Consider the following 72089-nt stretch of genomic DNA (forward strand, 5'->3'; position numbering starts at 1 on the left):
ATGTTTTGATTGGCTGCTTCAATTAGTTTATAAAAAGAAACAGTTTTTCTGAACTCATTCAAAGTGCACGTATTTCTCCATAATGTCCAGTCCTATGGTTAGAAGTTATGTCTCTGAACTACACTTATCCTCAAGGCCAAATTGTGTAGGAGCCATTAGAACTTCTTGAAATTCCACAGAGCACATCCCGAGATTATTTCCCTAAAATTTTGGTTTTAAAAACACCAGGTAAGAGTTTTTAAGGTCATACGGCAATTTTTTTTTGAAAATTAAAACAGAATCATTGCAGAATGACCAGCCATTTCTAGACTTTAAATAAGCTGTGTAATGTCCTGATGTTATTGAAGGGCCGTCATGATATATAATTGCTGCAGTTACAAAAGTCCTTCCTGATATTGACAACTGCGAAGCTACGAAATTTTTAATTAAAGTTGTCAATTTTGTTCCATCAGGCCTACATCGTTGGAACATTAAAATGACATACTGGCCATATGTTCGTATAAATAATGTGGACATCATTTCAGATTTACATTGGCTACACTCCATGTTGTGATCAGCTGCTTTTACTAGCTTATTAAAGGAGACTGATTTACTGTCTGGCAAAGTTAAATATATAAATCTTTCTGAGTCTACACTAGTAGTACTTGATACCATACAGTTCTCGCAGTCATGCTGCCATTGATAAGAAAGCCCAAACAGCTGATCTACATCTACACCTTCAGCATGTAATACATCAAGCATATACATTAAAAACTCCTGACAATCTTGCTGAATATTTTGAGAGAATTGTGTTTGGCCTGAACATCTGTCTAACAGATTTCGAATTTCAGACACACTTTCTATGTTTCTTCTATCAGTGGTACATTTCTCTAACACAGAATTTAACAAACTGCAAAATCTTTGATCAGAATTGACCACAATCTCTTCTTTTACATTTTTTAGAGAAAACAAAACATTAACCACTACATTAGCATAGCAGTTGACACCAGAACTGTTTTCAAACTGAAAACCAACAACATCTTCAACAGAATCCTTTTTGTTTCTGCTTGTAATTTTAGGTTCATTGACTTTTTGTCTTTTTGCTACAACCTCCCCAGTATTGTTCTCATTTCTTCGTTTCCGGCCTACCACACGTTTCTCAAACAAAGGATACTGAGGCAAATGTGGCGCATACTCTCTTCTTAACCTATTGTATTCCTTAACACAATCTAGATCCGCACAAATGTTTGTGACATCACACTCAATCAAGTACAATCCCGATAAAGTTCTAACTCGTGACAATGCCACATATGCCATACCCTCCTTGAACACAGAACTGCCAATATTCACCAATGCACTGTCTACACTTAAACCTTGCGATTTATGAATTGTCACCGCATATGCCAAGCAAACAGGAAACTGCTTACGGCGAACATATAAGTCTTTTACAAGCAAAAATCTAGCAGAACAACGAGCAATTAGCTGTACTTCCTCAATGCCATCAAATTTAATTTTTAAAAATTCAATTCCATCTCTATTTCTGTATTTCACAAAATCAACAACATTACCCATTGATCCATTTACCAGACCTCTTTCAACATGTAAATTCCTTCTTAAAATTATACGGCAGTTCAAGCACACATTCAGAGTCTTTTCAAAACCTGCAGTTTTAGATATACTCTTCTCTAATGAATCCAATTTTGTTTTCAGATTCTCAGACAAAATAATTGTTGATCCCATATGCTCTACTCTATCAATAGCTTCCAGTTTCACAATCTCTTGCTTTTCTAAATGCAACATTTTGTTGTTAAATTTGGCACATTCTGCAAGAGTTGGCATCAAACATATTCCAGATTTCTTCTCAGTAATTTTCTGAAAAATATTCTCAGGCGCAACATCTTGTTCTGGATATAAATTTGACAGTAATCGTGCATGTAAAGCTTCTTTCCCATGCTCGGTCACTTTTCCAATTCTAACATCTTGTAGAATAGTCTTGTAAACTTCATCCTTCGCCTGACGCATATTTTCATGCAGTTCAGCATAATTGAAGTTTAACCATATATTGACGTTGCCAATGCTGCCTAGGCACTTCCTGGTATCTTCATGCGTGAGCATTTTGAACACAGGTTGCCCTTTCACTGGTGTCAGCTGCAGAAGATCTCCGAAAACAATGATGTGTTTGCCACCAAATAACACATCATACTCTGTTTTGAGAACTTCTTGCATCTTCAAATGCACAAAGGCAAGCATGACATTGGAAACCATGCTTACTTCGTCAATGATAAGAAGTTTCATTTTCCTCAAGATTCTTGAAACTTCAAAACAAGCATCTCCAGATAGCTTGTGATATTGTAATTTGTTGTCATGCTCCACTGGCAGCATCAGTAAACGATGTAAAGTAATCCCTTTAATATTATGTGCTGCCAGTCCAGTTGGAGCAGTGACAACACAAGACAGCGATGACTCTGTCCTTTCCTGCAAATAGCATGAAATTGCTTTAATGAGGAAACTTTTTCCAGTTCCCGCTTCTCCACTCACGTACAGTCGGACAGGCTTCAACGACGTACATGAGCACTCTTTCTTATCATGACTTAATCCATGATCAATTTGCATGGTAACTTCGTCATATATTTTCCTCTGCTCAACGTTGAGTTGTCTTTCCAACTCTTCTAAGTTAACCGCATCCTCTTGAGCATGTGCCATGGCTCTTTCCACTTCATTCATAGCAGTGGCAGCTTCATTTTCGATAACAGGTCCTCCTAGTGGATCCTGACTCAATGAAGCAGAACTCTGACTGTCCTGAGAACTGTCTCTGGCAATCTCGGCTGCAATCGTTGCTTCCTGCTCAATTTCCGCATTCAACATTTCTACATATTTGGGAAAAGCAGGACATTCTATGGTCTCCTTGGCGGCATTGAAAGAGTCTTCGTAACAGAGGAAATCTCCAAGCAGTTCCTCTTCTGCACGCCAAGGCTTGAAAAGTTGCAAAAGTGCTAAATAGAAAAACTCCTTTTTTTCAGGAGATTCACCACTCAATTTTCGATGGTTTACCAAGTGGCATTTTCTTTGCTTGACCAGACATCCCTCACTTCCTATTACAGCATACACTCCTTTCTCAGTATCTTCTTTGATGTTCCTCTTGAATATGTAATTTTGCAGAACCTCATACAGACAAACATTCTCGAGGTGACTGCTTCGATTTGGATAATATGTATCCAACATGTTTGTCTTCAAAATGTCGGTACTGTTTGGCTCCTTTTCCGCCAAATACTCAATTTCCCGCACAGGTTTGAGAACTCGATTACGCGTTGCTGCAAGACCAAGACTCGCCCAAACGATACTCCTGGACTTGGCATAGAGACTTGCTGAAGACAACCGGTCAGAACATTCGTACTCTCCGATTTCTCGATGCGACAACATCTTCAGACTGAAACTGTACAACTTCTTGCTGAGGCTCTTTTCATGGGAAATGTCCTCCCACATATCCTTCAATTCTGTCTTCTCTTTTTTGGTGATGTAAGACGTCACATACCGAGCCACAGCCATACAGTTATCAGCCACAAACTGTATATCCATGTTAGCATTCCACATGGACAAAATCACGGGGTTGTAGTCGTTGATGTACTTGGACTCTTGGTTCCTCTTCAAATTGTAAGTGTTTTTAGGTGATTTCTTCATGACATTGTGTCGCAGCGAAGACATCAAACTGTTTACTCTTCCTTTAGAAATCACCGGTCGTGGAAAGCCGAAACGACATTTAGTGTAGAACTTGTCCTTGTTTCGGAATTTACGACGGCAGTACTTTCCACATCGATGGCTTTGGAAACGCAGAACTTTTTCTCTTAGGCTTTTCTTCTCCTTTGCGTTTGGAACAGCACACGTAGAATACTGTTGGATGAAACTCATCACTGAGTCTTCTGGATCCGTTCCAAATTTAGGTGCATCCTTGATCCACAGCAACATATGTATATGAGGAGCACCTCTTGCTTGGTACTCCTTTCTCCAGAAGAAATCCAACACCTCTCCAAGAGGTGGATTCTTCTTATTCATGATGAAAGACATCATAGCTTCAAATCTATGATTGAAGTACCTACATACATTGACTGGATCCAAAGAGCACAGTTCTCCAGGTGTCTTGAATTCGATGTTATCTACGTTAGCATTTGCCTCTCGTAGAAATTCAAGTAAGTCTTCCCAGCCATACTCGGCACAGCTCAGAGTGAGGAACCATGTGGGAGTACCTAAGTTCCTCAGCATACATTTTAAATCACCATGACGACGGTACCAGTACTCATTAGTACCACGCTGACACGCCATGAGATTAATCAGGTGAGAATCCAAAATACTGTCTTGGACATTGACTTTATCCATAAAGTCACTTGCCGAGATGTTTTGCATGTGTATACCACTTTTCAAGATGTGGTTCACTGCATATGACAGTCCAGACAGATCGCTTTCAAACAGGAGATGAAACAAATAAGGAATGCATTGTCGAAACCTAGCATCTCCTGCATACAATCGCAAAGTCCGGTATTCAGAAGCAGGAATTTGATGAGGTCGCTCATCATATCTTCCTCCCTGACCTGTTGGAAAAAGCTGTGGGAAACACCGAGCTTCCAAACTTTCCTCCCAAACACTAATGGGACTCCCTTTGGCTTGTTTCATTTGAAACAACTCAATAGCATTCCCCATGACTTCCTTGGAATGCAAAGGATGAACACTATAATGTTCATATATTTCTTCACTAGTAGAGGGTTCTACTTTCTCAATTTGACCAGCACACAAATCGCTATCCTCTTCCTCACTTACTTCCTCTTCTGCAACATATACATTCTTATAGTATTTATTATTTTTTTTCAAATACAATGTTGCCTTTTTAACTTTCCTAACATCTACTAAATCTTGCCATATTTTCTTATTCTTTGTCGGAACCCCATTAACTAAGATAACCAGAGGTTCCTCTTCCACTTTTTCTACTCCAATTGTGTTAATGTTTTTCTTCAAATCTAGAGGCAAATAAACAACTCTTCCCTTTAATCCTCTCTGTAAATCTGATGGAGGCAATTTCCCTGTCTTTGGCTCCATTCTTACAATAGCCTGAAAGGGATGGATACTTTGAATCAAAATAGATTCATAAGTATTTAAATCCTTCAATTCAGAAGGAATCTCAACCAATTCCAGATTATTATGAACTGCTCTAGCAGGCATCTGGTTTTGATTTAATTTGCAACAACAATAAGTACACACACGTTGATCCAATCCCAAATCAAAACAATTTTCTACCATCAAGTATGTTGCAAAATCCTTCCATTCACTATTATTTTCCCTTTCACTTTTTGCATATAAATCCACTAACTTAGTCTGATTCTTATAATAAGTGCGTCGACAACACACACAAGTGAAATTAGGCCTCTCACTTGATTTCACCTCAAACGTCGCAATTTCCCTCTGGAAATTATCTGTACTGGAAACCTGTACACTATCTTCCACATGACCCTCTTCTTCTTGCTCAATTTCAACATTCTCCTCTTTACTTCCAAAGTAACAAAACTCAATTTCTTCACATATATTCTTCACATCTATTTCAGAACCATGCAAAAGAGCAGCGCATAATTGTTTAAGCATAATTGCTGGACTCTTAGCATAATACAACATTCTAACTAATTTCCTCACTTTGTTATGATGCACTGCTAGCATCCTGAAATGATGAAAAACACTCTGGCATACTCTCCTGGAAAGACAAGCCAGTGAATGTCCATGCAAACCTGTCACTTCTCTTACTCTGCAAGGATCTAATTCTTGCAACAACATCATTTTCTGCTTCAAACTTTTCTTATTAAATGACCGTACAAAATCACAAAGCAAATTGATGGAATCCTGTCGCACACTGCAAATACTACTACACTTCCAGGTGTACACAGGACCCTTAGCACGTCTTCCTAAAACCTCATTACCTAACACCTCTTCTGCCTCTGTTGTCACAAGTTTTTCTTTTTCAACTGGACAACCATCTTTCACTTCATAAGCACGACCACTGGTGTCAACTGCATGCACCAAATCATTATCCTGGAAATAACTCTCCTCATTAAAAAATGCCTCACAGCTTGAACTATGCATCCATTCTCCAGAAAAAACTTCACAAAAATTACTACGATTAACTATTCTCTTCCATCTACTATTTCTTTTGAAATCAAAAATTGCCTTGTTTAGCTTCCTAATTCTATTGATTATCAAAATAAATAACTTACGTTTAATTTCAAATGCCTGATCAATAACTTTCTCAACTTTTTTTTTTGTCTTATAAAAAACCAGTTTCTGTTGACCTTTCTTAATATTTTTTAACAAATTGCCAATTATCCTGTTCCGGAACATTCGTTTACGAATCTCCCTAAACTGTTGTTTCCTTCTACTATCATGCACAGAGTTATCTCTTGCTCTAGCAGTAACATTTTTCATTGGCCTTTCTTTTCCATTTGATTTCCTTCTCGTTTTATGGACTGAAACATTTTCTGTAGTAATATTTTTTTTACTACACATATTTCTTATAAATTGTTTTGTGCTCTTACCCGGTGCTTTCTTCGTGACTTGACAAATCTTTTTGTTAGAGGACTGCTGCATATTTTTTTTCACCTGCTGTCTTTGACGTTTTGCAGCCTTTCTCTGTCTTTCTATTGTAGGCATGGTGAAATCTTGAAATGATCTGCAGTTGAATCTGTGGAAAAATATAATAAATAATGTTATTAACCATTATTACCAAACAGTAAATCAGTAACAGTGATAAAAAACTTAACACACTACTTGACATTTTAATTAGAAGATTTTTTAGTCGTTGGCAAATTTACAATACAGAAATACCAGAAAAGAAATGACATTTATATTTATGTTACCTATGCTATTTTATATGTGAATCTGATCTAATTTTATGAGCATATTTTAATATTTTATTGAAGACACTACACATAACCTGCTTTTGAAGGTGTCTTTATTTTTAAATTAAACGGTTTACCTTTTTACTTTTTATTAATTATAAATTTTAAAAATAAATGTTTATATTTCCAAAGGCTCAAGCAGGTCAGCTTCCCATCCTATATCATATAATTCGGACAAATCTGCATCCTCATCACGCTCTTCTTCATCCTCAGGATTTAAATCATCCAAGGGATCAACATCCACTGATGTTTCAATTACAAGTTCAATGATGAGGTCAAAATCAACTGATTGCAGATTGTCGCTCATGTTGAGGTTGTCTTTATCTTTAAAGAAAGATAACAACAATGAGATGTTGCAGAGTAAGAGACAAATCTCACAGATTATAATAGTAAAATTGTTTAACAAGAGTAACATTTTGCAGCTATTATTTAGCCATGTCCAGCGATGCTGAGCAGGTGAAGCCTATGTCTAATCTTTCACTGAACAGGACTCATCTCTTCTTAACCTTGGATAAGCCTCACCGACTCTGTGTCCCCTGCACATACTTAAATGTAAAGGGGCAGATTTATGTTAAATCGCACATCCCCAGGCATGCACCAGTTAACGTGCACCACTGCTCTGCCACCCATGGTGTGCCGCATTTACAATCAGATAGGAGAAACCTGCGTCAAAACCCTGCGCCTGCTTGAAGCAGGCATAGGTCTTGACGCAACATTGTGGAGATGGTGCACCCCTGAGCCTTGCTGGAGCTGCATCGCACTTGCGATACAACTCCAGCAATGCGCCACCTTAACGGCACAGATGCGTCAAGCATCTGTGCCGTTTTTGCCCCATGCTGTGCCGCATTGTAAATGCAGCACACCATGGGTGGCGGAACAGCGGCGCAAGATGACTGGCACATCCCTGGTGATGCGCCAGTCATCATAAATCTATCCCTAAGCTTCTTATCTTGTTAGAGATGAACTGCCATATGTATCATCAAAATATTTTGCATTTCCTAAATAGCGAATTTTAAGGAATAAATAGCGATTCTTTACCATTCCTAATTTGCGATGAGCAAATTGCTAATTGCAAGTTACCCATTCATTTCCATGGGCTAGGAGGCTCATAGGAATGAAGGTTTAATTTGCGATTAGCAATTTGCTCATCACAAATTAGGAATTTTTCCAAGGGTGCAGGGGTGTCTCAAGAACACCCTGCTGCACCCCTGAAAAAGAAATTTGGGGGCATATGGCACACATACATGCCCTAAGGGCATGTGTTGGCGTCATATGGGACCTTTTGGTTTTTTTAAAAAAAGCTTTTTGAAAAGAATTCACAAATTACCACCAATTTACCACAATAGTTTCCAAATCCTTAATGTCATTTTTTACATATTTTTTGTTTGATACATTGCATTTAAGTAGTCACAAAATTTGCAAATCCTTCAGTGCAATTGCAAAATAAGGAATAGCAAATTTTGCTACTCCTTATTTTGCATCAAACTTGTTTGATACATACCATTTGTCTAATTAACATTCGCAAAGGCCAAAATTCGTAGAATTTTGATCTTTGCGAATGCTAATTAGCTTGATACATATGGCCCCAAGTGAGGCCTGTCTTACGACATGGTGCATCTTTTGCATCACTGCTGCATCGGTTTCATGTGGTACGTTTTTTTTACACCATGACATATCTGCCTAAATGCATCAATTTGTAATGTTGTCGCCTCATAGCAAATCTTTTGCACCGCCGCTGCATCATAAAAGTGACGCACAGTGGCACAAAAGAGGCATACACCTATCATAAATCTGTCCCTAGCATTTTAAATGATTAATCCAGGATGACGATAAGGTGTGGCCTATCCAGAGGTTTGTTTAAGGTGAGGCCTACTCAGGATTGCAGATTAAAGTTACGCTTGATGAAGAATACAGAGGAGATAATACATGTAAAGGTCTACCAATGAAGTAAGTAATGTGCACTTTATTGCGCCAGTCATCATAAATGTATCCCTAAGCTTCTTATCTTGTTACAGATGAACCACCATATGTACCATCAAACTATTTTGCATTTCCTAAATAGCAAATTTTAAGGAATAAATAGCAATTCTTTACTATTCCTAATTTGCAATGAGCAAATTGCTAATTGCAAATTACGCATTCATTTCCATGGGCTAGGAGGCTCATAGGAATGAAGGTTGCAATTTGCGATTAGCAATTAGCTCATCACAAAATAGGAATTTTTTCAAGCGTGCAGGGGTATCTCAAGAACACCCTGCTGCACCCCTGAAAAATAAATTTGGGGGCATATGGCACACCTACATGCCCTAAGGGCATGTATGGGCATCATATGGGACCTTTTGTTTTTTGGAAAAAAATGCTTTTTGAAAAGAATTCGCAATTTACCACAAACTAGAAGTTGGTGGTAGTTTCCAAATCCTTAATATCATTTTTTACATATTTTTGTTTGATACATTGCATTTAAGGAATCGCAAATTTTGAATTAAGGACATTTTAAGTCATTTCCACATGTGCAGTGTTTTCAAATTATGATTTGAAAATCGTTTTTGGGGAAAAGTAATGGTTTGCAAATTTATGACAAGGACATAATGGTGTATGCTTCTCTATAAGGCATTTCAGTGTCTCTGATGTCATTTTTCCCATATTACATTATAAGACCTTTCCCCATGGAGCACATTCCTTGTAAATATGCTCCCACCTGTGCATGGCGAATTTAGATTTTGACTGTTTGAGTCACATAGCCATGTTAAAAGTGACCCAAAAAAATTGCAAACGTTTTAAAAAAACACATTCATGTGTCTTAAGGACATTTTAAGTCCTTTCCCCATGGACAATGTTTTCTAAGTGGCGCAAAAGAGGCATACACCTATCATAAATCTGTCCCTAGCATTTTAAATGATTAATTCAGGATAACAATAAGATGTGGCCTATCCAGAGGTTTGTTTAAAGTGAGGCCTACTCAGGATTGCAGATTAAAGTTACGCTTGATGAAGAATACAGAGGAGATAATACATGTAAAGCTCTACCAATGAAGTAAGTGATTTCTACTTCATTGCGCCAGTCATCATAAATGTATCCCTAAGCTTCTTATCTTGTTAGACATCAACCGCCATATGTATCATATAACTATTTTGCATTTCCAAAAAAGCGAATTTTAAGGAATAAATAGCGATTCTTTACCATTCCAAATTTGCGATGAGAAAATTGCTAATTGCAAATTACCCATTCATTTCCATGGGCTAGGAGGCTCATATAAATGAAGGTGCAATTTGCGATTAACAATTTGCTCATCACAAATTAGGAATTTTTTCCAAAGGTGCAGGGGTGTCTCAAGAACACCCTGCTGCACCCCTGAAAAAAAAATTGGGGGGCATATGGCGCACATAAATTTTAACAACATTCCTTTACCTCAAAAACGATTTTCAAATCATAATTTCAAAACACTACACATGGGAAAATTACTTAAAATGTCCTTAAGACACATAAAAGCGTTTTTTGATTGCCTTTCCTGCATGGTTGGGTCACTTTTAACATGGCTATGTAACACAAACATTCAAAATCTAAATTTTCCATGCACATGTGGGAGCATATTTACAAGCAATTTGCGCCACAGAGAAAGGTCTTACACTAAAATGAGAAAAATAACATCAGGGACAGTCAATTGCCTTATAAAGAAGCATACACCATTATGTCCTTGTCATGAATTTAAAAACAATTCCTTTTCCCCAAAAACGATTTTCAAATCATAATTTCAAAACACTGCACATGGGAAAATGACTTAAAATGTCATTAAGACACATGAAAGCGTTTTTTGATTGCCTTTCCAGCATGGTTGGGTCACTTTTAACATGGCTATGTAACACAAACATTTAAAATCTAAATTTCCCATGCACAGGTCGGAGCATATTTACAAGCAACTTGCGCCACAGAGAAAGGTCTTACATTAAAATGGGAAAAATAACATCAGGGACAGTCAATTGCCGTATAAAGAAGCATACACCATTATGTCCTTGTCATAAATTTAAATCAATTCCTTTTCCCCAAAAACGATTTTCAAATCATAATTTCAAAACACTGCACATGGCAAAATTACTTAAAATGTCCTTAAGACACATAAAAGCATGTTTTCATTGCCTTTCCTGCATGTTTGTATCACTTTTAACATGGCTATGTAACACAAACATTCAAAATCAAAATTTTCCATGCACATGTGGGAGCATATTTACAAGCAATTTGCGCCACATAATTCATAATTTTCTCCTTAAAGCACACTATTCTCTATCTAAATTAAAGAAATATTTTCTCACCTTAGCAAATACTTTGAGTTTGAAAACAGTCTCAGAAACACACCAATTTGTCTTCAGCAGAGCAAAAGGTATGCACTCCAGAGTCTGCAGCTATCAAAAGCACAGAAATGCTGTAATTCTTCACACATATTTCTCATGTCACCCGATCAAAACTCTTCCCTCACTTTTTTTCAAATGAAAACCCTTCCCCCCTCTGCCCTTTCTGTCTTTTCTGCATGGCAACCACCTCTTGGAAGACTTCTGGTGTTTGCAAGTTCACACAACTTTGTTGCAATTGAACTCTGAACTCTCAGTGCACCTGCATATCCAGTGCATTCTTTCATTTAATGATTTTTTATTGACCACTCAAAATACATCTTTCAAATAACTCATCCGTGCACCCTAACTTTCTGTTTTCAGCAATCAAAATCCACCAATCACTGTTACTGCTTCATGAACACAGAAACTCCACAGTTTTTTTCATTTTAAACTCTCATTTTTTCAACTGCCATTTCATTGCCACACTTCATCTGACTGCAGGAGAACCTTCTCTCACCATGTTTTCTGTCTGGATTGTTGGACATAGTTATATTCACTGGGCTCAAAGGTACGTTGAAAACAGGAAATTACCTAACCTCAATTTACAAGATGTGGAAATTAAGTGGTTTGGCCACAGAGGATTAAAATGTCACCAATTGATACCATTGGTGAAAACCTTTATGCATTTGCCCAAACCTGACCTGTTAATTGTGCACTGTGGAGGTAATGACTTGGGCACTTTGACTGGTGTAGGTCTGGAAATGCTTTTAAAGGACACCTTTGAGCAATTAATGGCACTTTTTCCTCAGACTGCCTTGGTATATTCAAATATATGCCAAAGACAGAAATGGAGGTGGTCAAACCAATTTTGTCCACAAATTGAGAAGTCGAGGAAGCATGTAAACAAATCTGTTTCAGCTTACATGAGAGACCATGGAATGGGCTCCCTGTACAACAATAACTTGCGTTACTACATGCAAGATATCTACAGAGGAGATGGAGTTCACTTCTCAGATGAGGGCAACAGAATTTTCACTCTGAATTTAAGAATGTGCATTGGTACCTACTTATAAGTACCTAAATGTACCATAAACCCAAAAGCTCTTCTCAGAGCTACCCTACATCTGATCACTCACAATTATTATTGTACTCTAAAATTTTTCACTAATTTTCAACAAAGTACGCTCCCTGGGGCGCTACCCGGTACGCGAACCGGGAGCTAACCTCGCGAAATTTTTTTTAAAAATGTTTTTTTTTCGCACATATGGGCCTCCTCAGCCACCCTCACAAAACCTAGGGGGTCAAGATAAGTCTACCGTGCCCCCTTCTACCCATTCTGAACATTATTTGCCCTCCATCTTGTATCTTAATTCGACCGAAACACAAAATGGTGGACTTCTGGAACGCTTAAGGTCCGCGAACCGAGGCGCTCAACGGTTCGCGTACCGGGTAGCTCCCTTGGAAGCGCACCATCAAAAAAGGTGGGAAAGTAGTTCACAGAAAAGCCACTGGAGACAATTTCACCAAATATAGATTAGCTCATACTACATACCAATCCCTACCATTTTCACAAATTTGATTGGAATTCCATTTAGTCATTTAGCCTGTAGACCTCTCTAAATACCCTGAGGTAAATTACTTCACAAAACACATCTGAAGTGTTGGAATTGACAACCAATGAAAATGTTACTTTCATTTTCTACTTTTTTTACCTGACATTTGATTGGTTATGTACCTGAATATATATAAAGGAAGAGAGAGAAACACAGCCATTTTGACTACTACTTCCTGAACTACATTGCAAGATCATTTTCACTCACAACTTAAACTTGTTTTTAGAAGGTGAGATATTATTTTATACATTTGAAAACATTTTCAGATAGTTATATACTATCCCTCTGTAAGAGTTAGACATTGAGAAAGACTTCTTTATTATAATTATGGATTGATTTAGGTTTCTGTGGTATAATTATGAATTTACTTAGGCTTCTTCACAGGCACTTTTTAATAGTACTACTTCACGCCTGAAACCATACAGTGCCCATAGATTACTTCTCTGTTATAAACTCACAAGTACCTGTCTGAACTTAAACCCAACAGTGCCCTATCTCTACTGATATATTTATTTTTTATGCAAATTACAGCAAGAAAATGGAAGGTGAGCAGAATGTTTCCTTTGAAATTGTTCTGGAGAACAACACAGAAAAAGATATTGAGGACAATGATGACTCAGATTTCATGGATGAATCACGGGACCATGAATTAGTTCAATGTGTAGAATCTGTGGATCATTTACTTCATTATGATGACGGTCAAATGTGGGAACTTATGTTCACTCAACAAGAGGACATATCGGACAGTCAAATGCTAGACGTTCTATTAAATTTTGAAAAACAATCCGAAAAATAAAATTGTATGTAATATTAAAAAATTGTTTGAGTCTTTAATCATTTTTATATGTAATTAATAAACTAGTTAAATGTTAGAAATGTTATTAAATTTTCAACCACAATCACAATAATAAATAATTGCTTAAAAAACTAAAAAAAATAAAAAATAATCAACAAAACCAACAATCAATTAACATACTGCATTTGAAAAGTCTCTCATTCATTTTTCATTGCAGTATGCTGCCCAGAACGCTTCCCGGTTCGCGGACCGGGCGCTACCCACGAAAAAAAACAAAAACATTTTTTTTTTTTTTTTTGCCCCGCGGGGCCCTTTTAAAGCCTCCACATTAAACCTAGCGGGTCAGGGAGGATCTACTATGCCCCCTTATGGTTATTTCCCCCTTTGTTTTGGCCTCCTCTTGTCTCTCAATCCTACCGAGAGACAAGATGGCGGCTGCTCCGGACTGTTTAGAATGTTGACAGACACCGGAGAGCCAGTCAGCTTCGCTACGCGAAGTTCTGGTACGCGCCCCGGTCCGCGAACCGGGGAGCTGCCCGGTCCGCTGTTACAGATATATATCTTTTTTTAAACGTTAATTTCTCAAAATCCACTGGAGCACATATATTGAGACCTACAAAAGGCACATCGGGCTACCAGTCCCTACAATTTTGCCAAGTTTCGTGCAAATCCATTCAGCCGTTCGGGCTAAAAGTGAGGCCAACCGCCCTATGGAAAACTCAATGTTAAAAACACGTTTTGGGACCCCCCTTTTTTCTCGGCCCCCCCTGGACGAACCCCCCCCAAATTTTCAGGGGCTTCTCAGAAACAAAATGTTCCATTTTCCAGAAAATTTCATCCAATTCCGTCCACAAACGCCAAAGTTATTAGACATAGAATTTTCAAAAATCCCATAGGGAAAAAATCCTAACTATATATACCTACTGGCGACCGCCAGTAGGTAATATATATATATATATATATATATATATATATATATATATATATATATATATATATATATATTCACTGAAAAAACCATAGGTTATAGACCATATATAGTTAGGAATTAGCATTTAAAAAACCTTATTTTACTCACACAAAACCATTGAAATTCCATATATAGTTAGTTGCACTAACTATATATCGCGCACCCGCAATCCACTGCTGATCATGTCACATATTACATCATTCATGACATGGTCAGTGACATCACTGATGACATCACTGATGACATCTCAAATGACATCACTGATGACATCACTGATGACATCATCTAGTGTCTGTGTGTTTTTGTAAAGTTTAAATATGTTTTACATATTGAAGAATGAGTGGATGTATGGAAGACTGAGTGTGTGTGTGGCTGGCTGGGAGGTGTGTGACTGTGCATATCAATGTGTACTTGTATCAGTGATTGTATAAGAGAGTAAGTATGTGTTAGTATATGTGTGAAAAGTATGGTGTTCTGTGTTTAACTGTATAGATGAGGAAATCGAAGTGTGATTGATTCTTCACAGGACTGACTAGGTGTATGAGTGCATATGATAGTGTTGTAATAATGAGTGACTGTATGTATGAGTGATTGTATGGGTGAATGAGTGAATGTGTGTGTAGACGTAGGAATCAGTGAGTGCGTATGTAGTAACTGGTATTGGTGTGTCATGATGTCATCAGTGATGTCATTTGAGATGTCATCAGTGATGTTATTTGAGATGTCATCAGTGATGTCATCAGTGATGTCACTGAAGTATGGTGTTCTGTGTTTAACTGTATAGATGAGGAAATGGAAGTGTGATTGATTCTTAACAGGACTGACTAGGTGTGTGAGTAACTCCATGGATGAGTGGCAGTGTGTGAGTGTCTGCATAGCTGTATGAGTGCATATGATAGTGTTGTAATAATGAGTGACTGTATGTATGAGTGATTGTATGGGTGAATGAGTGAATGTGTGTGTAGACGTAGGAATCAGTGAGTGCGTATGTAGTAACTGGTATTGCTGTATCATGATGTCATCAGTGATGTCATTTGAGATGTCATCAGTGATGTCATCAGTGATGTCATTTGAGATGTCATCAGTGATGTCATCAGTGATGTCACTGACCATGTCATGAATGATGTAATATGTGACATGATCAGCAGTGGATTGCGGGTGCGCGATATATAGTTAGTGCAACTAACTATATATGGAATTTCAATGGTTTTGTGTGAGTAAAATAAGGTTTTTTAAATGCTAATTCCTAACTATATATGGTCTATAACCTATGGTTTTTTCAGTGAATTTTCAAGGTTTTGTAAATGCTAATTCCTAACTATATATGGTCTATAACCTATGGTTTTTTCAGTGAATTTCATAGGTTTTTTAATAGCAAATCTTTATAAAAATAATACATTTTAAATCTAATTTTATATTTTATAATTTTTTTATTTTTTTTTAATATTATTTTTAGTGCGCTCCCGGGGCGCGGACAGGTGAACGCACGGGTAAGCGCAATCTGGCGGCGCGCCCCGGGGCGCGTACTAATGCGCGTCCCGGAAGCGCTATTGCCGAGAACGAAAACAACATCGTGACGTATCGCGTAGCCGCCACGCCTTGCGTCATAAGACACGTATCGCGTAGCCGCGAGATGCGTCTTATGACGCACCGCGGAAGCGCACCCGGAAGCGCATACGATCGCGCAACGTAAGCGCCCCGATGCGCTTACGATACACGCCCGGGGGGCGCCCCGGGGCGCGTAGCGTAAGCGCGTCAAACCATGTGACTTTAAAATAACACTTTTCATTGGTTCAGAACTTTTTTTTTTCCAAATTGTGTGAAACCCACCCATTTCTCTCACTATTGCTTTGTACTTGGAGAGAGCAAGAGCTGTTGTGTCTACTCTATCTCCTACTTTTCTGATCTCCAGCAATGGCTGCAAGAGAGTCATCCAGCAGTGATTCAGAGGGATTTTTAGATGAGGACCCTCCTCAGCAAAAGAAAAAAACCCATTTCATCTGGAAATTTTACGACATCCCAGAAGGACAGAAAAAAGTCAACGCTCCCAAAGTAACATGCAAAATATGTGGGAGTAGTTTATCCAGAGGCAATCCTCTGAAAAAATATAGTTTTGGCAATGCCAATTTGATCCGGCATGTCAAAAGAAGACACCCTAACAACTTTGCCAGGGAGAGTGTCAGAGAGCTGGCACGGAATGTACCAACAGATGGCGGCAGCACCTCCACTGGTGGAGCAACACCTTCGGGACCACCCCGTGGAAGAATGATCCCTAACATTCAGCCGGTGTTTGCGGGCATCAAATTTTTGTGCGCAGAGTGTGACGAACTGCTCTGCTATGGGGAGCAGAGTGTTGAACTGATTGCCCTAAAGAAACAGCAACACCGCTGCTCTTCCAGTCCCTAAATTTTCAATTTTTTTTGCTCCTGTTGAGCAGTTTTGGAATCCTTGTTTTTGTTTTTCCCTTGAAAAAAATCCAAAAAATATATAAAATTGTTTTAAAAAGTCTAAAAAAATATAAAACAAAAAAAACAAAAAAAAAAATATATAAAACAACAAAATGAAAAAAAAAGTTCTTTTCAGAACTACCTCCAATTTTTAAAAAGAAGCTTTATTTTTTTAAGAGTCTGTCATTTTTAATCTCCATGGTACGCTCCCCCGTACGCTCCCCGGTGCGCGTACCGGGCGCTCACCCCCGCGAAAATCGATTTTTTTTTTATTTATTTTTTTCACCCGCGGGAGCCTTTTATGGCCCCCACATGAAACCTAGGGGGTCAGGGGGTGTGTACCCTGCTCCCTCTTGCTCATTTCCCCCTTTGATTTTTGCCACCTCTTGTGTCTCAATCCTACCGAGACACAAGATGGCGGCCGCTGCGGACTGTTTCGAATGTTTATAGACACCCGAGAACCAATCAGCTTGCCGTGCGCAGATCGCGTGGCGCGCCTGGAGCGCTCCCCTGTACGCGTACCTGGGAGCGCTCCAGGCGCGGCTCTAGATATATATCTTTTTTTGAACGTTAATTTCTCAAAATCCACTGGAGCACATATATTGAGACCTACAAAAGGCACATCGGGCTACCAGTCCCTACAATTTTGCCAAGTTTCGTGGAAATCCATTCAGCCGTTCGGGCTAAAAGTGCGACAGACCGCCCTATGGAAAACTCAATGTTAAAAACACGTTTTGGGACCCCCCTTTTTTCTCGGCCCCCCCTTGACGAACCCCCCCCAAATTTCCAGGGGCTGCTCAGAAACAAAATGTTCCATTTTCCAGAAAATTTCAGCCAATTCCGTCCACAAACGCCAAAGTTATTAGACATAGAATTTTCAAAAATCCCATAGGGAAAAAATCCTAACTATATATACCTACTGGCGACCGCCAGTAGGTAATATATATATATATATATATATATAAAAATAAATAAATACAATAAAATGTAAAAATATTGAACTACATATTAATCATAAAAAATAAAACAAAACTTGGTGCTTTCCATAAGACATAAATGAAGAAAAAAAACTCAGGCCAAAACAGAACTAACAAAGAAAATGTTTCTATAAACAAGCTTAACCAATAAAAATCATTCTAACAATTAAACCAACAATATAAAAGGTACACACATTATATCAACTTATTACTGAAAAAATGACAAAAGCTATATATATATGAATAAGTAAAGTAAGTCCACGCGCTCTCAGAAAATATGCCCAAAAATAATTTAATGGAGGTTACGTGTTTCGGAAGCGAATTTCCTTGTTCACACGAGGAATCCATTGCAAGGCTTTGGTTTACATAGTAACAGTATTGGCAATAGAAAGCAGACTACAAGGTCTGGAGTCAGTGGCCGTCTTTGAATGTGCAATATACAATCCATAGTGAATAAATGTGTAATTCTGTTCGAATTTATGTACATATATACAGTGGCATTGTAGTCTGCTTTCTATTGCCAATACTGTTACTATGTAAACCAAAGCGTTGCAATGGATTCCTCGTGTGAACAAGGAAGTTCGCTTTCGAAACGCGTAACCTCCATTAAATTCTTTTTAGGCATAATTTCTGAGAGAGGGTGTTATTGGACTTACTTTACGATTATATGCCGGTTTGTGCGCTGCCAGCAATCATTGCGCCAATGGTCAATGGGCGGAGCTTCCAGAAGGGGTACTTGACTTCGGAATATATGTATATGTATATATATAGATATATAGATATAAATAAATAAATATATAAAATGCATATATATATATATATACACATATATATAAACAACTAACTCACAAAATAAATAACATTTATATTTAAACTACAACTTATTTAACTTAAAATTAAAATTGTAAAATAACAAATAGTTAACAAAACACTCTACCTCTTCTATCTTTTTACATGTGCTTACAAAAGAAATTACAACAGCATTGAGAAAGTATTAAGCTACAAAGAAAACACAATCCACAAACCAGAAGAAAGGCATAAAAAGTAAGTAAATTTAAATTGTTACAAAACAGAAACTCACCTTAAAACAGAAAAAAATAAAACCTAATAACCTCAACCTGTACAAGCCACCAACAAATAAAATTTTAAAATTAAACTGATGCTCTTTTTTCTACCAAAAGAAAGCACCTGCTGCACATCACAACACCCTAAATAGAAAAACTGCAAAGAAAGTGTGAAATATCAACAAAAAACATACATAGAAGTATAAATAAGAAAACTAGTTGCATAATTTGTTATGTAAATAACAAATATCTATACATTTTAAAATTGTAATTCTCTAAAATTCCACAATTGTAATACATAATGGCAGGAAAAGCAAAATATATCACATCACAGAAAGGAAAGCAATTATTAGGCTACATGGGCTACACCAACAACCAAGTAGGTACATTAATTGAAACTCTGAATTGGAATTACTAAACTAAATATTACTCAAATGCATGCTATATGAGGGGACTACAAAAAGAGGATATTGTAATTAATATAGGGGAACACAACCAACCCACCAAATGTGACAGAAATAGAAGTGAGGCAGGTATTGAAGTATATAAAATATGTAGGCACTAGTTCCCAGGATTCTACAACAAAAATCCTTAAAAATGTGCTCCCTAAAGTCCCCGAACACATCACAAGAACTACTACCTATACCCACCTTAAAATGCCTAGTTGCACATACAAAAAAAGCAACCAGTCATACACCTCCTGCCCCTAAAAGATACCAATATATGGAAAATACCTGACAACTTAAATTCACACTAAATGAGAAACCCTTCCTGTTACATTACAACCTAAACAATGATAAACAAATCCTAATATTTTGTACAGCAGATAACATACTAAAACTAAGCCATTGCCAAACCTGGATAATGGATTGGACCTTCAAATATGCCCCAAACCATTCACTCAGAAATACACCATACAGGGTGAATATTACAACTCAAATATCCCTCTTATATCCTCAATTTCATTGAATATCAAGCACAGTGGTAAATTAAAAACCATGCATTTAACTTTTTTATTTTATTTATTGGATTCCCTACTACCACATAAACAAAGTTGCACGAACTACAGACTCTTAAACCACAATAAACATAAAAGCAATAACTAATACTAATAAAAAAATAATCAAAGACTTTTAAAAAGCATGATTCAAACCATTTTAAAAGTTTACCCATTCACAGCTCTATAAGGCTGTTGCTCTCATTTCAATCAAAGCACATGGAGACATCTCCAGCAATCTGCACTACGGGCCTAGTTACAATGCAGTTGGAAACGGCTCCGACCATAGTCCGCAGCCTCTCCGACCACATCGCAATGTGCTGGTTGGATCCCTTTCCGACCTTCTCATCACGTTGATGCGTTCGGAAAGGAATCTGAACGGTCATTCTTTCTCGCTTCCGACGGGCTCGGAGAACCTTTCCGCCAGTCGTGATGCAGCCAGTAATCCTAAGGGCGGCTCTTTTCCCCTGGGATTACCATGTCGGGTTGCAGCAGCCTTTCCGTGCTGGCCTTTCCGACACAGAAAGGCTGTTAAAATTAGACTTTGGGGGCCCCCAGCGGGCCCCCTTGATTGCATGGCCGTTTGTTGGAGGCTGAGGGGTTGGTCCCTGCATCCCGTGACAAGCACCTTGAGGTGCCTGCCACGGGGTGTAGGGATGAACTGCACCTCATTTTACAATTGGAGCATGCATTCCGGCCGGAATACATACTCCCATTGTAAAGTATAGGAATGCAACCAAACAGTGTTCAGTCACATCCTAATCAGTCGGTCAGGACCGCCGACCTAGTGTCTGTCGGTACCATGACCAAGACAATGTAGGGCAAAGGAAACATTGTAATAGAGCCCAGAGTGTGGAATTCTGCTACACGCAGTCACTTACCATTGAAATAAAAAGAAAATGACAGAACTAGCCTATGTCCCTGTCACAGTGGTAGCTAACCACTACAGTTTACTAATAGAAAGTCCTTTCAACTAACACAATTAACACAAACTAACCACCTAATATAATATTTTGATGACACTTGGATTGGCAGACTACACTGCTCTGGACACAGATGTCAACCCAAATTCCAAATACCATAGCAGAATGTCTGTGACAACAGCTTGGCACAGGGAGTCTAAACAAGAAACACAGTAGAAGGATGGCAGAATGCCTTCCAATCCACACTAAGCAAAACTCAACCTACATTATACAAATGTATAGCAGCATTGCAATAAAAGCAAAGCTATCAAGAACTTTGAATAAAACAATTGATTAGCCAAACCGCCCCCAAACATAGCAAACAAACCAAAAGAATGTACTACATGCTACAATTTAAAGTCAAACTCTTCAGAAAAAACAAAGGAGTAGATTACTTAGAAATCATAGCTAAAAGCATATTATAAAATAAATGTTAACCTAACAAAGTTCTCAAAAAGTATGACAAATTCTAAACCAACATACCAAAACTTTTTTTAAATAATAAATATAATATTTTATTATATCAGTCAAACAATGAGTTAAAATCCCACTGTCAATAAAGACTGATATATTAAAATGATATAGAAATCATTAAAAAAAAACAGTAACCATCTCTTAACAGATAGTTAAAAGAAAACTCAAAGCAAAGCAAACAACACAGTTCCAAATTCAATGCCACACAGAACACAACCTACACTATATAAATTTATAAAAGCCCTACAAAAAGTGCAAAACAACAAAAAACTATGATTAGAGCAATCTGTAACCCAAATTACACCTACAATTGGCAAACAAACCTAAGGAATGTATGACTTGCTACAATATAAAGTAAAACTCTGTATAAACAACAAAGGAGCAGATTACTTATCAATAATAGCCAAATACATATAAAATAAATACTATTCTACAAAACTCCTAAAATGTATGACATGTTCTCAATCAACATTACAAATCATTTTGTTACATAAATAATAAACGTAATATTTTATTACATCAGTCAAAACATTCCTTAAAGCTCCACTTTTAACTAAGACTGATAAAATAAAATAATATGTATATTGTTTATATAAAAAACCTACACCTCAGCAAGCAGAAACCTCAAACAACAAATTCAATCCATTTTGAAAGATAATTACAGTACATCAAATATACTACCCAATACCAATCGCATAACAATTGCATAAATGATAAAATATAACATTTCCCACCCCAAATAATATGACTTACTGTTGTCTAACTGCCTCCGTATTCACATAGTCAAAAACTATAATCCACCAAAAATTGGAAAAATAATTTCCAAAAAAGCCCAAAAAAGCAAAAATAATACCAATCCAATAGAGAACCATAAAACCAGTACATAGTATCCAGGATCCATAATAAACCTCAAAAAGTGTTTAAAAAAAAACACAGTCCTGGAAACCAGAAAAAAAGTAAATAAAAGTTAACCCCTTGACCGCGACGCAAATTCCGCCGCAGTGCTGGGGAATTAAGGAGTAGGCGGGGTTTGGATGGCCCCCGGCCATCCTCCGCACACGCCCACTGTGATGTCAGATGGCTGAGGGCCGTCCAACGCATGCATGGGGTTAAACATATTGGTCTTTTAGAAAGCTGAACGGATTTTCTTTAAAAAAAATTCTAAGAGCCTCATTAAGAGTTTGGTGATCCATGGACTGCCAGACTCACAGCAGCGCAGCAAGGATGCTCTTCCAACCACCCTATTATGACCGGGGTAATTGGGCCTCCCTGGGACCACCGCAACTGCCAGGGATCAGCGATCACTGATCCCTGGTGGTGGCACAGCAACTTTGAGGCTGCAATATGCTTGGCCAAGTATATTACAAGTTTACTCTCTGCTATGGCTTTCATGGCAAATAGGTGAGCTCGCCATGAAACAGTAGTGGAGAGGAAACAAACGGGGACCTACAGGGCCCTCTTGTGCCTTCGGGCCATGTGGTGCATGCAACCAAGTACCTGCACGGCATGGACATGCAGGTGCTAATTTTGACGTCCCCATTGCGGTCCCTATTTCATAGGCATGGCCGCCTCCCCAATCGGCTCGGACGCCGTTTTCCGAGGTATCGACGGACAGAGCGGTGCTTCCCCTTTTTCCTGAGCCGTGGCCAGGTGGGGTGAGGTCTGTACCTCTTACGAGTCTGAATATTCACACGACTAGGAAGAGGAGAGGAACGATGTGGACACCTAGTGGATTCAGGTGATCTCTGTATCAGTTTTATTCATGTTGGCTTTGAGCACTTTATTGTTTCATTATCACTTTGTTGCAGTAGCCACTAGTATATTTGGTCCTGAAGAAAGCAATGACACAAAACGTCGATAATTGCTGAAACATGTCGACCATATAGTACATCCAGGCAGTCCCATCTATTTGACTGTTACTGACTACTTTTTAATGTTGGATAAGTGGGTAGCATCAGAATAAATTCATTTTCAGTACCCCCTCATCCAATTTTATGACACTTTTTTATGTTATTTTTTCACACTCCTTTTTATGCACTGCAACATCAGTCCCCCCTTCTTTTGTGCCAATATCCTCATACTTGAGTAGCAAGACCATTGAAAGACCTGGCTGACCGGTTGAGGTTTCCTTTACCATCTGGGCCCCTCTTCCGTGAAAGCCTAGTGGCACTCCTACTGTTGGTCTTGAAGGAATCCCAAATGATGAAGGGCGGTTCCGTGTGGTGACTGATGGGCATCCTTACCTGACCACTGTATGGGTCTGCCTAAGGGATGCCCTTAGATAGTTATATACATGGTAGGGACATTTAGGTTTCCTTGATAGTTTACACCCTGCGTACACTTTTTCTTATTAGACCCTCTGATATTTTTTGTGTTGTTCAACTATATGTAGGGAACATATCAGAGTCCGGTCTTTAAATTTCCCTTTGGTCCTAATCAAAAGTTGTTGTTTATGGCCGCAGGACTGCCAAAGAACTGCCCACCAGACAGGAGAAAACTTCTACTCTGGCGGGCAGTTCAACCACGGGTGTGGTGGTGCAGGAGCAGGGCAGTTCCGCTCCTGCAACGCCAACCTCGTAATGAGACACTAAATCAAAATGCCCATAGGACATACATAAAGAAAAATCATCATAGTAAAACAGAATACCCACCCACAAAAAACAGTGCAATCAAAAATTACATACACATTACACTTAATCATCAAAAAGCCAGTAACAAAAAACAATATAATATAGCAATAAATCACTAAACACTGGACAAAAAAACTAAACCAACACACTAGTGTAAAATACTTCAATTACTACAACTAAATATGCTGCAAACCCACAAACAACACTGTAACTAACCGCAAGAACTCCCCCTACTTCCCCCTAACCTCAAAATATTTTTTTCAAAAGTTATAAAGAACTTACTGTGGTATTTCACACATCCCCTCTTTATGTGCCTAGTGGAACCTTCTGAGGAAGGACTTTATTGCACCATGGTGTTGTGGACATTAAGGGCCAGATGTTGGTCGGTCGGTAACGGCCGAAAATCGGTATTTTCGGCCGTTACCGACCGGTATTACAGATTTGGCATGTAGGGGCACTATTTTACAGAATCTGTAAATTTACCGATTCGGTAAATTTACCGATTCTGTAAAATACCGAATCGGTATTTTTACCGATTCGGTAAATCTGAAATGTAGGTGGGACTCTTCTGAGTCCCAAAAGCCTTACCGAATCGGTATTATACCATCAAATCCAATTTGATGGTAAAATACCGATTCCGGTGTGCATGCACATGTGTGCATGCACACCTATGCCATATGACAGGCAGACCTGCCCTTAGGGCATGTATGCCTGCTACATGGCACCGAGCCTGTTTTGGGGGGCCAGAGGGTGTCAAAGTGACACCCCCTGCACCCTTGTGAAAATCGGTATTTACCGATTCGGTAAATACCGAATCGGTAATGCCCATTCATGCCTATGAATGGGCATTACCAATTCGGTATTTACCGAATCGGTAAATACCGATTTGTTCCGATTCGGTATTCCAGCACATCTGGAATACCTACATATCCACCCCTCGGATTTACCGATTCTTAATTACCGAATCGGTAAAATTCGGTAATTAAGAATCGGTAAATCCATTCTACCTACATCTGGCCCTATATCTGAGAGGTTTAAAATGAATGTACACAGTTTCTGAGGGAGCTACTTGGGCATACCATTTGTTTTTCTCAAATGTGGTTCCACACTCAGACACAGAACGATCGGAAGGAAACATGAGGATCCAATGTGTTGTGAATATAGCACTTAACCTGCCATTGTCTTTCCCTCTTATGTGTTTCTCCTTGCTAGCATAACCAGCTGTGAGGTATGAGACTTACTCAAGAGTACGCTGTGTCACAAGTGGAGATACATTAACTAGACCTGCCTTCACTCACACTCATATCTTCCCTCGCTAACACAAACCGGCATGAGGTGAGGTATCTGAGAAGAAATTTGAGTGCAATTTCATCATCATTGACTTTCCAGTCAGCAACAGTGTTAAAAGTTTGGATGATTTATTCTCACCTCGTCTCCAGCCCGATTTATGTGATGTGTGAAAACTCTATAGAAAAATGAGTTTCCTGAGAAGAGGTTTAGGTGTACGCCAACTATAGGAGCATTGATAGATGAACTTTCTTTAGCATTTATCAGTGATCCACACACTTCCAGTGGGTTACTCCAATAGAGGATATTTTTCTTGGCACAACGGTTCAGAGTGAAGGACTTTTCAACACCAGACTCATTCCGTGATTTGCACACTTGTTTTGGGTCACTTATATTCCATGTTTAGTCTCATCAACCACAGTACCTTTTCATTTTGGTTTCAATATATTGAATTAGGGGTTTTTATCTAATTGTTTTCTCATTCCTCAAGAGTAAACGTATTTCTCATATTATGCAGATGCAATGCAGAATATTACTACAAAACCTTTCTTAATGGTAAACCCTGTTGACTCCCCAATGGTTTGGAGCAAGTGTAAAAAGTATGCCACAGTTTATGGGCCAAATCTGGGTATTGAATGAAAAGGTAGCACTCCAATTGCAATGTTTAGGAGCTGAAGAGCAGGAAATATTTAGAAAATTTAACAGGGTTAAGTAGGGACAACTCCACGGGTTTGAATGCATTTGAAAATTCCATATAGAAATAAATTAAATATGCATGTTTTACCTCATGTAAGTGCCATTTTAGAGATATATCATTTAGGGAAGAGAGATCATAGGGAGGGGGAAATTGAAAGATTTTGGGTTGCCCTAAGGAAATTAGCTGTCACATGTAAATTTGATGAACACATACATGACTACTTTCTGTTAATCTGTAATATAGAAGTAATTAGAGAAGAACATTGGTTAAAGAATGAACCTCCTTTAAATGAGGTTCTCATTGTGGCCAAACAAGTGGACCATATGCTAGTGTGTATAAAAGAGGTGAAAGGTGAGTCCAAGCAAACAATTAATTATGAAAAGGGAGAAGTGAATGCAGTAAAGAAAAAGCATCACAATAAGACAAGTGAGCATACCGTTAAAAGGTAAGGCTACAGGTGTAGCATGTCTGGTCACATGGCTAATTGGAAAAACTGCCCTGCATGGAAGACCACAAGGAATGGGAGCAATAAGAAGCTGGAAAACCTTTGAGACAAATAACAGTCAAGAGGTATCAGAAGTGAATGAGGAGATAGTACTAAAGATGAGCAGTCCACATGTTGGCATTCCCAAAAATCTAATACAAAATTGATGATGTGGTAACCATAGCAATGCTTAATTCTTGTTCTTGGCTATAATATCTGAGAAATGTTTTAAACTTGATCTGAGAGTAAGGTTTCTCTGCATGAATTGGAGATACAACCTCGGGGTATGGGATCCGTCCAACAGCATTGAAGAATATTTCCAGGAAAGGATTAAATACGGAGGCTGAGGGGCATATTCAAAGTTCATGTATAAGAAAAAGGAGATCATATCCTAAGCTGGTCAGCATAAAATGATCCAGGTGTATATTTAAACCCTGATGCATGCCCTCAAATTTAAGTATTATCTGTATATGATTATACAGATTATATGAGTAAATTCGCTGATGTCTCAGTGAGAAACTTAGGTGTCTCAAAACATATGTTCACAGAATAAAATAAGAAGATGATGCAACTCCAGTAGTCTCAAAGATCAGGAGACTACCTGCATATTTTCCAGATGTTGTAAAAGAGGAATTTGTGAATGTTTGTAAACATGACATAATAGAACCGCTGAAGCCACATACTGGCTGGCACCCATAGTAGTGGCACACAAGGCTCACAATAACATACAGTGGTGTGTGGATCCAAGGACCAAGGTGATTGTTGCTAGATTTTCCTTGCCCACCATTTCGGAAATGTTCACAGCACTTGCTAGAGGCAGTGTTTTCAACTCTTGATTTAGCCTCAGCACATTATCAATCACTGCTGCATTCTGACTCACAAGTCCTCATAGCTTTAAGTACGCCCATGGGTGCATACAGATTCAAGCATATGCACATTGGGTTGGTGTTGGCTGCATCAGTTTTTCTGAGAGCCTTGACATCCATGTTGAGTTGGGGGCTTTCACTATTAGGATGATGTGCTTGTATCTGGTAGCAACACATTGGAACATGATTAGAAAGTCAATTCAGTACTAGAAAAAGTTGTAGAATATGGTCTGACTGAAAAAGCTAAAAAAATTAAATTTGCATATGAAGAACATACTTAGGACATAAGACTTGATTGCCAGCCTAGTGGTAAAGAAATCCTATTTTGTAATATTATGCAACCTGATTATGCATTTCGAGGATCCCATCATTGCCCAAACTGCAGGGTTCTTACATAACCTAGCTGTGATTCAGTTAACCCAGTTTGTACGCAACCCCACCAATAAAAATGGTCATTTACTTGAACCAATTTTCACAAACTACCCATGCCTAAAAGTACAGGATTCAGTACCTGTTACTTGGTTGTGCCACTTTTTGGTCCCATTTATCCTGACAATGCCACACTGCCCCCTTCCCCCAAACCTTTCACCTGGTGGAACCATAGCTGGTCTAAGCTGAATGAGGTTGAAGGGGCTTTGGCCCTCAGTTCAGCTAGACCAGAGCTGGAGCATGATTTCCAAGACATATGCCAAGATCGCTGAATGGATCAAACACTCTCTGGACCAGATCATCCCTATATCTACCCAAACCATGAAATCTAAATATAAATATGCTCCCTGACGTACTCCCCATTTACTGACCCTAAAACACAATGCATAATAGTGGAAGGACAATGGAGAAGCAATTTGCAAAGTCTGATAAAGAAAACTTTGAGAGATGGTGAGGCATTACCATTTCGATATCTACTCCGCACTGTCCTCTTATTATGAAAAAACCATCATGGGGGCAGCTAACTCCCCCCACAAAATGTTCAGAATCAGCATGTCACTATTAGAGCCCTCCTCTAGTGGCCCCATTCCTGACCCTTGAATGCGAAAAGCAATGAATTTGCTAACTATTAAAAAAAAGTTACATTTATTTGACATCTCAAGACTCTGGTGGAGATCTAATGCGGGAACCCTCCAGAGATAAGGAGGAACACTGTTACAAGATTCATGGAATTTCCATGCATCTACCACAAGACATTTGTTCAGTTCTTCATAAAAGGTGTATCAGGTTCCCCACTTGACCCTCCTCCCCTTACATTCTTCTAAAAGCAGCTAATATCCTTCTACTAGTCTTTGTCCATATGGCAAACCTATCCCTTGAGAAGTTAATTGAATGCGAAGCATAGAACCACGCTATTGTGAAAACTATATAATATAACCTAGTCTCAACCCATGCTGTCCTGAGGCTATTTGACCTATCTCTCTGCTTCAGGAACTGAGTGAGGTGCAGGAAAAATATGTTAACTCACACCATTCTGACTTTATAGAACCCAACAACACCCTGCACCCCACTCAGACAGGCTTCAGGCCCAAGCAAAGCACCAAAACCGCCCTTTTGGAAGTCAAGGAGTAAAAAAAATAAAACTGGATCTAAGAGGTATTTTAGCCATCTTCTTCCTTGATCTAATCACTGCCTTTGACACATTGGATCACAGGACCCTTATTTAGAGCATTTGAAATTCAGGAGTGTCAGGCCTGGCCCTTAAATGGGTCAGCTCATTTCTGGCAAATAGACCTTTTCAGCTCTTTGACAATGAATGATCTCCAGACATTTTAGCTTTGAGATGATGGGTCCCACAGGGGTCATCCCTGAGTCCCACATTGTTCTACCTTTACAAGTGGCCACTGGTCAATATTGTACTGCCTTTTGGGAATTCATTAGTGTCCTTTGCAGTTGACACCCGGTTGGTGTTCTCCCTTACCACTGAAGGCAAACACTCCTCTTTTTCCTTTGGGTCCTGCCTTGAGATAGGAGCTAGATGGATGGACAAATCCTGTCTTAAGCTCAATGGGAATAAAACAATTGAGCTAATGATACTAGGGAACAATGTAAATCCTGATATGCCCCTTGATTGACTCAGCTATCTAGGACCTCCCCCCAAACTCCCAAAATGGCTGTTAAAGGTTTAGGGGTATGGCTTGACTCAAACTTCTCCATGGAGACCCATGAAACTAAACTCTCATCCTGCTGCTATGGGAAATTCTGCACCTGATTCCCCCTCTTTCTAAGTGACTAGTTGGCCAGGCCTCTCCTGCCTGGACTACAGAAACTCCCTTTATTTGGGAGCCTGTGAAGCTGTGATTGGCAAACTTCAGGTTGTACAGAACACATCTGCGAGGACCCTTCTAAACATCCCTAGACAACATTCAGAATGTCAGGCATGGCTGACCTCCATTGGCTCCTGGTCATGCAGAGAATCAATTTCAAGTCACAGTGCATCTTACACAGAGCCTTCCGAGATCAGAGTCCCTCCATTTCCCTATAGCCAATTGTTCCTTACTAACCCGGCAGAGCTCTCAGATCCTCTAACACCCAGTAGGCTGTAGTTCCACCCAGCAAGAAAGGGAGGAAGATCCTTCAGGTACAATGTGGCAAAACTCTGGAACACCTTGCCTCTTATGTTGCGGACAACCGTTAATGGCCTACCCTTAAAAAAATCTCAAAACATTTCTATTTGTGAACTAATCCCCACTTATAAAATAGCGCATGTGAAGAGGAGTTTCAGGATATCAAGATCAGTTTGGGGAAGGCCCCTAATTTAGGTATGTTTGTTCCTGGGAATAAAATTATAATCACTCCTGACACAAGCACAAAAGGTTTGGGTGCTGAAATGTCACAAGAGACCCCAACAGGAGAGAAAAGTATAGTATTTGCATCAAGGTCATTATGGGGTGCAGATTAAATACTCAGTGATTGAGAAAGAAGCCTTAGCTGTAGTTTGAGCTGTGAAACAAATGTGAGAATTTCATTTGTGGCAGCACCTTTAAAGTAAGGAATGACCATAAGCTACTTTAAGAAATATTCCAAAAGAACGTTTTGTGATCAATTTCCAGTGATGTCAGGTGATGGGTCTTTAATTTAGAGATGTTTACTTTTACTGTAGATTATCTTCCAAGGATGAGGATAGCAGATGACTGTATGTCCACATTGGTAGATAGGGAAGCCCTTGAGGAAAATGACAGTGTTAAGGGAAGAAGATGAGGCGACCACAACAAGTATTTGTCCAGTAACAGATGGTGTACTTAAAGACAATGAGTGGAAAAGGGAGTTAGACAGTGATGAAATTCTAGTCCAGGTAAAATTGTCTATTGTTAATGGATGGTTTCATATTGGGTGATCAAAGACAAACTATCAGAAACGGAAGGATGTTTATTCAGAGGAATCAAACTGATTCCACCAGAGAAAATATAGAAAAAAATTATAATGAAGGACATGAAGGACACTTTGCTGTCTCAAAAACTAGAGAGATTAAGGTTAAATTTCTACTAGCCGGGAATGGACATACAAATATAGGGAGTAATCTGAGATTGTAGGATCTGCAGCAACAGTGATAAAATCCTAAAGTCACTAGAAAACCAATATGCATCTTTGTAAACTTCCAGAACAGCCATGGGATGATCTTGCCACAAATATCATTGGTCCATTGTACAGAGAAGTTACATCCTTACCTAATGGTTTTGAAGGATTTATATTCCTGTTGCCCAGATACACAAATTCATTATGAAATCAGCTTGAAAAGTATTGTAAGATTCTTAGGTGATATGTATGAAAGTAAAGTTTTACCATCATCTATTCTGTCGATAGTAGGGCAAGATTCTGTCCTAAAGAAATGCATGAATATTTAGAAAGTAATGGTGTCAAACATCACCGGTCTGCACTATACCATCCAGAAAATAATGGCATAGAGGAGAGGCTTAACAAAACCTTAAAATAAGGTATCTAGTTTGCTACAGCTAGTGGCGTGTGTTGGAAAGATGACATTTTTAGGAGGGTAGAGGCGTTCCATTTCACAACTCCTCAAACAAAAAGCAGAACTCCTTTTGAATTACTGATGAAAAAGAGCCCAAATGCAAAATTAGTCCCAGCCTAAATGAAGTGACAGAAGTGCTGGACAAATGTTAACACTAGACAACCTTGGTGACTGAGAAGATTAAGAGATCAAAGTTTGAGGAAAAGGAGATATTATCAAGATCATCATACAAAGATGATTGTGGTGTGGCTAAGTAACTTATTAAAAATCAAGTGTACTGTTGGTAATGACAAGTGGTCAAAGATGTTGAAGACATCAGAGTAATTAAGTTGGTTTGCAATGCTGTAAACATTGAAGATGGGAAGATATGGAATTTAGGGATAGAAGGCAAGATTGACTACCCAGGAGATGATGCCACATGTTATATGGCATGGGGTAACTTGGGCAGAAAAAGAGTATTTGAGAAAGTAAGTGACAGATAAGTGCTGGATAGAAGAAGAAGTGAAAGTTCCTTGAGAGGTATCCCGTACAGTAAGAGGACATGACCAGTAAAACCACCTAGATTTTGAGAGATCACATCACCAGATAATACGGAATAATGTCTATGTTGCTTCTCCGATTCATTTTTATTCACCGTTAACAGGTTATCTTATATTTTCTTACTATAAATGTTGGTTTAGTTTTATTTACCATTTGGACCTTTATTTAGAGCACACTTTGGGGGTGATTACGACGACGATTTTCCCCCTGCCAAATTACAATGGTGGGTGAATCGTGCTAGGTCCGCGGCAGTTGCAAAGATAGCCCACCACAATTCCACTACATGTAATCATACCGATTGCCATGGTACCCCCCTACATTTCCAAACACTAAGTGGCAAGCACCGCGTGGGGCTTGCCACAAGTGCAGGGAAATGCACTACATACATTTTTAACATTGCGGCGGGAACTGCAGCCAGCAGCACCTGCCACAATGGTAAATATGCAAGATGCGACCGCCACATGGTGTCGGTCGCATCGTGATGTTACAAGCGAGACCGCCGCTATACTGGTGGGAGGTCCCATTAACCACAACGATGGTGGGCAGACTCAAGTCAGCCCGCCATTGTAATGACCCCTATGTTTTGTTAATTCATTTCTCCTGTAGTTTTCTAAACATTATATTTGATTTGTACAAAGTTTCTTTTAGATTGTTTAACAGGGAAATGTTTCTATCTGACACATTCCCTTTTAATGTGCCTTGTGGAACCATCTGAATAAGGTCTTTAGAACCTTAGAAATGTTAGATGACAGGTAGAGCAGGGAAATGAAGCCGTGAATGGATTCTGCACCTCCTGCCTAGCTGTGGCTGGGGTGTCTCTGATTAAGCTCAAAGAGTCCTGCATTTGGCCTCCAGTGGTGTTTTCCCCATCCTACTCTTACCTGTTATGACAAAGAGGGGCTCCTTCCTGTGACCTAGATCCCAGAAAATAGACTACAAATGAGACAGATAGACCACAAAATAGAAGGTAGCAGTAAAGAAAAATTGGCTGATAATGAAACCCAAAAAAATGAATGGGAATATAAATTAAAATGCTTAAAGCATGTTTTAGAAATTGTGCAGAAATAGTGTTAAATAAAAGGTGGGCTCTGTCAGCACATGGGTGACTGTTTGGGAGGCAGACAGACAGACAGACAGACAGACAAAATTACTTTGTTCGGTATCCATAAATACCATAAAAATGTGCAACAGGGGCGGATACACGCGATTAAAATGACACTTCTCCCCAAGCTGCTATATTTATTCCAGGCGCTCCCCATTGTGGTCGACACCGACCTCTTTCGCAGTATAAAAACCCTCATGCTCCACTTTATTTGGAGGGGAGGAAGGGCTCGCTTTTCCTTTGCGACACTTATACGCCCGCGAGAGGAAGGGGGGTTCGGCCTTCCTGATATACTTCTCTACTATAAGGCGGCGCAGCTCCGAGTGTTGGTGGAGTGGTCTCAACCGATGTCAGAAAAGCACTGGCTCCATATGGACAGGAGTGTGGCGGGGAGGTCAATATGGGATCTGGTGTGGAAGCCCAAGAGGGACAGGCCCAAAAATGTGTACATCAGCACTCCCACGGGTACCACCTTGAAGGTGTGGGATTCACTCGCCGGGGATGAGAGATGGACAACGTTCCCCTCCCCGTTTACGCCCATCCACTTCAATCCTGCCTTCCCACCTGCCCAATTTGAGGGACCCTTTGAAGTCTGGAGGAAGGGGGGATGTTTTGCCCTCACCCACCTGTTTCATGGAGTAGCCCCGCTAACATTTGACAACTGCACACGGGACTATGAGGTCCTGCCGACGGAACGATACCATCATGCCCAGCTTCTCCACTGGGCGCTTTCCCCTGCTGTACGCGACGCCGCTACTAGAGCCCTCACCCCCTTTGAGACCTTTATTGCTCGGGCCTCTAGCATGCGGGGAACTATCTCCTTTCTTTACCGTCACCCCCTGTCCACGGCGCTGTCCCCCAGGCCGCGATACATGGGATCGAGGGAAGGTTTGTTGGACCGCGAGATTTCCGAGGTAGAGTGGTCACAGTTGTGGAGAGACTTAGCAAAACACAATCACTCTATTGAACTCCGAGAGGCCCATCTCAAAACGATGATGGACTGGTACCTCACCCCGGCCAAACTTCACCGTATATATCCGGGCACTTCCGACAGATGTTGGCGGGGCTGTGGCCTGTTAGGTGACTTCCGCCACATTTGGTGGGACTGCCCCGCTATCCGCCCCTATTGGGAGGAAATCCTCTCTCATATTAAAGAGATCCTGGGATACCCAGTGGCAGACTCAATGGCACATGTGTTACTAGGGCTCCGAGATCCACTGCTGGAACATCAGACCCGGGCGGATAAGAAGATCTTATGGTTGTGCTTTGGGGCGGCCAAGACTACCCTGGCAGCGGCTTAGAAGAAGAGGGAGGCCCCAGCGATTTCGTTATGGTATGCTAGGCTGTGGCGACTGTTAAGCATGGAGCGCATGGCTGAGGTCTTCCTAGGGGATTTTAAAAACTTCACCTTCCACTGGGGTCCACTGGTCCGCTTCCTCTCTAAGGGGCTTCCATCTGCGGTCTACCCGCCTACATTGCGGGCCCTACATCTCTTCCAGGTCTGAATGCTAGTCGTGTGATTGTGTGTGCATGAGGGACGCTACCACCACCGGGAGGGGGGGTGGGGGTTGGGGGTGTTTTTTTGTAGGTTTCTTTCGTTGAATCTCTGGGACATTGTTCCTCGATTGTGGCGGGAGACAAAAAACGCTGCTACGGAGGGGCTGCTGCTGATTGCGATCGTCCATGATAATGAGGCCTACCCGGTCTGTGTCGCTAACACCTGTAGGCACACTGGACCTGAGTGCGCGATCTGTGACTGTTATCATACGAGCCCCGGCCTCTGGATGAGGGTCTTCACCTTTAATCTTAAATCTCTCCCGCCAGCCATGATTGCCCCCTGTGAGGGAAGTTGTGCGAGATTGTCGCGAGTGTTTTACTTTCTGTTGCCTATTAATAAAATACATCTTTGACAAAAAAAATGTGCAACAAACATTTAAAAACACGAGAGATAAAAACACTGTACAAGTTGCTACAATAAAAATAAAATGCACGACTTGTTAGAAATACTACTAAAATGGACTGTCAATTATAGTTGGTAGTGTGCATGATGGGGATTCCAAACAGTTGGAGAGATATCTAGAGCAAAGGGCTATGATACCGGCTCGGCAGGACACAGAATTACCCCCAAACATAGCACAATATAATAATCTGGGATTAAAAGTCAATTCAACAACCTCGTACAGGACATCCCCGGGGGTGAAAGAAAAGAAAAAGGGGTCACATGATCAGAGTCAGCATCCAGGGTCTATGTTTTTTCTTAGTCTTGCCGCCATCCCGAAAAAATGTACTGTGCAAAAAAGTGTGAGGGCGTCCTCAGACAGTTTCAGGAATAACAGCGCCACCCTTGCTTGTTTGAACCTAGCAGTCTTTAAAATTCTTTTTAAAAACAACGTCCTCGGTTGAGCATAAAAAGGCCACAATAAAACAAAGTGGAGCGTGTCCTGCGGAGACTTATCGTCGCAGCCGCAGGGGCCCCTTAACCCAGTCGTTGATAAAAACCCCGCTGGACACCCCAGTATATGATGCAGTTGGTTCATCCTAAATCTCGTCATCAGGAATCTGTCCTGGACATTATAAATGTAGGCCAAATATGGTTCCATTCCAGGACTAGATTTAGCAAGTAGGTGGGCTCTTACAATAGGTTTGATCATCTCAGTGTCTTCCCTGGCGGAGGTCCTCTGCTTTAAAAATGCCTACTTAACAATCTCCTTGGCCTGTGCTGCCAGCGACTTCGGGTTGTCATAATAGTCGGCATGGCCCAGACCGACCAAGGTTTCCTTGACATATTTCAACCAGGGGATGTTATGCCCATGCTCTCTTTGATACAATCAGATATAATCTGCCTTCCTAAGGTCGTTTCGGGATTGGTCCATGTTTTTATCCAGAAAGGAGGGGTTTTAGTTGCACCTCATCTATTATATAGGAAAGACATAGCTCTTCATGGGTGGAGTAAGTTGGAGTACTCTGTGGGACTCTCAGTAATCTTCGCAAAAATGTATTTTCTTCAACCTGAATCCTGGAAGGATCAGCGAATCCCCATATCTCACTACCATATAGAATTTTTGCCTTACAAATGGCCCTGTATAGCTTCATGATTTGTTCTGGGGCCCAGCGTCCCAACCTATGTGCAAATTTCATAATTGCCCCCGAAGTGCTAGAAAGAGATCCACATTTCCCCTCAATCAGTTTATTAAACCTAGACTGGGGATCAAGCACAATGCCTAGGTAAGAGAATGCCTGTACTTTTTCTAAAGAATGGGGGCCAATCTTGAAGGTAAATTTCCTGCCTGGTCTTTTCCCTATCTCGATAATATAGGATTTGGAGAGATTAGCGGATAACTCCAGGTTCTCCATGAAACAAACAAAACCATCGATCAGGTGCTGGAGGCCCCGTGCGGTGCGTGACACCAGCACCGCGTCATCCGCATACAGCAGGAATGGTATTTCTCTATTTCCTATCCTCGGACTATCCGCCCCTAATTCCCCCAGGGCCTTGTCTAAACCGTTAATATATAGTGTGAATAAAAAAGGTGCCAAAATACAGCCCTGTCTAACACCCCTTGAACAAGGAAAGGAATCCGAGGTGTCGCCCTCATCGTTATATCGGACCCGGGCTGAAGTGTGCTGATGTAAGGTACATAGAATGTTCACCAGTCCTGGATCCACGCCCATGGTCCCCAGTAGCTCCCACAGTTTAGCACGATTGACCCGATCGAAGGCCGCTGTTAGATCCATGAATGCCAAGTACACTGTCTCATTACTAGCGACGGTGTACTTGGCAACAGGGAGATAAAGATTAAGACATTGGTCAGTTGTTGAGCGACCTGGCCAGAAGCCGTACTGAATGTCCGAAATGATTTCATGCTCTTCTGCCCATTCCATAAGGCGGTTAAGGATTGCTCTCCCCATGACTTTCACTGAGATGTCGATGAGTGAGATAGGCCTGTAACATTGTGGGTTGTCTTTGTCACCCTTTTTGAAGATTGGAACAATTGTCGCAGTGGACCAAGAAGGGGGCATACCTGTCTCCACTGCTGTGTTAATCACTCTTGCCAGGATTGGAGCCAACAGGTCTACCTGAGAAAGCAGGAGATCGGGGGGTATCCCGTCCGGTCACGGAGCCTTGTTACGGGTTAGTCCCTCGATTCCTGCTTTTATCTCACCCAAAGCAAAGGGGATTTCCAGGGATATTTGGTTTTCTACCCCTTCAGGTGGAAGTACGGTACTTGGGAAATCATGGTTATAAAGACCTTTGAAATGCTCCACCCAAGCCTCTGGTAGAACATGGCAGGCGATTGTGGGTTTGTTCTTATCTTGGAAGAGCGGTTCATTCACAATTCTCCAGAAGGCAGACATATCCCTTGCTTCATCTGCCTCCCTCAGGTTTACCCATGCCCCATTTTGTAGTGAGGATTTACAAAGTTTCAGGGCCTGTTTATACCTCCCTCTGCACAATGACAGATGGAGCTAGTCTTTGGGGACCGCCTTTAGTGCTGCTTTCAAATCTCTGAGGGCACTCGAACATTGCTTGTTAAACCACCTCGGGGTGTCTTCTCCTTTTTTCGTACTAGTACTTCTGAGGAGCTCATCAATACGACGTGCCACCCCCTCATATGCCGCAATTAGCCCCACCCCCTCAGTGGCCGGGTCCAAGCACTTCCATATCTGATGATTTTCCCCCGTCAATAAGGCCTTATAAAATTTATTGCAGTCAACATTTGCCCATCTTAATCTTCTTCCGTGATCCGTTACTTTAAAAGGCCCTCTAATCTGTTTGCACCGAGTAAGCTTATCTGGATCTGGATCCTGTAGGGTCAGGACCAGCGGATTATGATCGCTAAAGGGGCTTAATTCGACATTAAAGCTCAATATCCGGCAGATTAAGGTAGTCGGTACAAAAATAAAATCTATAATGGCGCCCCTTCCTTTACCTTTAAAAGTTGGAGGGATGCCCGGGGCCCCCACTAATCTTATCAGGTCTAATGTGTGTGTTAGAGCATGAGTGCCCAAGACCTTACTTAGCTCCAATCCCTCCCTGGTATGTTCCATGTGTAAGCCTACTTCCCTTGGGCATGATGCCCAGACCCCCTGACTGTTGAGTAAGTGTTCACATAGGTGGCAATTAAAATCTCCCATCACTACCAACTGTGCTCTACGCCCTCCCTGTGATTCAGTATTTGTTAGCCTATGGTCCAGCTCTGCCAGGCTGGCAAATGTCTATCCGCCATGAGTGGCGTTATAAAAATTAATAAGAATCAGTTTTAAGCCCCTAGTTGTGAACTGTATCCCTTGGGTGCAAGCAGAGTCCCAAGCTAAATGTTCCCATTTCCCCCTTAGCCTCAGGTCCACATACGTGATCAAACCTCCCTTAGCTCGCCCAGCCGAGGATCTTCGTGGGGGGACGAAGTATATTTTATACCCTTCTATTGCTAGATTGGCCCAGTCCACCTCCCATGTTTCCTGCGGGCAGATTATTTTGAATCTTCTTATATATTTCAGCCAATCCTGATTTTTTAATTTGCTAGACAGGCCTGCTACATTCCAGGTAATTATGTCAAATATTCCCTGTCCTCCTGAAGGAGAAGAGTTAGGACCCAGGGTGGTGAGCCCCTTATTGAGTGCCAGCCCTCCGGGAGGGCTAGGTTCAGTGCCGGACTCTCTATAAGCTATCCGGCTGTGGACTGAGTTGGGATGTCAATCAGATTCCCACCTACTCCTCCCACATCCGTAGCGAGCTGTCCTTCCTCCATGGCGCCCCCTGGAGCTGTGATTGGCCCCTCAGGTAGTCAGTCCAGGTCGCTTAGGGCGGAAATGCTTTGTAAGGGGGCATATCGATTGAGCAACGGCACTAATTGCCCCCTTCCATTATCCTTGCCCTTGATTGTCTTGGGCCTTCCCTATTCTGGGCTTGTACATGATCTCTGTAAAAGAAGCCTAGTGGGAGTAATCTAGCCCTGGAAGCACTCGCATCCTGATAAATCCCCGTCTTTTGATGGTGCAATAGATCTCTTACCATCTCCGGGTATCTGAAGTTTAGTATTACACAGTCTCCCGGGAATCCCTTTCTGCTCTTTCCAATCCATGATACTCTTCTGGCCATCAAAATATGTCTATGATTACTTATACTGAAACCTACGTTAATGGCCAGCCAATGAGCTGCTTTGTTAATCAAAGAACGGGTGGTTTCTTCCCTGCCCTCTGTGCATGCCTGGATCCCTGTCAGAACCACTGTGTAGGGGCTAGCTGCTGGAGGTAAATCTAGTACTGGCAGTTCCTGGGTGTTAGTTGCCATATCCACCGGCGGGGGTGCCAGTTCAATGAGTCTAGCATTTCCAGCCCCCCGATCACATGGTGTAACATCGGTGTTGGATTGGACCACTGGCCTCTCCCCCCTTGAGTGCCTATTAACTTCACTTGAGCTTAAATGTCCCTGAGCCTCACTACTAGTGCCTCCTTCTCGTGGATTTTTCCTTGGCGCCTCTTGCCTGTCTTTGACCGGTTCCATTGCGTTGTTATGCACCCGGCTTGTGCCTTCATTGGGTAGTCCTAGCTTGGGGTGTGTGTTATTCTCAACATTTCCCCTCCCCATCGGCCGTAACCGTTTCTCCATTACGACCTCTGTTCTGGCTTTTGTTAACAATTGCGAGAGTTGCCCTTCTATTACCTTTAGCCTCTTCTGCAGGGGTCCCAAATAAGCTGACAGTAGGGATTCAAATTTGCTGATCAACTCTTTGTTATAACCCTCCAATACCGCTGCCTCAATACAATTCAGGCACCTCGTGGGAGTGGTTAATGCCCCTTCTTCTGTGGCCCCCCTTCCTCTCGCTGCTCCTCTCTGTCCTGTCTTTTTCTGAATATGCAGTCCCCCCTTCTTTGTGCACCTAGCTGGGACTTTGGTCTTTCTTAGATTGTTGTTATTAGTAGTGATACCCTTTGCCTGTAACACCTTTTTTGAGCACGTGATCACTTCCCCTCTGAGCTCTGGAGAAATTTGTTCCGCTGTCTCCTGGTTAGATGTATTTGCCTCCTCATCCCTTTGCCCTAAAAGGTCCGGTGTCAAAGAGATGCGATCCTGTGATTCTACCCCCTCTAGAAGGGAAGAATCTGACTGATCTGGGTCATTTTTATCTGGCTCAATGGTTTGTGGTGAAGTGGTCACCCCTACTGTTGGTGCGGGAGAGTGTATTGTAGCCTTGGTGGTGACCCTATTTCCCATTGTACTTTCCCTCGGGGCGAGCCCCGTGAGGGGGGATGGACACCTGGCAATGGGGCCCATGGATGATCTTTTTTGTTCGATAAGCTTATCCAATGAGAGCCTCTTTTCGGTTAACTGGATTTCATGATTCAAAAGAGACTCCACCCTCACTATGAAAGCATCCAGGGTCCCCCTTACACCTCCCCCCTGCGCTCTATTTAACTCTTTCCGGGTACACATTTCCTTAAGAGTGCGACTATCCCCAATGGGTATCGTAGGTAATTAATCACAATAAGACTATGTTAATCAGTACCTTGGGTTGGATAGTGTTATTACACAATTCTTCTTCACGCCCTTCAGACTTGCTCAGTTTGGGTTTCGACCGGCACATGGGACAGGGTCGGCTCTGGTGACTGTTCTTGATGACCTTCGGACGCGGGCCGACCAGGGTCAAGCAGCCTTTCTAGTGCTGCTTGACATGTCGGCCGCGTTCGATACGGTCAACCATGCTACTCTGATCAGGAGATTGACAGAGGCGGGGGTGTCGGGCTTAGCCCTTGAATGGCTGGTGTCATATCTCGAGCAAAGGCACCATGTAGTTGCACTACCACCCTATCAATCGAACATCAAGAGGGTTGGACAGGGAGTACCCCAGGGCTCTGCCATCAGCCCTATCCTCTTCAATCTGTACCTCCGTCCCCTGATCACGCTGATCAAGTCATTTGGCATAACAGTTACCAACTACGCCGACGACACCCAACTTATCTTCTCGTTTGAAGGTAAGGGCAGGGTGTCACAGGAGGTCTTTCATCGATGTATGGGTACCACGGCAGAATGGTTAGGGAATAACTCCCTCCAATTTAACAGCTCGAAAACCGAGGTACTACACTGCTCCACATATCGGATCCTTAGATCCCTACCACAGGGATTTTGGCCTCCCGATTTCCAAGGCACTAGTCTGCCTGCGGATTCGGTTCGGAATCTGGGGGTCATGTTCAGTTCCGACCTACAGCTGGATACATCAGTAAATAAAACGGTGGCTACGTGTATGGCTCTACTTGGATCCTTGTGAAAGATCCTACCTTTGCTTCCGGCGCAGGCAAGACCAGAAGTAGTGCGGAGCACAATCTTAAGTCGTCTCGACTACTGCAACGCACTGCTACTGGGGGCTCCAACTACTGTGCTAGGAAAACTCCAACGGATACAGAATTTCGCCGCCAAACTGGCACTTTCGCGACGTCCCCCGGATTCTTCTGCTAACGCACTCAGGGACCTCCACTGGCTCCCAATTTTTCAACGGGTGAACTTCAAGGCTCTATGTTTTGTTTTTAGAGCTCTACACAGTCAAGGTCCGGCCCCTTTGCAGGATCTTTTTTCATGGTATATTCCCTCAAGATCACTCCGGTTAGCCTCGGCTCACTTGGTCGTGGTACCCAAGTTTCGGAGGACCCGGATGGGCGGACGATCCTTTAGGATTGCCGCAGCACGGCTGTGGAATTCTCTACCGCTAGGCCTTAGGGGCCTGGAAGTTTTTTCCACCTTTAAAAAAGAGTTAAAGACCCACCTGTTCCCCAGAACAATGTAAATAGATCGGAAGATGGTAAAATCTCGCTCTGTGTCATAATAGTCTAAGCGCCAGGATGCCCGGCGGGTGACAGTGATAGCGGTTTATAAGAACGTCTATACATACATACATACATACATACTACCTCCAACAAGATTCCAGGAGTAAGTCTGTGTCCAGGAGACCCACTCTGATGCCAGGCCTCCACCTGATTTCTTTTGGACTCCAATACACAAAAAGGGCTTTACGCAACTCGCAGATAGAGGAGGAAAGGGGGTGGTCCAGCCCAGCCTCTGCCAGCCCCTGACTGCCACAGACGGCCCGCCCTCTGCCCGGGCTTTGCCTGGCGCAGCCCACACACGACCCGCGGGACGGGAGGCATTCCGCGTTCTTGAAGCGCCTCCGGGCGCGTCGGGAGCGTCACAGGTGCGCCGGTCCCCGGGGCAGCTGGGAGATGTAGTTCCCGCTGCTGCTGGTCCGTCCGGGGAGTAGTGGTGCTGCTGCCATTGCCCTCATGGCGTGGAACGCTTATGGTACTGCTGCCGTTGCCCCCACGGCGTGGAATACTGGTGGTACTACTGCCGTTGCCCTCACGGCCTTGCGAAATGCCACCACTGTTTGAGCCTGTGTCCCCCAAGCGCACTCGGCGCTCCGTGTTCTTGAAGCGCCTCCGGGCGCGTCGGGAGCATCACAGGTGCGCCGGTCCCCGGGGCAGCTGGGAGATGTAGTCCCCGCTGCTGCTGGTCCGTCCGGGAAGTAGTGGTGCTGCTGCCGTTGCCCTCACGGCGTTGAACGCTTATGGTACTCCTGCCGTTGCCCTTACGGCGTGGAATACTGGTGGTACTACTGCAGTTGCCCTCACGGCCTCGCGAAATGCCGCCACTTTCTGAGCCTGTGTCCCCCTGTGGGAGGCATTTAAGGCATAAATAATGGGGGAATGTATCACAAAACACTCCAGGATTTTGAAGTAATTGAGGGGCACAGTGACCCACTTAGGCAGGCTGAAAGCATTGGATGCGGACATGCTTCTACACTCAGACCCGACTAAGCTGGCCAATTACCTGTTGCTGCTGGCAGTATTCCGGGAGACGCCGGAGAGCGAAACAAACTTCCTAGGGAAATATGCCTCTGCCAGGCGATACGGAGAGGGGACAGGCTGGGTCGCACGCTGGCTCAGTTGATGCGGCCTTGTTTGGGGAATACTTACATTGTATTTATTCAGTCGGAGGACGGACAGCTCCACACAGACACAGCAGAGATCAGAGATGAGTTTTGTTGATATTATACAACTTTATACACTATGCGCGCAGCAACATGAGGACGACTGCAGGGCCTTTTTAGATGAGATTGCTAAGGTATGGCTTGAGCATTATATGCAAAGGTTCTTGGTGTAGCCATTCTCAAAGGAGGAAATTATCAGCGCCATAGATGCCTTAAATGACACTGCATTGCCTGGACTAGATGGCTTCACTGGCGTTTTTAACAAACATTATAAAGATATACTGGCACCTTCTCTCCTTGAGGAATACAACAAAGCTCTGGAAAATAAATTATTGTTGCCAGCACTGTGCAAAGCCGTAAGTGTGTTATTACCCAAGCCGGGCAAAGATCTAATGAGTTGCACTTCCTACAGTCCGCTATCGCTGCTAAATTTGGACTATAAAATCCTAGTCAAAATGATTGTGTTGAGGCTTGCGTTATTCTTGGATCGCATCATATTACCAGTGCAATCCGGTTTCGTTCCCCATAGGTCCCCTGCTCTGAATTTACGTACATTGTTTGCAGTAATACATAGAATTACTCCAGAGATCCAGGCTGCGGCGGTCATATTGGACTCCGAAAAGGCATTTGATTAGCTGGAATGTCCTTTTATATGCCCCATAATGAGGACACTAGGCAATTCAAGGGTTTCGTAGACCCCACACTGTTGCTGTATGCCTCTCCCACCGCCAGACTCTGCTTGAATGGTACTTTATCCCCCCTTTACTCTCTCACATGGCACCAGGCTAGGTTGCCTGTTAACCCATTACTTTTTATATTGGTATTAGACCCTCTGGTTCGCCACTTTCAGGAGAAGAATCTCCATAGAGGTATACAGTTCAATACGGGCCCCCTCCTCCTGTCACTCTATGCTGACGAAATAGTCTTATATGTCTGCTGACCTCAAACTAATTTAGATCCATTGATCAGAGAGGTTCTTCGTTTTGGTGGATACTCTGGTCTGGGTGTTTACTGGAGTAAGTCTGTATTGTTCCCTTTGGCAACGGGCACCATTGAATGGGAATGCGAATTCCCGTTGACATGCTGTCAAGACTCGGTCAGGTATTTAGGTGTACAAATACATAGAGAGACAGATCAGATGTTGCAGCTAAATTATGGTTCAGCTATACATAACCGTGAAACGCAGATGGAACGCTGGCTAAAGCTTCCACTCTCTATGTCTGGCAGAATTGCACTTATGAAGATGGTGGTTCTCCAGAAACTTCTAAAAATGTTCCACAACATTCTCATCCCGCTCCCAGATAGCTTCCTCAAGACCCTCCAATCATACCTGATCCGGCTCACTTGGGGTGGGCAAATGACCCAGGATTCTCTAGGGTGCTATGACTTTGCCATACAAGAGGGGAGGAATTGGGGGCCCCGGACTTCAGATTGTACTTCCTGGTTGCGCAGGCCAGTTTTGCCCACTCTTGGTACCATCCAGACGCGCGTATTCCATATGGGAAGCCCTGTGCATGGCTCTCAGGTACTGTTTTTTCTTAAGGGACAGGCCTAGGAAGTGATCCTGGCTCATACAGACATGTACGTCTCTTTGTATGTTTTACTGTATTTTTGCACACAATACACTAGCACTTTATTCACTTTAAAAAGTCCCTTCTCTCCTGATATTTCCATCTAGTAGTCGCGTAGCTCTAGTAAAAGGGTTATCTAATATGAAATGCTGTTTTAGATTGAGATTTTATCCGATGGATTCATCCTAAAGTTATCAAAGCCCAGTATCCTTTAAAAAAAAAATGTAAACCAATTTTTATTTGTATCGTCTTATGTTATAGTCCACAGGCTAGGGCTTTTGACTGTATTTGTATTTGGACTTTATTGTAGGAGAATCCTTTCATCAGTCCATTTTGCCTGATGAAAATAAGGACTTTATTAATTAAGATGTTATCCACCAATGTCATGATTTTAGGCTTTATAGTGTAATACATCAAGTTATTTTTTTATAGCAATGTTTGTTTACTGTACTGCATACCTATGTACTTTGATGGTGGCAAAGACCGAATAAAGTTTGATAACTGACTGAGTCTGATTTGGCACTTCCGACTTCGCTTTTCGCCCTTCTGCCCCAGGGTTTTCCTTGTGACCCTAGGGATATTCAGACTGTATCTACCACGAGCTGGGTGTGCTACAAACTCTCATGGATCTCAGGACATGGCTCCCTGTATTCCTCTGACATCCCTATAGCACACAAATCCATGGCTCCCTATCACAGAAGAGAATTTGGTGCTGCGGGTATTTAAATCCCATTCCATGATAAAGTTTGGTGATTTGTTCCCGGATGGGCATGTGTTTGATGATACAGGCAGAGACCTTCAGACCTCTATCTCTCGTCAATACTAACCCTGATGGGGCTCGATTGATATCTAAATTATATAAGGCCTGTATGACTCTAATCCCGTGCCATGATACGAAGATCCAGGCTGCCTAGGAGGCGGACTTAGGGCATCCTAGACTGGACGACCAATTGGCCTTCTGCTGAGCACAAACTAGGGGAATTTCCCTCAACAACCGGCATAATTTGATACACTTTAAATACTTATAGAGGGCATACATGAACTCGGCTAAACTTCACTCAATTGACCCTTCCAGGCCGCACAACTGTAGGAAGTGCAGCAGCCCTTATGTGATTTCCCCCATTTGACATGGACCTGCCCCAAGATTGTGGAGTTATGGGTTGCCTTTTTTGAAATACTATTGCAAATGGCACAGCTAGAAATAGCCCCCTCGTCGAAGGTTGCGCTCTTGGGGTACATCCATAACATGCCCAAGAAATTACATAAATTCATTGCTCTCGTGCTTCCATGGTTCAACAAATTAACACCTACAAAGAGTGCATGACTAGCTAGTTTTACTCTTTGCAATTCAAATTGCATATTATATGCCACATTGCTCCCACCCAAGTCCCGTCCCTAAAAAAAACGGTTTTAAATATGTAAATAAATTATAGAGTATGCATTAAATAATAGTATACAAATATACAATTATATACTGAAAAAATATGTAAACCTAATATATTAAGAAAATGGACAAGAAACAACTGAATTAAGGTTAAAAAATGTTAAACACTAGAAAAAAAGCCTGAAAAATGAACTACATACAACATTAATATGATTTACATTGTTTATTGAATCATAAAAATATAATACAGTTTATTTGTTGATATATAATTGTTTTTATAACGTGAACTATGTATGTTAAAAAATATAAAAATATTCATTAAATGAAGTTTGAAAAATATGGGATTCTATGTCTGCACTAAAACTGGATGTTTAATTGTCTGCCCCTGGCTCATTCCTAAAGAGAATACAAATTACTGAAAGACTCAGATTCGAGTCATACCTCTGAAAAGCGTTTATGGGACACTATTATAATGCTGACTCTCCAAAGATATTTTCTTATGTATTTGGATTGGATTATATTTGAGCGTAACTCCTGTGTGGATGATAGTATGTTGATCATAAAGGTATGTCATTAATTTATTTGTGATACTATGTCATCAAAAGATGTGCCAAAGGCAATGACAAGTAAATATTTCCTTATGGCGTTTATTGGCCCTTGTACTGATGATGAAAGAGGAAGCGTGTCATCTTTTCTTTTGTGTGTGGTATCAGGGGAGCGAGGGAATTGCCATACTTAAGAAAAAGGAGTAAAATGGGATCAACCAAAGTTCAATGGTGATTCAATTCCTATTGACTACCAATGATACTCAAAACCTGTGAAAATAAGCAGACACATTGTAGTCAACATCATGTAATCAACAAGAGAGAAAGGGTCGAAAGGTCACTCTTCTACCCCTTTGAAATACTGAATCGAAATCAACAAAAGTGTGACAAAAAAGACAAAAATACAGAGAAGACAGGCAGTAAAGCAATTCAGTTATTACCACCAAAAATAAGAATATTAAACAAAAGACAGAAATACGATAGGTTTAGCATGCACTGTGCAGAAAAAGAACCCTCAGGCACCAACTGAAAGTCGGTTGCCAGTTGTCTTCATTGGGTTCTTCTTTGGAATACGTGAAATATTATCCGACAGTGATAGAAAAAGTGATTTAAAAAGAGTGTGGACTACTCCCCAAACCAGAAAGATTTATTTTAATCAAGGGGTAGTTCTAACTCTATTAAAAACATAAGTGAAAAGCGGACATACAGATGGTTGTGTTAGTTTGAACCAAGAAGTCCTATACATAGAAATACAAGGGCCAACATGTTTCTGCTATAAGGAGCCACTAGTCAGCTCAGCATTCGTCATGACCAAACCAAACCTTCCCTCGTGGCAGACGCACGCTAAGGCGCCGATACCAACAGGGGCGGGGCAAAAAACGGATTACAAACTTGAATGTAACCGATGCACAGGTACTTCCTCGTGCGTCCTCACCAAAACGTGGTGACATAGTGGTATTCAATATGTCCCACCAGGTAATGTTAATTAGCTAAATCAACCCAATAACATTAACAAAAATCGTGTACCTACAACAACCACTGCATCAACTTAGCAGCGTTTCTGGTGATATATCCAACTTAAGGATATCAACCTCATCAAGGCACACACAATCTGTTATGATTTTTCCGGGCATTTTTGCCTCTGAGAGAGCCTTCAAAAAGAATATATCTACGTTGTTTGCTGACCCGGTTTCTTCTTTATAGATGTTCCGGGCGTGAAGAATCTCCCCCTGTCACGAGCCTAAGGGGTACCGCTCCTGATATGCACGAGTGAGTGTTATACCCTAGGCCTTTCCCTACCGATCTTCCTTGTCTGAAGGTGTTTTTTAATGTATTTATTTCACAAACGGGCACTTGTTCAATTGTGTTCATGGGAATTTCTCATGGCTCACTAATCATAACAGATTGTGTGTGCCTTGATGAGGTCGATATTCTTAAGTTGGATATATCGCCAGAAACGCTGCTAAGTTGATGCAGTGGTTGTTGTAGGTACACGATTTTTGTTAATGTTATTGGGTTGATTTAGCTAATTAACATTACCTGGTGGGACATATTGAATACCACTATGTTACCACTTTCTATTGACTATCCGGTGGGTTCTGCTTCCTACATTTTTGACAATAATTGTACTTGTGTCAATGACTGTCGAATTGGGAAATGTTTAGTAGCTTACCCCTTTTTCTTCTTTTTTATGTTTACTGATTCACTACAGATTTTTCATCCCTCACGTTTAGGAGAGGACGCACGAGGAAGTACCTGTGCATCGGTTACATTCAAGTTTGTGATCTGTTTTTTGCCCCGCCCCTGTTGGTATCGACGCCTTAGCATGCGTCAGCCATGAGGCAAGGTTTGGTTTGGTCCTGACGAATGCTGAGCTGACTAGTGGCTCCCTATAGCAGAAACATGTCGACCCTTGTATTTCTATGTATAAGACTTCTTGGTTCAAACTAACACAACCATCTGTATGTCCGCTTTTCACTTATGTTTTCAATAGAGTTAGAACTACCGATTTATTAAAAGGAATCTTTCTGGTTTGGGGAGTAGTCCACAATCTTTTTAATTCACTTTTTCTATCACTGTCGGATACTATTTCACGTATTCCAAACAAGAACCCAATGAAGACAGCTGGCAACCGACTTTCAGTTGGTGCCTAAGGGTTCTTTTTCTGCACAGTGCATGCTAAACCTACGGTATTTCTGTCTTTGTTTAATATTCTTATTTTTGGTGGTAATAACTGAATTGCTTTACTGCCTGTCTTCTCTGTATTTTTGTCTTTTTTGTCACTCTTTATTTGATTTCGATTCATTGTAGTCAACTTCAGAGCGAGTTTCGTTTTTACTAAATATACTGAGAGATTGAATATTTGACATTTGGGGTCTAACATTTTGCTGCCATTAAACATATCATGGACAATGTGATTGTTGTAGGAGATTTTATAAACTTCCCCCTTATCCAACGTCATTTATTGAATACATATTAGGCGCCTTATTATGACTTTGGCGGTCTTGAAGCGGGGAGGCCACACTTCTGCCTTGCTCTGAGACTGCCAAAACCATTATAAGACCACCAGCCAACGTTTGACTTATTTTTACACTTGCGGGCCGTTCTTTGGTGGTCCCACTGCAGTGCATTTGAAAAAGGCACAGGAATGGGAGTGTTAAAGGCAGTTTTGCAGAGCATGGACTGTCAAGTCCATGCACTGCAGGAACTGGGGGTGCATGCACACAGAGGGCTTTTTCCTCACCCGCACACATTTCACAACAGTTGCACCGCCATGAAAAGTGTGGCAATAAGGAAACTCCTAATATGCTTGGAGGTGCCACAGAGGTACTGCCAGCATATGAGGGGCCTCAGACAACTGCGCCACTAACCAGGGATCATGGATCCCTGGCGGCAGAAGCGGTCCATGGCAGTCCAACTGCCACAGTTGTAATGCGGTGGGTGGACCGTCAATCTGGCTGTCTGCGGACCGCCACTATGGGTTCGGCGGTCCATTGGACTGCCAAACTCATAATAATGGCCTATTTAATGTAAGTACGTATTTTTAATGTACATCTTGGAGTGTAATTGCACTTTCATTTTTACACATTTCAAACATGCATTTGAATATAAATATTTCATTTTATTCCTCTTTTAAAGTTTTATGTTTTCACCCGAAACCTACTTGATGATATTGAATTTAGATTGAAGGAGGCAAACCTGCCATACAGACCACAACTCACACAACAATGCAATGCTTATGACCTCTCAATATTTATAACAATAGATGAGCTGGTTTCACAATACAAGGGCAATTACGCTGTCATCCGGAAACTCTTTCAACCAAATCGGTTTCAGAATCGTTTCCAAATTAATCAAGTTCTGCAAATCCAACCGAACGATTACGATGCTTCCCGACATCGTTCAGTCGGATTTGCATTGACTTCAATGGGAGCCTGTGTTTCGAACAAGAACACAGGCTCCCATTGACAAAAGTAGCGGTTGGGTAAAACCTTGCGGCCTGTGGTGGGCACCTCATGGTGGCTGCACACTGTGCATGCATGGGAAAGGGGGCCTAAGGTTACCCCCACGGTCCCAATTCGGAGGGCCCCGGTTGAAGGGGGGGCCTGCTACTGTCCTCCAAAGTCGGATTCCAACAGCTGATCAGCTTTGGATCAACCAATTCAGAAAGGCTGTCCGAATCTGGCATACTAATCGCTCGACTGGAAACGCGGTCCATAGACTGATACAATTTGGCTCCGACTGACTCAGTTACTCCCAATGCCTTTCGTAACCGACTCGGACAGTCCGAATGCCTTCCGGCTATTGTAATCGGTCATTCTGTAAAGTGTCCGAGTCTGTCAGAAAGGCGAGTTCCGAATCGGATTCGGACTACTTGAATGCAGCTCGGTGCCTTTCAGAATGACATCGTAATCTACGCCTACATCTTACATTTCATCACATTCACAAAAAGTTCCCACTGTGTCCATAGTTTTCTTATTCATGTTGTCAATGATAATGTAATATGCAATGTCACTAGTAAGATCAGTTACTAGTTAATTTATAAAGTCATTTGTTACATCAAGGGCAGGGTCACAGAAATTTTATGATTCTGCAGCCACATCAATTACCATATATGTATGGATTTGCCACACATAATCTATAATTTGCTAGAAAATGTTCAGTTTTTAACAAAACAATGCTTCCAGCTCCAACAGATCAAAAGTTACTGAAAACATGGTACTATGTTTTGCTGCACAGTGCCTGTTCAAAAGTTTACTGGTCGTCTTTCATTTGCTTATAGAAGTATTTGCATATTAAACTGTTTCTAATAATGTGAACCCTTTGCAGAGACAGTATTAAACTGATTAAAAATTTCTAAATTATGAAGTAACATTATCTCAAAGTGTGCTGCATTATGTAATATCATTTTCCTTTCCTTGCTGAATAATTTAGTGAACACTACTGCACAATATTCCCGTAGGTCTGAATAAGGATGAGATCATGAGCATTGCTTTTGCTGGCAGGAGAAAATCTTCCTTGTCTGCATGGTCACTCCTGATTTTTTGCCTCTTTCTGAGCCCTTTCTTTAGGACCGGGTACACTAGACTCCTGAAACCAGGAGTAAAGTGCCTGTGTTCCACCCTTGAACATCATAGAAATTGCACGCAGGAACTGGAAATTAAATGTATCTTGTGGACTAGAGCACCTATTGTGCTATCTACTACTGTGTAGCCTGATTCCTGCTTATAGTACCATCTGTCAAAACAGCCCATTTTGATGGGTAAAAACCTCCCTCTTAAATGTTAAGATATCCATATGTAGACTTTGGAGCCTACAAAGCAAGGTACATGGTTTTTAAAGGTTGGAGAGGTAGACATTTAATATTACTATGTCCCAGTAGTAACAAGACCCAAAATGCTATTTACACCATAGCAGGCCTAGTTTTCCTATGTGGGAAATCTGAGTGCAGATTAAAATACTAATACTATACATTGGAAAAAAGACCATCTAGAAATATATTTAAACAAGTTGGAATTTTAATAAATATTGAGGAAAATTATATTTTAAAAAGTTATATTTCCCTGCCTGAACTTCTTTGAAGCTAATTTGCATTAACTCTAAAGCAACTCCAAGTCTGCGATCCACCAAGGAAGAGTTGTAAACAGACACTTTTTTAAAAGGTACCTTTTACCTGACTGAAGTTCTTTGCAGCTAATTTGCATTAAGTTTCCAGCAACTCACAGTTTGTGCTCAGCGCGGTAAGAGTTGTGAAAGTTGTGTGAAATCCCTCTTCGGAGCACATTATGGGCTGACCTGAATCTGCAGAGATGATATACCTAAACACAATGGAATATGTACTGTGACGGATCTAGGTATTCTGTTGATACTGCAGTGTCAAATCTTGCCTGACAGGTCTGTTGAGCCACATGAAACACTTTGGCACACTTTGGCATCCTACCAGAATTCATGTTATAGGTTAGCAGTCGGTACAATGCCTGGTTCAAACTGGAATTTAGTGTTAGACTGGGGTGGACACTAGCGATCAACATAGTGCACTCCTACATACCCATAACCCTCAGAGCACAGATTCAATGAGGCAGAAAACGTTCTCCATCTCTAAAATGCCCTGACACATGGCTGTTCGGGACTATTTGAAGCAAAACTGCGGGAGCAGGTGAGTGGCTAGAATACGACTCAGGATTTTGTAGTCCAGGTTGAGCATGGAGAGCGGGTGGTATGCCGCTCTGTCCTAAGCTGGTTTCTCTGGCTTGAGCAGGGGTGTAATGATCACCTCCCTGGTGGAGGCAGATAGATGTCCCGCTTGCCTCGCATCGTTGTACAGCTGTACCAGTCTAGGGGCTAGCAAGTCAATATAGGCTAAGTAGAATTGAATAGTTAGGCCATCTGTTCCCGGAGTTTTGTTGCTTACCATATGCTGAATAGCTTCCCTTACTTCTCCAAGTTTCACATCCAGACCCAGGTTAGTCGCCAGATCCTTGTCCAAGACCTGTAGCTCCACGTCCCCTTTGAATGTATCTATGTCCTCTGCTGTTGGTGTCAGTCTACTTTTGTAGAGGCTGGCATAGTAATCTAGAAACAGGTTGTTGATACCCTGCTGCTCATATCTCACTACCCCATTACGTTTTCTGATTTCCAATATGACCTACCCCCTCTTGGTTGGGTGGGCCAGCCAAGCCAACAGGGCTCCCGACTTGTCTCTCTCCATGTGTGCTCGGGTTGATTGATCTGAGTTAGGACCATAGACACTCCCCAGGCTTATGTCCCTACCATCCAGTTTACCGGAAACCACTACATATCTGCCCTCCAGGTCGATAAATTGTTTGTTGCATTGGAAGGGTACACCCGCCCTGATCCAGTCCAGCTTCCCTTGTGCAAATGCTGAATAATTGGTATAGAATACTTGGCCTCTCCATCTACGCAATAGTGCCGCCCCTTCCGCCGCCATAATGTAGGTTTCCTGGAGTAGCGCAATCTGGACCCCCCCTGTGCAATAAATAAGCATGAATTTTATGGAACCTTATAATCTAGTGCATCCTCTGTACATTCCATGAAATGCCTTTTAGATCTAGGGAGGGACCCATTACATTTGGTATATCTTTCCTCTATTATATTCTATCTTTGTGACACGCCTGTACTCATCTAACACCCCAGTAACCAAATAAAAAACCCAAATCCCCTTTCCAAGGATAGTCACCGGTGAACAAGTTCCCATAGAACTTCACATAAACTCACAAAGTCCACTAGTGGTTGCAAGGATGACCAGCTGACAGTCCAGATCTCCACCCACCGCCCTCCCCCTGTACCTGCAACAGTTACGTCACCCCGGAACAGACATCTGAAGTCCCTCACTAGGTCACTGTCAGCAGTTGAGCCCTCCATATACCACTCCCACTCCGGACAGTCCAGAACATTTCTCCAATGTTAGCAGCATAGTGGACCCATTTTGCTCCATCAGACAATGTGGTCCGCCATCTGGGGTGTGACCTGTGGCAGCTCTGTCTCTGAGGAGCCATTTTCACTTGGAGCTGGCGAACCCACCGATCGTTCTGCCCCCATGCCAGTTTTACTTGAAGCGGGACTGGAGCCCTGCTGGCTATGCTTCGCTACTTCCTGCAGCACTCTGCGATGCTCCAAGCTGAATTCCCTAGGAGATGGAGCTCTGGGCCCCGTTTTGCTGCTGCCAGGGCTGTGTGGTAAGGAGTTCACTGGGGTGCTGTGGCATGCTGGTGATCTCCGTGTGTCCAGCCATTCCCAGGCCTCTGGAGGAGAAGGGAAGAATCGGGGGCCTGCGGTTTGAAGCCGGGAAGGAAACGGCATAGCATACGGAACTGTAGCTGGTGAAGCTTCTTCTTGACAGCTAGGAAGGATGCTCTGTTTAGTTGCACTTACCTTGTAAAGTCTGGAAAAATCATCACTGCGCTGTTGTCGATTTGCAGCCTTGTTTTTGAAGAGTGTGGTATGGAACCACTTGTCAGATGAGGTCACTGTCGGAACTCTGGCTGAGAATTCTGCAAGAGAAAAGATTCTGTGTATGGCAGTTACTCGGTGATCGCTGTTGGTTGAGATGTTAACATTAAACTGTTCTCCTACCTTAAGAAGCATTGTGTCATCCTTTTCCAATACATTACATTTACTGGCTACGAAGAACGGTACACGAACCCATAATAAGGAAGACCGCGGAGAACATCTTAACAAGGCACAAGGCGCAACTGGCTCATGTCTGTAACATTTAAAAACGGAACCGGGCGCTGCTTCACTTTGTTTTTCATTCCGGAGACCCGAAGTAAACTACTGCAGTCTAAACTTAAGGAGTACACCTCGAGTCTATCACCCCGCTGTTGCCAACTCGACGAAACTGCCTCCGGCTAGGAACTTGTGCAGTTGTATGTCATAGAACACTGCCGTTTGAAGGAAAAGTACACACTCCCCTCCTGCGCACCCATCGGGACAGCTAGGTATGTGCTTATCTCTTGTTTGTGGGCTCACAGGAATGGCTATTCGCACTCTAGCCCCTGATTTTGGCAGTATCACAAGGCTCACCGAAAGGAGTTCAGAGGAACGACCGTTCGCCCTCTAACTCTCACGTCTATTTCTGAGCGATCTGCGCATGCGTCAGAGGGGGGGCTTGGGGGGGAAGCCGACCGCAGGGAGGTCCCTCCCCCGGCGTTTTGGGAGGGCTGTGGGGGGGGGCGGGTTTTGCAGCCTTCTAGCATTTTCGTCTTGGGCTATATCCTAGTAGGTTTTTATAGCCCAAATTTATATAGCCCATTGTTTCCTCCTCCCAGCCACCATTTTAGGTTTGGTGACCTGGTGGCTGGGAGCTTAGCTTAACAATTTTTTGTAGTTGAGGTAATTGGCGTTTTTGCACTCTTTATTAAATTTGGCGTGATTAGACAGTGTGGTATTCCTTACTGCTGTTATGGAGGACCAACGTGTTGTTGAGGCTCTTCGTCTTTTGGCAGAGGCAGGGAGAATGGATCTGGTCATCGGCGGGGGGGCGGCGCGTCCGCTGCGCCAGGCCTCCGTCGGTGTGGCGGCTGCTGTGGCGGCCTGTTCATCGCGGCGGAAGAGAAGGGCGAATGCGGTAAGTGAACGGGGCCGGTCCCGGACACGGAAACCGGCCCCTTCTGAGGCGGCGGGTGCTGTGGAGAGCGGGGAAGTTCTGGGCATGGTGACCGACCCTCCGCGTCAGACGGTGTCCGCGTCAGACGGTGGCAGCGGAGGTCGCGTTAGTGTCTCCGGCAGCGGGGCGGGCGGTGTTAGAAGCCCGCCCGGTGGTTCTTCTTTCGGCGGGGGATGCCTCGCGGAATGCGAGTGTGAAGCGGGGAGGTCGGAAAGCGTCTAAGAAGTGCTCTGCTTCACTTGCAGCACCGGAGCGTGTGTCCGATTTTCAGGAGGTCGCTGCCGTTACTAGGCTGCTCAGAGGCTCTGTACAGCGGGGGGAGGGGCAAACCTTTTTTATATCGGAGGAGGAGCACGTGGGGCCCTTGTTGTCGCCTGGAGGGGAGGTTTGCCTGTTTGTGATGTAGGGGGAAGGTCTAATTTATATGTCGAGGAGTCAAGAGGTTTGGAGGAGTCTGGTGCATTGGAGGGGCATAGAGGACAGTTCGTTGAGGTGGAGGATGCTGGGGTTGAACATTTTGGAGTGGAAGGTTTTGTGGGCAGTCCTTTGCTTTTTTCAACACCGGCTTCTGTTCAGGGTGATGTGCTGTCAGGGGTGGGGAGTTCTAGGGGTGATGGTGAATGGGCCCAGGTGGGGGATGGCAGTTCTAGCAGGAGAGGTTCTTTTTTACTGGGTGTGGGGCAACCTGAGGTGAAAGCCACTTTGGGTGGTGCGGCTACTGGTTCTTGTTATGTTTCAGCGGGGGGGAATGGGGGTAATTTTGTCCCTAGTTCATTTCCTGGGTGGGATGGCGTACGGGAGTCAGCAGGTGGTTTACAGGAGTGTGCAAGTTTGGATACTTTTACATCTTGGTCAGACAGTTTGCAGGGCAACAGGTTGTATGGTCAATCTGGTAGGGTGGGTGCGGACAGTGTTATGAGGGATAAAGGTAGGGGTGACTCTCGAGTGATGGAAGCAAGGGTTGTGGAAGGGGCCCAGGGTTTGGGTCCAGCTTCTGCAGTGGGGGCGGCTAGGCTTGAGTGGAGTGAGGATGAGGAGGTAGGGAGTTTGTCACCGTGGGCAGGTACGGGCAGGACTGTGCACTTTGGTGGGGTGCGTAGGAGGTCAGCTGGCGCATTTTTGCCTAGACAGCAAGGGGTAGAGGCGTCTTGGTTTTCCAGGGATCCCAGTACACCAGTCCAAACTTTTTCTTTTCAGGCTTCAGAGCGGCGCGGCGTTACGGACTCGGTAGGGCGTTGCACGGCCCGTTTTCACCGAGGTGAAGGGAGGATAGAGCCTAGCGCGGCACTTTCCATACCACCGAGGGAGCCCCTCGCGGTTTATACACGCAGGCCCGGCGCGACCTCACCAGCCCCTACGAATAGCAGGTCAAGGTGGTCAGCCTTGCCGTTGGCTATGGAGCCACAGAGTCAGCGCGTAGGGGAGCACCGGCAGATACAGTCGGCTCTCCCACAGAGAGGATTTTCAGAGCATAGGAGAGATGATGTCGCTAATGTTGGGCTGGGTAAGGCCCATGGTGTAGATTTTGAGAATGCTGGGCTCCAGGTAGTTGAGCCAGTTTTGTTGGACTATGATGACGACAGTTTGGAGGAAGGTGAATTACACGAGATGGAGGAGGGTGGACCCTCTCATATTTCGCATAGTGTTTTACAGGTTCAAGAGGCAGTCCAGCAGGTGCGGGACAGACGAGAGTGCGGCCCATCGGTGAGGGCTCCTCGGAAGCGAAATGTACAAAAGGTGGCAACGCGGGGGCTGGAGTCCGCAAGAGCACTTTCTTTAGAGCCAGGTGAGCTGAGGGTACCACAGGCCAAACCTACCATGGTGTCTGTGGGGACAGCGGTGGAAGGGGTTGGGGGAGTGGGGGAGGGAAAGTTGCTTAAAGGTAGTTATGTCAAGAATACAGGTGTGGGCACTGATGACAGAGTCGGGGCTACAGGGAACAAGGTGGAGAGTGCGACTAATACAGATGCTGCAGGGGGGTTAAAGAGCCGCTTGACAGCAAAGAGTTGAAAATTAAAAAGCTGCCCTATATGGGAGTCACTAAACCTTTGGGCGCTCATTTAATGTTGGCAACAAAGGAGCGCATACGGAAGGGTGAGTATGTGGAAATATTGAAGCTTTTGCACCGTGAAGTCAGGTCTAAAGAAGAGGAGTATGAATTAGCAAAGCGCCCTATAGTGCCATTGACTATTGAGAATTGGACAGCGGCTTTTCTCATATATGCAAGTGTTTATTGCGAGAAGTTCCCAGAGCGCAGCGTTTCTATATTTAAATATATGGATGTGATTAGAAAGGCGCAGCTTACTGGAGGGGGGTATGCATGGGCCCAATATGATGAAGAATTTAGGGCTAGGATGGCTTGGGATCCAGAGGCAAAGTGGGGGAAGTTAGATATGTATTTATGGCAGTATGCGCTTGGGGCAGCTTCAGGGGGCAAAACCATATTTACAGCCAGTGGTTTGCCTTTAATTTCAGGCCAAGTCCACCCGGGGTGGGGTGGGGAACTTTTCAGTTACACAGTCAGGAAATGGGGCTTGCTGGGACTTCAATAAGGGGTTGTGCACTAGAGAATACTGTAAATATAGACACGAATGCTCTAGCTACGGTAGGCGCCACCCCCTTGTTAAATGTTGGGGTCCCAAAATTCCAGGTAGCCAACAAGGGAACCAGATGGGTGCAGGTGCTTCAGGATCTTCACGGCAGTTTCAAGGAGGTCGGGGAGGTAGAGGGGCGCAGGGTCCTGGGCCAAAGGGCTCATACGCCAGTTAAGCTGACGCAATTACAATGGGCTCTCCAAGATTATGAGGACGCAGGAGTTAAACAGAAGCTACTAGAAGGTTTTCAATTTGGTTTTCATCTAGGTTACCTGGGGCCAAGGCAGAGGCGCTGGGCGGACAATTTGAAGTCAGCATATGAGCATAGCGCAGTGGTGCGTGAGAAGCTGAGCAAAGAAATGCGTTAAGGAAGGATGGCAGGCCCTTTTGATGACTGGCCGATCCACGAATTAATAATCTCGCCTATTGGCGTGGTGCCTAAGAAAAAGCAGGGGCAGTTCAGGCTTATTCAGCATTTGTCATGGCCGAAGGTGTCTTCTGTGAATGATTTCATTGATGAGGAGGCCGCTTCGGTTTCATATTCTTCGGTTGACGTGGCCATGTAACTTGTAGTGACCGCGGACGCAACTGCGGAGATGGCTAAGTGTGATATTAAGTCTGCATTTCGGTTGCTTCCAGTTCATCCAGATAATTGGTGTCTTCTGGGTATCCATTTTGAGAACAAATGGTACGTGGACAAAGCATTACCGATGGGTTGCTCAATGTCATGTGCTCTCTTTGAATGTTTCAGTACTTTTTTGCAGTGGCATTTCACGCACCAGTCAGGTCATACGCTGGTGACGCACTATTTAGATGATTTCTTTTTTGTCGGTTCCCCGGGCTCCGTGGAGTGCCAGACAGCTCTGGACACTTTCCATGGGCTCATGGAGGAGCTGGGTGTGCCTTTAGCTCCAGAGAAAACGATGGGTCCTGCTACAGTCCTTTCATTTTTGGGCATTGAAATTGATTCAGTGGCAATGCGGGCTCGCTTGCCGGATGATAAAAAAGAGACGATGCTGGTATTGTTGACAGTCATGTTATCCAAACAGAAAGTGAAGGTGAGGGAGATTCAAGTGTTGTTGGGACACCTTAATTTTGCGTGCAGAGTGGTGAGAGCAGGGAGGACCTTTTGTCGAAGATTGGGCAGGGCTTTGGCTGGTCAGCATTTGCCTCACCATCGGGTACGCTTGGCAGCAGGTGTCAAAGAGGATTTGAGGATGTGGTAATTTTTCTTCACTTCATTCAATGGTGTGCCACTGGTCAGAGATGTGGATATTTAGTGGGATGTGCACATGTTCTCGGATGCTGTGGGCAGCGAGGGCTTTGGCCTGTATTGGAATGGGAGATGGTGTGCAGAGAAATGGCCAGAGGAATGGTTGAATGGTGGAAGGAGCATAACATTTCTTGAGCTTTTTCCGTTGCTAGTGGCATTGACACTTTGGGGAGAGGACCTGGCACACAAAAAAGTTCTGTTTCGAGTTGATAACATGGCTGTGGTGGAGATTGTGAATCGGCAGTCAGCCAGGGATGAGCAGATATTGAAATTACTGAGAGTTTTTGTGCTTGGCTGCTTGAAGCATGACATTAATTTTCGAGCATTGCACATACCCGGTGTGGACAATGACATAGCGGATGCTTTGTCTCGTTCACAGTGGGGGAGATTCTGTGGACTGGCCAAGGAGGCGGCCAGATTACCGACCCCAATGCCAATACATCTTTGGCATGTAGGAAACATTGGATATTACAGCTGGTGGTAGGTTCTTTGTCTATGTCCACGCGTGCTGTATAGTCTCTTGCATGGAAGGAGTTCTTGGAATCAGGCGCGTGCAGACGAGAGGAGATTTGGCGTCGTTCCGAGGATGTGATTCAGTTCATCTTGGATCTTATGGATAAGGGTCTGTCTAGGGTGACTATTGCAGGGAAGTTGGCAGGGATCTCCTTCATGGGTAAACTCTTTTGGGGTTATTTTCCTTCGGCTGGTGAGATTGGCAAAAGAATGTTGGAGGGTTGGGCCAGGGAGCGGGGAGGTACACTAATGTCTAGGGCTCCGTTATCCTGGCAGACGTTGGCACGGATATTAGAGATTCTGCCTGCTGTTTGCAGTGATGATTTTGAGACTTGTTTGTTTGCCTTGTTGATGGCGTTCATGTTTTTTGGGGCTTTTCGAGTTTCGGAGTTGTTGGGTTCCAAGTCTAAGGGAGGGGTTTACTGGCGGGACATTTTTTGCTCGGAGGAGGGTGTGCATGTGTGGCTGGCTAGCTCTAAGACGGATCAGAGGAAGTGTGGAAAAGGGGTTTGGTTGGAGGCTCGATCACCGAAAGTTACCTCTCCATTGCGGTTGGCTTGTCGTTGGCGCACGCTATCTGAGGGTCACGATTGTGATCTTGTTTTTCAGCACATTAATGAGGCGCCTGTTACAGCGTATCAGTTGTGCATAGTTTTGCGTAAAGCTTTACAGAAGATTGGCTTGGATGGGGAGCAATACGGAACGCACTCTTTTAGGATTGGTGCTGCAACGGAAGCCTATAATAGGGGGTGGTCTCAAAGGGACATCATGCGGTTGGGGCGCTGGTCTTCTAAGTGCTTTCAGCGATATGTGCGAGGCAACGCGGGGGAGGCGCACGGGTCATCCTCCTTGCCTTGAGTATTCATTGTTTTTTCTTTTACAGGTTCAGTGGCTGGGCCCCGGTCTTGAGAGGTGACGGTTTGGATAGTGGGGCATTCATTCATCAAATGGGCCCGGGTTCAGGCGGCTTACAGTTATTTTGGAGAAATGTTGGGATTCAATGCTAAAATGTTTAATATTGTTTGGAAAGGAAAAGGGGGGATGCTTTGGAGGGAAATTCTTCCATGTTTGAATAGGGGAGTGGTTGGAGGTTGTTGCCCGGATATTTTAGTCATTCACTTGGGGGAGAATGATCTTTGTGGAACTAAAGGAGTGGTCCTCTTGCGGGCGATTAAAAAGGATTTGGCTTTCATTAAAGAGCGTTGGTCTGGTTGTCATGTTTTATGTACGGAATTGATTCCGCGTAGGATCTGGAGAGGAGCAATGAATCCTAGAGCGATCGACAGGGCTAGGAAGAAGGTGAATGCTGAAGTTTCCAGATTTTGCCGTCACTTGGGTTGTGGAAGGGTGTCTCACAGGGAGATACGTTTTGAGTCTGTTGAATTTTTCAGGGACGACGGGGTTCATTTATCCAGAGTCGGTATGGATCTGCATTTGTTGGAATTAAGGGTGGTTTTAGCGAGATCTTTGAACGTACATCAGTGAGTTATACTCGGAGCACTGCCTTTTTCTACTTGGGGGGGCAGAAAGGAGGGGTAGTGTTACTCCCCCACCTTCCTGGGTGGCGGGGTCTAGTTGTTTCGGGGGCACTTTGTGGCAGAATTTTTGTTGATTAAGGGTTAGGTTGTGTTATCGGCAAGGAAAGGATAAGTTGGTCATTTGTTGTCTGATTACACTTTTGGGGGGTTTGACAGAGGTGAAGGGGCAGGCATAGGAGTTGGTTAACGAAGGGCCTGGTATTTATAAGTTATTGGGTGGTTATGATGATGTAATCTTTTATAATGTTATTGTATTGTTTTGAAATGTTGTATTGTATGGGTGGGGGCGGGGTCATGACATTTTAGGGGAGGGGGTGGGGGCGGGGTTTGGTTTATTTATTTATTTAGTGAGGTTTAGTTTTGGAAGGCTTTTGCCGAGGTTGATTTTATTTGTGATGCGCACCTGGTTCAATAAAGCGGCCTTTTCCACATTCAAGTTTTAGTGGTCTGCTTTAACCTCCCCCCATCACCCCTCCCTCCCAAGGGAGGCTTAGGGGGTGGCAGCCGACCGCAGGGAGGCCCCCCCCGGACGTTTTGGGAGGGCTGTGGGGGGGGGCGGGTTTCGCAACCTTCTAGCATTTTCGTTTTGGGATATATCCTAGTAGGTTTTTATAGCCCAAATTTATATAGCCCATTGTTTCCTCCTCCCAGCCACCATTTTAGGTTTGGTGACCTGGTGGCTGGGAGCTTAGCTTAACAATTTTTTGTCCCTCCCTCTAGTTTCTATTGGTTTCAGATTTTTGGGGGGTTTTCCTTTTCCTCCTTTTTGGTTTTGGCGTTTTTTCCCTCAATTGTCTTTTTTATCCTTCTATTTGAGGTTTTGGTCTTCTGAGGTGTTTTGGTTGGAACAGGGGTGCAGTGGGATTTTTCAGTTGTAATTTGTCGCTTGGAGCAGGTGCCGTGCGGGGTCTAGTTGTTTCGGGGGCAGTTTGTGGCAGAACTTTTGTTGATTAAGGGTTAGGTTGTGTTATCAGCAAGGAAAGGATACGTTGGTCATTTGTTGTCTGATTACACTTTTGGGGGGTTTGACAGAGGTGAAGGGGCAGGCATAGGAGTTGGTTAACGAAGGGCCTGGTATTTATAAGTTATTGGGTCGTTATGATGATGTAATGTTTTGTAATGTTATTGTAATGTTTTGAAATGTTGTATTGTATGGGTGGGGGAGGGGTCATGACATTTTAGGGGAGGGGGTGGGGGCGGGGTTAGGTTTATTTATTTATTTAGTGAGGTTTCGTTTTGGAAGGCTTTTGCCGAGGTTGATTTTATTTGTGATGCGCACCTGTTCCTATAAAGCGGCCTTTTCCACATTCACGTTTTAGTGGTCTGCTTTAACCTCCCCCCCCTCACCCCATCATCCCAATTGAGTTACGATCGTCATCATTGCACAGATCAACTAGACTGTCCAGAACTCAAGGGAACGTCGATTCGCCCCCTAGCTCAAAGCCCGTTTGGTTGATGTCCAGCAATCTGTGTTTGCATCTGTTTAAAGTAAAGATTGTCCTCATCGCAATAATCCGTAGAGCGTCATTGTTTTTTTTCTTTCTTGTCACTCACATTAAAGGTTTCGGCGCAGGAGACACGGAGGAACGTCAATTTCACTCCCAACTGGTTTTTTTTTGTTTTTATTCTAAAAACAAAACCAGCTCTGTTTGTCAATTGCAATTTTAAAGAAGCATAATCACTCCAGGAGTACAAATTAACTGGGTTACATTGGTTCACTTTCCTCTAACTTTATTATTCTGGTTATGTGACAGTGCATGAACCAAACCTTGTTTTTTTTTGCCAAGATGTTGTAGTGCTTCTTGTCAAGATGTAACTGTGTGATTTCATCTCTGCATGTTGTTGGTGTATCGCCTTACATTCACCTCAAGGTGAATACGAAATGCAGAATGTTACATCTCCACCCTTTAAAAAAAAAAATTTTTATTAACATTTTATTGCATCAATAAAAAACAGCATGCCATGGCACATCACCAGAGGCCCACTGGCCTGCAAAACACTTCTTTGAAAAACTTACACAGCCAATATGCCAACAACCCATGCCAAGCAGGCTGCGCTCACCATTCAGATCTAGTGTTCTCACTATCGGACACTCAGATAGGTGTCTCTGGTGGCCTAGCATGCATGCGTGACCCTTACGCTCTGTACAACAGTATCTTAGGAACCCCCAGACCCTGTGTCCACCTCCCTGGTGACTACCTCTTCCTCTCCAACCATCTCTTCAACGTTGTTACATTTATATGCAGTAAAGAGCCCCCAGAAATTCTTCGGCCGACTCCTGGGCGGAAGCAGCTCGCTGTAATTCTCAGACTGCGTACAACAATACATCATATCATGTGACCATTGCTGTAGCATTGGGACTGGTCCCTTTATCCAGCACATCGCAATCCTACGCTTGGCAATTAGAAGCCCCATATCCACCATTCTGCGGATAGCCTTGGGTAATTTCTTGGTGTACCCCAGTAGCGCCATCGTTGGGTCAGGCACTAGTTCTGCCTCTGTCACCCTCCCCAGCTCAATAAATATATTTGCCCAAAAAGATTGTATTCCCGGGCACTGCCAAGCTAAGTGCAGAAAATCAGCAGTCGGTACTTGGCATCTCTCACAAGTCGCCACTTCCTGAAGGCTGTACCTGCACAGTCTCTCCGGAGTGTAATAGGACCTGTTTGTGAATTTGAAGTGTATAAGCCTATGTCTGCTGTGGAGCGAGATCTTCCTAGTGTTCATACAGCAGTAGGTCAACATAGAGTCATCTATCTGAACCCGCAGGTCCCGCTGCAACGCCAGTCGGGCCGCAGTGTTTTTGTTTTCCCTGTGTGTCATGGTAAGTTTGTATAGAGCATTATCATCTTATGGGGGGACTTAGTCTTGATCACGTGGGACAGCTCCCGTACCTCCGGAGGTTCTTCCAAGCCATCTCCCAACATATCCTGTGGGGCCCCTCACACCCTGTGGAGCTGAAATCTACTCCAGAGCGTGGTTGTACCCACCGCCCCCTCAGTCTGCTCCCAGGTTTTCACCATGCTATCGATAAAGAGGTCTCCGGCTACTTCTACTGACATTGCACGCAACACCTGCACCACACCCTTATCTCTACATGGCTCCAGCCACTGCATCCATTCAGTCGGCATGGTTGGAGAATACAATAATGCTCCGGCCTGCTGCTTCAAAAGGTTATGCCAGGCATGTCGAGTGGAGTTGATGGAGTCCAAAATGCCAGATCTACGGTCAGAAGGATCAAATATTGTGGCAGGTAGCGGGATCGTTTCTGCAAACAGACTTTCCATATGCAGATACGGAATATTCGACTCACTGTGTATCCAGGCATGAAGCTGAGCTCCCTGCGCTACCCTGTAATATAATTCAAAGTCTGGCACCCCCAGACCGCCCATATGGTATGGGAGCATGAGGACATCCCATTGTACCCTCTCCTGCTTACCAGCCCAAGCCAGCTTAATCATGGACTGCCTAAGTCTATGGAAGAAGGAGTGTGGCAAAACGATGGGTATGTTTGTAAATAAAAACAGTAGCCTGGGCAGGACAACAATCTTCATAATTGATATTCGCCCCATCAGCGACAAGGGGAGATGGGACCATAGTTCAACCTTGTCTTCCAATGTATCTATAGCTGTGCCGTAATTTTCCCTGAAGACGATTTGTGAGTCAGTATGCAACATTATACCTAAATATCTAATAGAGTCAGTAGTCCATTGCAGCGGGTATTCCATACCAAATTCCACTGTGGCAGGCGTGAGGGGAAACACCAAGGACTTCGCCAAGTTGACTCTCAGCCCCAACAGCACTCCAAAGTGTACCACCTCTCTGATGACCAAGGACAGGTTGTTCTCAGGATCCCGAATGTACAGCAACGTATCGTCCACATATGTCGACACCACAATCCTGTATGTTGGGAATCCTTTTCTCTCATTGCCGTGGTACTTCTGTAAAGCACATGCCAATGGTTCTGCAACCAATGCATAGAGAAGCGGCGACAGGGGGCAGCCCTGCCTGGTCCCCCTGGATATGGGAAATGAGTCTGTAACCAAGTCACCCAAACAGATCCGATCATTTTGCATTGATGTGTTGACCTGGAGGTTTCATATTGACATAGTATTACTGATTGTTTTCTAGTCTTTACCAACTGGTGAGAATGAATGCATCCAAATAATTTCACTCCATATGACCTTTTATGTACCCCAATTTTCGATCCTATCTGTAAATCTTATTTGATGTAGGTGTGAATAGGGGGTAGTGTTGAACTGGTGAGAATGAATGCATCCAAATAATTTCACTCCATATGACCTTTTATGTACCCCAATTTTCGATCCTATCTGTAAATCTTATTTGATGTAGGTGCGAATAGGGGGCAGTGTTGTTTAAAAATTCGGGACCTTATCCCTGACAAATGCTGTAAGCTTTTTCATTGCATGTATCAATCAGACCCTGGATGGACCACCATTTTGTTTCGAAGGTGTGGTTGGGGATAATAGGTTTACTGTCAGTCTGGAGGCTAGAAGCAAATGGGTGATGAGCTTTCCGCCCTGTGAGGTCAAAGGGTATTCAGTATAGGGAGACCAACCGTCCGTAAATTTCACGACCTCACATCCGTTGTCCAGAAGATCCACTCCGCCCATTGCCATTCTGTCTGCGGCTGATTGCCCCATACAGAACGACAATGGGCCAGTCTGGGCTCTTACAGCATCTGGTGGGTCTCCTCCTGCCTCGGTCTAGGGCAGGACATTCTGTCAGATGGAAGAAATGTACAAAACAAATGTACAAAATCGCCCATGCTGCTATGTGCCAGTTCATGAAAAGAAGCTGGAGAAAGAAGTTAAACAAGAGGTTATAGTTATTACACAGTTTCATCATTTCAAAGCTGAAGCATTTTTAATATTATATACAACAATGCTGCTTTTTTATTTCTTTTATGCAACTAACACCCATTGATAAAGCCAATACCATGGCTTGTTGTAGGTCTAATGTTACTGGATGCATGATATAAACAGCAAAATACCAGTCGGACGGCACCTTATGCTCAGCACATATTTTTAGCTTCGTGTTTTAACCCACGCCCTAATTACATCAGACACGCCCCTTGGAGTGACCCCCAGTTTTTTCATTCCACTTAAAGCGCTGGAAACAACCCCATGTCATAGTCATCTCACTTCCTGGCACAGTGCCTTATACATGACTCATGACTTCCAAGTTTTCAGATTGCCTATGTGCAGGGGCTAGGGAACCCACCCCATCCCTCTGCACCTCTTGCTTTAGCAACTACATCGGGGGTGAAGTTCTAGATGGGCCTCTTCTGTCTGCAACTCTGCAGAGAAAGGCTCAGCTCGTAATTAATTTAAAAAGGTGGGTGAGTAAGTGAAGGAATTGGTAAATGGCTGGATGGATTAGTGAAAGGATGAATGAATGAGTGAAAGGGAGAATGGATGGATAATGTGAGAATGGATGGATGGGGGTATATAGATGGATGTAATGGTGGAAGGGTAGATGGATGGTTAAAAGGGTGGATGGATCAGTGAAAGGATGGATGGATGAGTGAAAGGATGGATGATGGGCGAGTGAATGGTTGAGAGAAATGATGGATGGATCGATGAACTGATAAGTGAAAGGATGGATGGATGAGTGATGGGTGGTTATATGGATGGATGAGTGAGTGAAAGGGAGGGTAGATGGACAAAAGGATTGGTAGATGATTGAAAGGGTGGACGAATGAGAGAAAGGACGAATGAGTGAAAGGATGGATGAGTGATGGGGTCAATGGATGAATAAATGGAAGAGTGTGTGGATGGGTGAAGGGTGGATGGAAGGATGGGTGGCTAAGTGAAAGGGGAATGGAGAGAGAATGGGAGAATGGATGGATGGATGAGTAAATGCATAGGTGAATGATTGGCAGAATGGATGGGCGAATGGGCGCATGGATGATTGAAATGAAGAATGTAAAGATGGATGAGTGAAAGAATGCACACATGAGTGAAAGGGAGGGTGAAGAGCTAGAAGAAAGGATGGATGAGTGAAATCTTTAATGAGTGGACGGATGAGTGACTGGGTGGAAGATTGAAAAAGTGAAAGGATGGGTGAAAGGGTAAATGGTTGGATGGATGAGTCAATGGATGGATGGGTAGAAGATTGGATGGAAAAGTGAAAGGATGGCTTGGGTGAAAGGGTAAATGGCTGGATGGATGGATGAGTGGATGGATGGGTGGAAGAGTGGAAGGATGAAAGAAAGGATGGATTTGGTGAAAGGGTGGATGGATGGATGAGTGAAAGGGTGGATGGAGGGACAGATGAGTGCAATGATGGTTGGAAGGATAGATGATGGATAGGTTTGCAAATGGTTGAAAATGTTTGATGTGGACAGGCACACAGATGGAAGGACAGAATAAAGACTGAATGATGGATGAAAGAATTAATAGATGACAGAATGTACATTTGAAATGGTGGATATCAGGGGTTTGATGGAATGATGAATGGCTAGATCCTTGGACAATAGATCTCTTCTGGGGAGGGCTGTGATGACTTACTTTGCTTTCTTGGTGCCATAAGAGCTTTATTTCAAAGTGGGAGGTATTTACATTTTTTGGCTACCCCCTTTCCTATGTGTTCCTATTCTGTATTTGCTGTGTGCTTACGTGTGGGATCTATACATCATGCATATGACATTTTGAGTCACACACAACTGCTACTTGAATGTAACACTCGTAATTGTAAATGTTTGCATGTTTTATTTTAGGTGTAAGGTTTTAGGGAGAGTCTCATAGTGCCATAAGCTGTGCTTGAGATCTATATTGTGTTTGTAGCAATGGGCAAGGCGTCAAAAATAAACTATGTGATATTGTATCGGCAGCGCCTTCTTTAAGAAAGCTGCTGGGAAAAGCACTTTCGTGACTTCCGTCAGCTAGTGCAACTCTCTGCAAAGCCCCATAAGCAAAGTCAGATTCCATATTTTAAGTTCCTCTTGCTGAAACACCCGTTATGCGTTTCCTGTAGTGGGTTCATCACAGCAATCCTCCCCCCTTTAGTTCACCTATGCATGCCACTTTACATCTCACAATGGCAGGCAGATATGAGATGCTAGTAACAAAGTCTATCCAAGCAGATATTCTTGACCGCTTCTCTCACCAAACATGCCTGCGTAGGACCAGGAGTTGTAAGCAAAATATCAGACTGGACAACCCAGTGCAGTAACCATATGAATAGATTATTATCATATGAAATACCCGAGACCTGCACAGTTGCTCAAAGCTGCGCACATACCAAAAAAACTGGAAGTGCACTATTGTCTCAACTGAATATAATCTTTTTTTGACTTGTACTTAAGTGGTTGTCTATTTACACACTTTTATACTATCGCGCAACTTCCTCTGTCTGTAAAGCTTGCCTTTTGTCCCGAAGTTTTGTCCTGAATTTTGACCTTCTGTCCTGAATTTTTGTCCTGAATTTTGACCCTTTGTCCTGAATTTTTACACTTACTGTCCTGAATTTTCACTCATGCCAGTTGGTTATCCTACCCAAACTCCCTCTTCAGTCTGTCCATGTTCATCTTGCACCATTCATTCCCCCATTGGCAGCATTATGCCGTGGCCCCGCCCATACTGCTCACTGACCTCATGCAACTCATGCTGGTATAAATAATACAGGCTTTGCTAAGTCAACAAGTCTCATTTTAAAAACTGAAGTTGCAAGCCAGAACTGTGTTTTTTCCTATTCTTGTTTCTTTTGTTGTGGGTACTTCATGGGAGTGCATGTGTTTCCTTGCTGTCTCTTCCGCTTGTTTCTATGCCTCCACCCTCATACCCCAGTGCTCCTTTTCATTTCTAATATACCTGTGGTGCTACCTGTTGCTTCCCATCAAATTTTCCATGTTCAATATATATATGTTTTTGTTTACAGAGGGACCTTGGGAACTTTTGGTTTCAATCTACTTGTCTGACATGGCCATTAGATCGATAAATCAAAAATGGTGTGTAGTTTTACATGCCTCATGATGCATGCGCACACATGAGTGACCATGTTGAAGGGGCCTTTCTCTAGTATAAAATCCATGGCAAAAGTGTGGGACCTTTGTGTGCAGATTACATGATGCATGTCTTTGCATGTGGCCAATAAAAACAATGTCAAGGCCAACAGGCATTTCTTGTTTGATTGTGCCATTTTTCCCACTTTACGCTGAAACTTCACATTTCACATAATATTTTGAGAGTATCTAATTGCATCTCTGAGTTGGATGCTTGAATACCACCCTACTATTTGCAAGGATATATTTGAACAGAACTGTTACTGTGCTTCTTTGCTATTATTCTTGTTTACTTTCTATTGTAGATGCCTGTGTACATTCACCATGTTTTTGATGTAACTGTGGATAAGACTACAGACCAGAAGGTATCGCTGTTTGCCTTCATTGACCTTACTAGCCATCTTAATCAAAGTGATGAACATTCCAATGATTAAGCACTTTTAGCCTTGCAAGGATAGGCAAATGTTATATAAATATCAGTGTAGTACAATACAATGTCCCTGAGTTATATATAACCTCACACCATGATTGCCATGGGTAAATGTTAGTGAAATTAGCACTGCTAAATACGTTAGGGATCTCGGGAGAACAAACTGAAAGTGAAATAATATAATGTATAACCACTGATCCAGCCCAACTTCCTACTCTTGTTGAGAGTCTAAAACCCCTATCACAAGCTGTGTAATAATGGAACAAAAAAATGACCACAAATTCCCAGCATCACATACACCTACCAATATGTAAACAGAAAATAACTCCCCATGCAGAATAATCACTTAACAACGCATGTCAGCATGTGCAGGCAGGCCCCCACCAAATCACCCAATGTTCCGCCATTTACAACGAGCATTGGCATAGTCAATAGGTCTGGCTTGTAGGCCATTTTGCTTTTTCAGTGCTTGTTTGTGTGTTTGATTGTGAGCGTTTGTGGTATGTACCGAGTGTGAACATATATTTTATGTATGACGGTGAACATTTGTGCAACTATAATTTGAACTGTGTGTTAGCTGTTGGTCAGCTGATACACATGCTGCTGCAAATGTCCACTTGTAGGTATGCAAGTCCAGCTTTCATGATGGTGGAGGAGGTGGCTTTAATTGTTGTGCATTGTTCTGTTGAGAGGCAGAGGCTATCAGCCTTCTAAAGTAAGGGAGGAGAGCAGGAGCACAAGTATGCTCAGCAGAATTCAGTAATCTTACAAGGATGGAGAGAGAAGGATATTCGCACAGACAGTACAAGAGTTCAGCATATATGAGATGATGTAGGCGAAGGTGTCAGCGATGGTAACAGCAGAGGACTGAAATAATACAGCAGGGAGGGGGCAAGCGTATGGCTGAGGAGATAGAGTGCTCTGCTGGTGGAAACTTCAAGCACAGCATGGAGGAAGTGCTTAGACAGGAGTGTGAGACACACACTTGACGGACGGAATGCAGAACAAACCAAAACGTTCACCCCCAGTCAAGAGATCTGGGTTAAATTCATCATTCTTTTGCTCGCAATGCCAGCCCAGTTTAGACCTGGCGATATGCAAATCACTCTTGACCCTGTGGCTCATAGGAACAGTCTAGCCGGAACAGCCAAGCCAGGTCCTTCCTGTACCAGAAACAAGCATCCTAGGACCAGTTTTGGGGTTTAGTCCTTCATCAGCCAGGATAGCTTGATTCCAGTGGCAGACAGGTGTGAGAGCAGGAGAAACTGAGAGGAAGGTATAGTAATGGGGAATCCCCCTGCTCACACCACTTCTCTAGACTGGGGAGGGGGGCACACAGTGCTTCTTTTGAATGTAATGGATGCAAAAAGGTCCATATGGGAACTTGAGATATCCAGTTCCAGTTCTGGCTGTGTCTGCATGACCTACATATCTGATGCTTATACAGCAGGGCCACTGTGGTGAATTCAGCATCATTACTGGGCTCTGGAAGACTGTGTGAAGTGATAGAGACCTTTCCTAGAAGTAGGGTAGGTAGTGCTGACAGGTTTTCTACCCTGCTCTCTCTCCTTCTTGGCTCACTGACAAGTTAGGGCAGGTAGAAGTAAGCTGGCCAGTAGTTCTAGCAGGTCAGATACTGTGGTTGCAGCATATGATATGCAGCACTGGCTTGGGAGTGCTTCCTGTAAGTGGAGGTTAGGCCTGGGTGAAATTCGATTTACATCAGCATATTTCAGGAATTTCTTGTTATGTAAAATTCCTGAAATTATGCTACTTTGTGTAATTATTTTCCATTTGTGGTCAAATTAACCTCACATACGCAATGTGCAGGAAAAATGTACCGCAAACACATGGGAGCCACAGAACACAATTGGCTCTTGTTTGTGGTGATTCTGTTTAAATGCATCCTCTTGGCAAAAAATGGCCAAGAATGCATTTCACTCTAATACAAAGAGCAAAATGACAGATTTGCACGCTCATTTAGCCAGAAATATTTGTAATTACACAAAAGCAAATCAAGCAAATTTCACACACCCCTGGAGGTAGCTTCACAAAATTATCTCATACATTTCCAAGCCTGGCAGGTATTAATGAGTTGGAGGAGTGCCTTCACTGGGCATAAGGTTGATAGTGGGGATTTCTAGAGTTGGTGGTCCCAGAGCTTTATAGTAATGAAGTGATAGTGGTATTAGTGGTGATGGAATAATGCTGGTGGTGGTAACAATAGTGTGATCATAATGATTGTGGTAGTGGTGATGACAGTGAGGGTGGTGTTCACAGTAGTTGTGATTGTTGTAGCAGTGTTGATTGTATCAATAGTGGTGATAGCGGTGGTGGGGATGGTGGCAGAAATAATGCTGCTGTTAATACTACCGTTGGTAGTAGTGGTAATATTGATGATGGTATTGGTGGTATTTGTAAATGTGATAATGGTTATGGTAATGGAAGCGGTGGTGCTTAATATGGTAGTGGCGGTAATAGTAGTGCCATTGGTAATAGTATTGAGGATGGT

This window comes from Lissotriton helveticus, chromosome 6 (assembly GCF_964261635.1).
Source record: "Lissotriton helveticus chromosome 6, aLisHel1.1, whole genome shotgun sequence".
Classification (NCBI taxonomy): domain Eukaryota; kingdom Metazoa; phylum Chordata; class Amphibia; order Caudata; family Salamandridae; genus Lissotriton; species Lissotriton helveticus.